The 60,948-nt window shown below is 44.3% G+C and overlaps 2 protein-coding genes across 2 annotated transcripts; both read left to right on the top strand.

Annotated features, from left to right (window-relative positions):
* Positions 1-4,684: 4,684 nt before the first annotated feature.
* Positions 4,685-14,304, top strand: PIGZ (phosphatidylinositol glycan anchor biosynthesis class Z). The gene is made up of 3 exons (XM_066605425.1): positions 4,685-4,779; positions 8,911-9,030; positions 12,731-14,304. The coding sequence occupies exons 2-3, from the start codon at positions 8,913-8,915 to the stop codon at positions 14,302-14,304; spliced, it is 1,692 nt and encodes a 563-aa protein (XP_066461522.1). The 5' UTR covers positions 4,685-4,779; positions 8,911-8,912.
* A 16,747-nt stretch (positions 14,305-31,051) lies between these two features.
* Positions 31,052-45,428, top strand: NCBP2 (nuclear cap binding protein subunit 2). The gene is made up of 4 exons (XM_066601653.1): positions 31,052-31,226; positions 34,506-34,687; positions 36,051-36,189; positions 45,145-45,428. The coding sequence occupies exons 1-4, from the start codon at positions 31,161-31,163 to the stop codon at positions 45,214-45,216; spliced, it is 459 nt and encodes a 152-aa protein (XP_066457750.1). The 5' UTR covers positions 31,052-31,160; the 3' UTR covers positions 45,217-45,428.
* Positions 45,429-60,948: the final 15,520 nt, after the last annotated feature.

The raw sequence follows: 60,948 nt of genomic DNA, 5'->3' as shown, positions 1-60,948 counted from the left end.
GCGCACAATGGAGGAGGGGAGAACAATGCTCACCATTTAACTGCTAGCTATTTCCTATGAAGGTAGATATATGGATATATATATGTTTGCATAGGCTGATGTAAGAAACACATCTATTATCACTACAACAGAGGGTTCACAAACATTTTTAAGTATTTTGAAATGTGAGGCATTTCTATTTATAGAGTGCCCACCTCGCTCAGCTGTAACCATATTTCTGGTTTCAAAACAACAAAAATAAAGAAGTGTAAAACATCCACATCTTATTAGTTTGCGGGTAATTACACTCTGAGCATCTAACAGTAACAGAAATGCAATCCTAGTTACCCACTTATAGTACTCTCAGACCTAGATGGACCCCTGATGCGGAGCAAGGCTATAACAAATTGTCCTCTCACAGCCCAGAAGGACCCTAGGGCAATAGATTAATCCTGCTAAACTGACCCGTACCTATAATTCTTCAGTAGGGGCAAAGAATAAGGAACTTTTTCATGGAGATCTGACAAAAAGTTATAAAGTCTGGTTGAGAAATCCCCTAATATAGGGGGACAAGTCCACCAGACTAAATGAGGAGATACAAGGTGGTTCAATGTGTTTCAGTTGGACCTTCAAGTGTAACTCAAATTCTTGTCTGTTTGTCGTCTTGTTAGTCCATAGCCCAAAGTTTTCAGTGTATATACTAATAAAGAATTATATGTTTAAGGTACTTTTTCTGTGAAAAGGCTTGATACTTTTCAAGTTCCCTCTGTCCCAGTGAATTCCTCTCTCTCTATATATAAAGGCGAAAGCCCTCACTGACTGACTCGCCACCAATTCTCTAACTTCCTCGTGTCGTACAAATGTGAAATGTGGCATGAGCATTCTATAGGTCCTGAATAGGAAAAGTAAAGGGGTCACTACTTGATTATTCAATGCTAAGTGCAAAAGTAAGTGTACCACTAAGTAAAGTAACTTCCCGGTGTTGTACAAGCGTGATATTTGGCACAAGCATTCTTTAGGTCCTAAATAGGAAAAGTAAAGGGATCACAACTTCATTATTCAATGCTAATTGCAAAAGTAAGTGCACCCCTATGTAATGTAATTTCCCGGTTTCGTACAATCGTGAAATTTGACATGAGCATTCTTTAGGTCCTAAATAGGAAAAGTAAAGGGGTCACTACTCGATCATTCAATGCTAAGTGCAAAAGTAAGTGCACCACTAAGTAAAGTAACTTCCCGGTGTTGTACAAGCGTGACATTTGGCACAACAACCTAACTGACCTCTGTGTGTATATACTGAGGAGAATCTACCTCACCTCTATGTGTATATACTGAGGAAAATCTACCTCACCTCTATGTGTATATACTGAGAACAATCTAATTGACCTCTATGTGTATATACTGAGGTGAATCTAACTCTCCTCTATGTGTATATACTGAGAACAATCTAACTGACCTCTGTGTGTATATACTGAAAGGCTTCAAGAGAACAGTGCTAGTGTGCAGTAGATCAGCATACTTTGAAATATATATATATATATATATATATATATATACATATATACACACATTAGATAGATAGATATGTTCTTCAGAAACAACACTACTTCTTTTGCACTAAATAAATGTATACACACAATTTCAGTAAGGTAGGTTTCAATCAGGCTATGAACCCCAGTTCCTTGTATTTAAACATTCTTATCCACTACACTATCATGCCACTCCAAAGTACATACACACAAATGCTGTAAATTGCTCATACAGTACAATACACACCTTTACTTTCTGGATCCTGGAACTGCTGGTGGTGCTGAGGTACCACATTCTTTTTTCTGATAAACCCAACTTGTAACACCTTTTGCACTGGATAACTTTATCCTAAACACTTTCTTCCTCTTTCCCTGCCCTTCTGATTTCTAAACTTTTGTAGGCTTTATAAGGGAACATAAGGTACTTATAAATCTGTCTAGCCAGTGCTTAACCCCTTAGTGACCAAGCCTGTTTGCGCCTTAAGGCCCATTTACACAGGAGAATGTCGAGCAAACGATGCCCGACACTCGTGCCTCTCTGTCCGCGCTCCTGTGCTGTCACACGGAGCTAGTATTGCTGACTCGCTCATGGAGTGCAGGAGAGTTCTCTCCTCTCGCTCTCCCTCGCCCCTCTCCATTCACTTAATACAGTGGCCGTTCAGTACTGAGCGGCCGCTATTTACACTGAACGATGAGCTCATTGTCCTCCGTAATGCTGCATAAATGATGGACGATGAGCTCATCGCTCATCCATCAGAAAACCCCCACAAATGACCCCATTTTGAAAACTAAACCCCTTAACGAATTAATGAAGGGGTCTACTGCATATTTTGACCCCACAGTTTTTTAATGAATGTAAGCAAAGCAGGAGGAAAAAATTACAATTTTCATTTTTTGGCAATTGTGTCAATTTAAAAACAGTTTTTCTTGTACAGCATACATAAGAATGAAGGTTTTCACCCAAAATGAATCCCCTGTTTGTTTCGTGTTTAGAAACATACCCATTGTGGTCCTAATCTACTTACAGTACACATGGCTAGGCCTATAATGGAGGGAACACCCATTGGATTTCTGGACACAACTGAATAAATTCCAGGCCCCATTGCTCATTTGTGCGGAAATAAAAATTGACGCGGGTACCCGGGTAGCTGCATATGGGCTGTGGGTATATCCCTGACCATGGAGCACAATGGGCACTATGTTGCGGATAACTGCGGTAAAATAGAACCTGCTGCGTTATTTTTTATATGTGTGGATTACGTAATTCCAACCCGCTAATGTGAGCAGAATTGTGTAATCCGATGCATTTCATTGATTCGCGTATTACCGCGGATCAAACGCATGCAGAATACATAATTCCTGTCCGGTTGTGTGAGACTGGCCTAAGGTAGATCACTATCTTTTTATCATGTGACCGGGGACCATTCAGCGAGGCCACTGGTCACTGCTCCAGGCTCTCAGTGACCTTTGGTAGCTGGGAGTAAGGAGATTTTAAATTTGACAGGCCCTTCCCGGCTCCTGCGAATGTGTTTGGCATTTTGCCGACGGGTGCATGTGCACAATCCGGGTAAGGTCCATGGAAGAAGATTGCGTCAGGGCTCAAATACAGAGGCTTTTGGTAAGAAGTTTCATCTCCTCTCACCGATTGCATTGGTGAGGGTAGATGAAAGTTCAACTTTTTTTAAATTTTTACATGATCGCCATTATCCATTGAATAACTGCAATCTTGCGACCAGGAACCGCTCACCGCAGCTCCCTGTGACATCTGCAGGCTTTGGTAGCCAAGGGCAGGGAGATTTTAAATTTCTTGACTTTGGCGTTTGCGTATGTGTTTGCCATTTTGCTGACGGGCACATTCACAGAAGCCAGGGTAAGCTCCGCGGATAAAGATCCCATTGTGGGACAAATCCAGGGACTTTTTATTTTTACTTTATTTAACGTTACGGGATCACTATTATCCAATAGTTAACAGTGATCATGTGACCAGGAATGGTATACAGCTGTCCCTGGTCAGATCTCCCTGCACTCGCCTATCTTTGATAGCTGGGTGCAGGCAGATTTTAAATCTCCCGCAGGACATCACGGAGGATGGGGGGGTGAGTATTTCCAGCTGCCCCCATAGATCCGATCCATGAGGGCAGCTGAAACTTTTTTTAACTTTTACTTTTCTGTGATCGCCGGTATCCAATGAATATCCAATATCACGGGCCCTGGGACCGTGGTGACCTTCAGGAGCCAGGAGATTTCAAATCTCCCGGGCGATCCAGGACTTCTGCGCGTAATGTTATACGTCTGGCGCTCATGCGCAGAAGTGCGGCATCAGGTCCTGCAGGACCAGATCATTGGGGACATCAAGGAAGACGGACGGGGGTGAGTACGTGCAGCTGCCCTCATGGATCCGATCCATGAGTACAGCTGAATCCTTAACTTTTTTTTAACTTTATTGCGATCGGCGATATCCATTGGATAGCGCTGATCGCATTGCAGGGGGAGGGGGGCTCCGTGTGGCCCTGCATGACAGTTCCATGTTGTCGGCTGCTTCCGGTAACCGACAGCATGTAGCTGTCACGTCCACAGTCCACGTGGCTTTAATCCTCAGGGGATGCATGTTTTTATGTCCCTGAGAATTAAGCCCCACTTAGCTAAGTCATAAAAAGGCAATGGGCCATCACTAAGGGGTTAAACCATAAAGTTTACAACATGATCTGGAGCATTATCTTGGTCTACGGCAAGACTCATAATTTCCCCCCTCCTGCTTGTTCATCTTGCAGTTTCAAGCAGGTCTCAATTCATTAGGCCTTAATCTACTTTTGAAGAAATGTCTGACCAAACACCAGACTCCTATGTCCTATCTACGTTCTGACTCTGGTGCTTAGGAGATTGTTAGGACTGGCCTTGAAACCTATATGGACTTTTGTCTTCCAGAATCTTCTGTTCCTGATTGCAGTAGCCTTAGCCAAGCAGGTGATGAATTACAGGCCGCATTTCTATGGAAAGATTTGCCGTCCGGAATAGGAAGGAAACAACTAGGAAGCAGTTTTGGAGGACGAAGAAGTAATATTGCACTATGTGGAGAAAGTGATAGAGGCCTCAGCGTACACAGAATTATGCTGAGGCTGTGGTACTATTTCAGCAACGTATGTTCTGTATGGTTTTGGAGAGCTAAGACTGGGGAAGAGACAGCAGATTGGAGCAGAGAAATATAAGCAAAAGAGAAGAGCTGCACAGAAGTAACTGTCTGAGCCCGAAGACATCCTTGAGAAGCCTTACAGTAAGAATTAATTTATAGTTAAATTATATGCTAAGAACTTCTCGAGAAATGCATTTTTATATCGCTAGTCACCTGTGCATGGTTCTTTATGATATTGTAATTATGTCTTTAAAGTTAGCCTATTGAATCCTAAATTCTGGACTATGCTGATACAAGGCGTGTGTCACAGTACTGGTGCTTGTTGTAGCCGTTACTGGGGGGTAGTGTTATCAAGGAATAGCCGAGGCCTAGTGCACAAGATGGTGGTGCAGCACAGAGGGTTTGAGCAGTAACGTAGTCAAGAGATAGTTAAGGTCTGGTAATACAGGAGGATGATCTAATTGTAGAGAGGCAGGGAGGCAGCTTGATTAGAGGCACAATAAACATGAAAGGAGGGATGGAACAAGGACAGGTTTATATAGTGTCTCCAATCAGAGCCAATTCAAGAGCTAGGTAGTGAGAGCAAGAAACTGGACCATGGTTTAGGCAGGAGAGCTGTCCAACAGGCTGGACGGCTCAGTAGGAAGCGCTGTTGTTTCGGGCACAAGAGGTCTCAGGATCGAGACCTAAGTAACAATGTGTTTTCTACTGAGCATACTCAGGTCTTGTTATTACCTTTAAGATTGGACGGTTTAAGTACATCAATATGATTCTCACATTAGAAACAAAGAACTGATATCATGGCAGATTAGATGGACCATGTGGTCTTTTTCTGCTGTCAATCTTCTATGTTTCTAATAGGCCACTGTGAGTTTTGTGTGCGGTCTTTGGTCCACAGTGGACCAAGGAAGAGTGTCATACCAACCTTATCTTTTCACTCCATAACACTCTCTAAGGGCTCCTGCACACTTGCATTTTTCTTGCGAGTTTTTTTCACGCGATATCGCTGCATTTTTTTCACAGGATTGTCAATGGGACTTTCTAATGTTAAAAACGCATCGCACAAAAATTGCAAAGCACAAACTTGCGATGTGTTTTTAACATTAGAAAGTCCCATTGACAATCGTGTTAAAAAACGCGCAAGAAAAACGCAAGTGTGCAGGAGCCCTAAGCAAGACTTTATACACTACTATTCGAAGATGGCATTAAGGTGTGATGTAATCAGGGCAAGAGGCACTCTAATTAGAATACAGTAAACACATTAAACTGGCACGCCTTTCCTCGGTTACAGTCAGATGCAGCTTATCTGTGGCAGAAATGTATTCATCTGAATGGGGCTTGCAGAAATCTGTGTACTTCTTACCAAAACAACCCAAGTGAGAAGAATAGAATTCATTTTCAGTGGCAGAAATTACTGCGACAAATAAATTGAGGATTAACTGATTTCATTGAGGATTACCCACCTTTTTTCTACACGAAAGGTAATGTAAAAACCTTCTGATAATTTCAAGCATCTGAAGAAAGTGCTGTGAATGAGGATTTTGGCCCCCAAACATTTTGTGAGGGTATTTGCCAACTAGAAGTCATGCCTATGATTGCTATATTTGTGGTTTCAATCCATTACCCTAAATTAAGGATAATGTCAAGATAATGTCAGAACATATGATGGTAACGATAATGTTTTCATTTTCAGGCATCTCAGAGTGGTAGCCTATACAATGTAATTGTTGCTGACACAGCAAAACAGTCCGATTTTTGGTTTTGGGTGCATTTACTTACATATCTGCATGAACAAATCATTATAGGAGGTAAAGCATAATATGATGATGTCTGCTATTGAATGTTTATGACAAAGTATGTATCCTTCAGTGATGACCCTCATTTGTAAAACAAAGAGAGGCCTTCCGGGCAATTCTTCAGCTCTCCTTGTCAGTGCTTTTCTTCACGCACAATGCCATCGGGAAAGCCTTAAAGATTGAATTATTATTCAAGCTGTTCCATTCAAAATCAAAGCATTTATGTAAAGGCCCTTTTACACGGAATGATCATCGTTCAAAAAAATCATTGAATTGAGTGAATATGAGCGATATTGTTCAGTGTAAACACAGCCAGTGATTGAATGACGAGTGATAAATCGTTCACTTTTGCTTTATTGCTCATTTTATGCAGGTATAGCAATCATCGACGGCTGGTTCATTAATAGTTTGGTTTAAATACTGATCATTCAGTTGTTCTCAGTCCCTTATACAGTGAATGTGAATGAGTAAAAGATTTCTCGTTTGAACAAGCCAAGGATATATCTGCTGTATAAACAGGCTGCCAGAGCGAACCCTGAGTGAACAATGTCAAACGATAAATTAGCCTACTGTCAATGTTGTAAGGATTTTGTTGTGCGTGGTGCTACTATCAAAAAATGTTTGAACGCCATGAGGGGAAATGATATCATGCAATTTATTATTGAGGGCTTCTTTGCATTGGCGTATTTTTCATGAGTATTTTGTGAGCCAAAACCAGGAACGAGACCAAAATATGGAAGAAATGCAAATCTTTCCATTAGGCCAGTCTCACACGACCGCATTTGTATTGCAGATTCCGTGATCGGCATCCTCACGGACGATCCGCAGTAAAAAGCGGGCATTGAAAGGCATGCATTTTTGAATTTTCATTCACACTCAAGGACACAAATTGCAAAAGAATAATCGCAGCATGCTCTATTTTACCGCGAAATCCACGCAGACGCCCTCCATTGATGTCAATGGAGGCATCCCATCCGTAGCCCATAAACAATTAACATTGCGTATGGGCTGCAGGTACCTGCATCATCGCTAAGCGAAGGCAAGGAAAATAAAAAACAAACAAAAAGAAAACTGTGCTGCACATGACCGAGGGGTAAGCCTCCGCTGTCATCCGCAATACAGTAAAGTGCCTATACAGGGTCACCAGCCGTATACTTTCTCTCTGTATGTTTTACTCCTGGTTTTGGCTCACAAAATAGTGATGAAAAATACACCGGTGAGAAGGAGCCCTTAAAGTGACTGTCCGGCTGTGATCTCAAAAATGATATGCACGTCAGTTCCTCCAGGCGATGCATACCGGCTATTATTTTCTTCACATTTAGGCTCTTCTTACATGGAGTAATTTAACATTTGCATGAGCAAATGAGTGAATGATGACAGAGATTGCTCATGTAGGCCGCTTATACAGCCAGATAAATCATTTGTTCACTTGCAAGTCATTCAGTCGTTCACATTCACTGTACAAGTGAACATGAACGGCTGAACGATCACAACAATGTGTAAATGAGCAAACAATGATTTTTTGAATGATAATTGTTCCCTTTAAAAGGGCCCTTATTTGCTTTTTTTATTTTAGCTCCATTAAGAACTATGATTTTTGTGACTATAGTTTATGAATAGTAGCTACAAGGAGTCTGAAGTAGTCTGAGAAGCACCTCCTGCCTCATCATTGGTTTAGGCTGCTGCTTTCTCCCTGTTCCTCCAGCTCTGCCTCCTCTGATTGGCTGCTGTGTATAAACATAAGTCCATTATAGGCTCCTCAAGAAGTCAGTTAATGGAAAGTCGATTTATATAACAGCAAAGAATGATTTCAAAGCACAGATTACTAAACCTCTAGTGAGAAAAGGGTAACTATGAGGTAATTGCCATGCATACATTATGCTGAGAGGAATGATCATTAGTAAGGGTGGAACCTAGAATGTCACCGTACATTCTCCTGGTATCGGCACTCACATCCTGAGTGCCGTGATACCAGGAATTCTGGAACATGACCCTACAACCTTTGACTGGCTGCAACAGTCATCTGACCTCCGGTGATGCCAGCTGTCACAACAAACGCCGGGACCACGGCGGCGCTGTAATGCTGGATCCTGACGGCGGCAAGTACTGCTCAGTTTATATTACTACAGCCAGCCCTGTTGAAGGGTTTTTGTCTGATAACTGGACAATCCCTTAAAGGACATTTATCTTCTGGATCGTCTGATCACCAGGGATCCAACGGCGGTTCCCATGCGTGACCAATGTTCCATTCATTTCTATGGGATTGGAGGAGCTTGCTGAGCACATCGATCTTCAACTATCCCATAGAATTGAATGGAGTGGCAGTCAAGCATGCACACTGCCGCTCCATTCACATGGGGCACTGAATTGTCACTATGGAAAATCATCATGTGTTTTTGCAAAATACAACGTATTTTATCTTTAGCATTGACTATTACTTCTTAAGATAGTTTTTTAAAATTGTATTTGGCTACAGCAATGAAGGAGAAGACGCTGTGGGGAGCCCTGAGTATTCTACGAGTCATGTGGTGCCTCGCTCCACAGAAGGGGTACCTGCATCCTGATGAATTCTTTCAGTCTCCTGAGGTGATAGCAGGTGTGTATTGCTTGCTAGGTGTAATTGTTTAAAGGCTATGCCCACTTGCGTAGTCAATTTTTTGTATTGCTTCAATGCAGCCAAAATCAAACATGAAGCATCTTTGCAAATAGTCCTGATTGAAAATATAATTTTGTGCCTACAGCTCCTACGCAGGTCTCTGAATCTCTATGGTAACAGGGTAGAAGCAAACTCTATGTAGTCAGATCCTGCAATCATAGTCTATTCGACTCATTCCCAGTAATTCTACATATGAAGCGTATAGTCAAAAAGACTGATCCAGTGCTGTATCTCAATACTGGTGTCTTATATTGAAATAACAATTGCGTACTTGAATAGGAAGGAATGGACGCGCTACACAATGGTATGGTGCATGGGCTCCTAAAGGCCCTGCAATATGAATTTCAATTTTGTGTTGTGGCCCCTGTAAGTGATGGAGAGTAAAATTCAATAGCAGAGTTGAAGAGTAGCATGTGAGAAGCTGATCCCACTTATGCATTTCTCTAAGTCCTGTGAATCCACTGCTATGACTGTAGTAAGGAAAATGTATTCGAAGTGGCCCTCTTCTTCTACGATAGGGGAAGATCATCCAGAAAGTCACCCACTGTCGTCTGCAGGAGATTCAGGGACCGATCTGTGTTGAGAGTTCCTGCAATGAACACAAGGTGATTGTAACAAATTTCAATCCATACATTCAAACTGAAATTTGCTTTACCTTCTGATTGGTGGCTTACCGTTCACTGTCCCGCAATGATAGAGTCAGCCCTAGACCGCACTGTCTAACAGCTCCATGCATATATATTTACTTTAATCATAGCATGAATTAGATGCAGAAAGTGGATTTCTGCTTCTCACATTCTATTCTTCAACTTTGCAATTGGCTTTTACTCTCTATCTCTTACAGGGGTTCATGACACAGAATTGAAATCCATGTTCCTGTGCCACCAGGGGTCCATGCACCATACCATCATGTAGCGCATCCATGCCTTCCTTTTCAAGTACGCTGTTGTTATTTCAATACAGGATACAAATATTAAGATATAGTGTGTCTTTCTGACTACACCCTGTGTACTGCACATTCTATGCAGTGAAATTAAGATTCCACTGCTACATCACAAAAACGCATGACAACCTCTAGGATGCTATGTATGTGAGGAACATTGACTTTTGGCAGATATAGCAGTACAGTCTATCCCTGCCCTTTTCCTACCTTCACATTGTGGCCACAAATAAATTTTCTCCTTTGCTAATTTGCAATTATTATCTATTAATGGCAACCTGTCAGCACATCAAAGCACCTACTATCAATACGAACAGAAGACAGGAGCAGTGCTGTTTCACATACTAATTTTCTTATGCCTCTTGAATAAACCATACCTGCAGAAATCAATGTGTAGAGTCTCCCATGCTACTTGTAAATTGCAACTGAACAGTCCGATGGGCATGCAAGACAGTCTCTATGTTAGGTCCGCTGTTCAGACTTGCTCTTCTCTCCCTGTTTCTGGCAGATGCGGACATCATCCTGCTTTCCCTTTAACCTGAGCTTCTGCATACTTTCTTCCAGCATGTCAATTACCCAGGTATTCTAGCTCAGCTGCATCATTGCCCTATTTTGCCGAGCTGGGAATCCTTCTCCCTTTGCCTCAGTGTTAGGGCTTATTCCCATGAGTGTATATCGGTCGGCGTTTTCACGGCCGACCGATATACGCTTCCATCTAAACAATCCCCCCTTCCTTCCCACTCACCGGCTCTCTGCCTCTCTCCTCCACTCCTGCGTTTGCAATGGGTGGGGGCGAAGGTAACCTCTACTCTGTCCCACCCACTCCCATTGCTGGCTATGGACAAGGGGAGTTTAGCGTGGCTACTAAACTCCCTCCCTTTTCTCTCCTCCCCTCCGGCTGATGGCAATGGGAGGGGGCGGGATGGGGGCGGAGGTAAGCGCTGCCCCATCCCGCCTCCTCCGATTGCTGGCTTCGGAAAAGGGGCAGGATGGGGTCGGAGCTAAGCTCCCGCCCCCTCCCCACCCATTGTCCACAGCCAGAAATGGGAGGAGGCAGGATGGGGCGGCACTTAGCTCTGCCCCGTCCCACCCCCTCCCATTGCAATCAGCTGCAGGGCAGGAGAGAGGAGGTGAGCTGGCGAGGGGGAGGGAAGGGGCAATAGCATGGCGGCCTTAGCGTGTATGCACCAGGGCCCATGCCGTCTGAACACACGCAAATGTTTTTACACCTCACATCATAGCGTACATTGGCCGGCCATGAAAACAGCTGCCGCTATACGCTCGTGTGAAAGAGCCCTTAAAGTGTTGTCTCACTTCTAGCTGTTCTGCTGTTGGAAGCAGACACCTCCATACATTGTGCAAAGGCTTGGGCTTGTACTGCAGGCTGAGTCCTATTGAAGTGACTATAACAAACAGGAGGTTTACAGTCATGCAAGTTGCAGCTATGTACAATGTTGCTACTCCAACCAGTGTGTCTGTATGCACAAATCGTTGTTTAGCACAGGTGGCCTATAACAAACGACCTGTTTGGAGTGCCATTGCTAAGAGAAACAGCAAGACAAGACTTCACTGCGGGAAAAAAAAGGAAAAATTGGATCACTAAGCAGTAGAAAAACATTGCCTGGTCAGATGGACACTAATTTCTTTTGCACCGTGCTGATGGGAGGATCAGAATTTGGTGCAAGCAGCATGAATCGATAAATCCTTCCTTCCTCAACAGTTCAAGCAGGAGGAGGTGGAGTAATGATGTGCTGAATGGTTACTTAAAGTGATAAAAAAACGTTTGGTACCATGTTAGCCAGTAGACCAAATTGTGATTGTTCTCAGGAAGAGAAACCAAGTAATCTTGTAGATAGGATACCTTTTAATGGCCAACAAAAATACATGATGTTACAGCAAGCTTTCAGGTCTTCTATAGACCCTTCCATTAAGACTGAGGAAGGGTCCATAGAGGACCCGAAAACTTGGTATATCATGTATTTTTGTTAGCCATTAAAAGGTATTATATCTACAAGAATGTTTTCTTTGCACACCCTGGCTTCTCTGGCACCTGTGGATGGCCGCTACAACAAATTGATGTGGATCTGAAGGCTAAGCGTGCTTTCATGTGGGACGAAATATTCTTCAACAACATCCGCATTTAGAACTGAGTGCTTCATGCAAAATTTGCTCACTTGATTTTCTGCTGCACTACAGGGTCACATTTCTAAATTTTATGAAGAGAAGCTCCAATAGTAAAAGTACAGGTGTCTCTAATAGTGGCTAGTGTGGTTTAGCCTTTTGGGGGGGATGGGGGCACCTTAAATGATATGTACTGTGGTGCCCTAGTGTTCTTGGCTTAATGGTAATGGTGTCCTAATGGGACTTGTAGGGCTCTTACTTATACAACGTTTGTTTTTTTTTCATGAGCTGGTAGAAGTCCCTGATGAGGAAAAAAATTAATATTGCTTACTAACTCGTCAATTACTTCTAGGTCTAACGTTCATTTTAATCATCTCATAAGCAATAAACGACCAACTTTGGGTAATGCAAAGAAATTACTTGTATCTTATTAAAAACCTACCACTGTAAATTTGTATTCAATACACATAACAATCTGATCACAAGCTGGATCTTTACAGAAATTGTAGCATGTTACCGTAGTTGTACCTTGAGAGTCCAATTTTATATTCTTAATAAATATGATTTTTTTTCTGTCAGGTGACATATTAGATCTGGAAATCAATCGTCCTTGGGAATTTCTATCTGCCTCCCCCTGTAGGACAGTGCTCATACCTCTTCTTACATCTGGCACAGCCTTCTGGATTATTAACATATTACATAGATTTCAGTCTGAGATCGCTCTGAATTCTAGCTACGTTCTCTTGGTGCTTCCTCGTCTCATCATAACAATCCTCTCCTTCCTATTGGACTACACAGTCTATCGGGTAGCTACAGCTTGGGGCTCTAACCCATGGAAAGCATTGGTCCTCCTGGCAATGTCTCCAGTGACTCTGGTTTTCTACACCAGAACTATCAGCAATGCTGTAGAGGGTTTGCTGTTTGCTCTTCTCCTGCTACTTACAAAACCTGATGAAGGTAACCTTGTATCCAATTCTTATAAAGGAAAGAGGCATCACTTTATTGGTCTAGTCTTGACATTTGGCTTTTTTAACAGACCCACTTTTCTCTGTTTTGCTTTTGTGCCACTAATATACTGGGCTGCTCAAAGTGGCAGTCAAAAGTCATATTTCTCACATGCATCCATTATTCTTACTGTAATGAAGATATTACCTAGCGCAATCCTCTTCTCGGTCATATTTGTAGTGGCTGACACTATATACTATACAGGCCATTGGCCGCTTTCTATGAACAACATGGAAGGCTTCATTAAGTTGTTAACAAATAATATGATTTTAACACCTATTAATTTCCTGCATTACAACATGAACCCTGAAAATCTTGCAAAACATGGGGTTCACCCTCGAATAACTCACATGGCAGTTAATGGTTTTATGCTATTTGGACTGTTTCATCTGTCTGCTGTGTGTTCTGCTATTAACATGATAAGAAACGTGATGTGGAGTAAATATAACTCTGATAAAAGTCCCGATGATAAGCCTCTTCCCCATCAAACCAGATTATTGTTAATGTTTTACTTTGCACCGCTCATATTTTTGTCATTTTTTAACCACCAGGAACCTCGTTTCCTCATCCCCTTGATAATACCATTGGTTTTATTAGTTTCCAATTATAACAGAACAGTGAAAACAAAATGTGTTATTTTCTTGTTTAATATCACTGGAGCCCTTTTCTTTGGCTCTCTCCATCAAGCTGGATTAATTCCAAGCTTGTTTCACATCCAGCAAATTGTGCAGTCTAAATCTGCCTCTGGCAACATGTCATGCCATCACACTGTCCTCTTCACACACACATACATGCCTCCCCTGTACTTGCTAAACCTAAAGAAAGGACAAACATCAGTGGATATTATTGATCTCGCTGGCTGTACTCAAGAGGTCATGTGCCAAAAACTTACAGACTTGCAGGTAGAACTTTCACGCAGAAATGCACAAGCGCTGGGGAAGACAATGCACCATTTAATAGCTGTATTCCCTGGTACTATTACACCAGGTATTGAAAGTTGTAGTTTAGCGTATACAGCTCAAACCATGTTCACACCACATCTATCTATGGAGGATCCACCCAAAATGTCTCATTTGCTCACAGGCAATTTACAGAGTCATTTATCATTGCATTTAATTAAGGTTCATGTGGGTACAACAAGAGGATAGCATCAAGCAGTGCTGTACACTCGCCACCATGGTTAAAAAAATTTACTTTTCTAGAAACTAGTGTTGTGGGAAACAAAATGGTTTCTTCTGACTTCACTGTATTGCTTCAAATTGATTATTGAGACGTTTGTGCACAAAGAGAAACAGACTGACACAATGCTTGTATCAACCCAGTACACTTGTGATTTATTAATAGCATCACAGTCGGTACATATATACTCCAAATGACGTAGCAATAGAAATACATGCCCCTAAAATCATAAGAACTCATGATTGGCTTAGTTTCCAATGATTAACAAGTTAACGTCTTAAAGGAGATGTCTCGAGGAAGCAGTGAATTTTTTTTTTGCCCAGTCCCCCTAATTAAGCATACATTACTAAGCCCCCCTGTAAATGACTTTTCTAGCTGGTTTGTACTTACCGTTCCAGCAACTTATAAAAGTTTTCCCAAGATGGCCGCCGGCTTTTTTCCCGTCGCTTGCTGTAGCCCGACGTGCGCGCTCCTGAGACGCTGCCAGCTGTGTCTCCATGACAACACGACGCCCCGCAGCCGCCGACTGGACCCCTGGAGTGAACACGGCCGACCAGTCACCCACCGCCAGGCAGCAGGTAACCGGCGCAGCCCCCGGCCCCCCCACGCTAGACCCGGCTCCCCCGCGCTACCGCCCCGGCTCCCCAGCGCTAGACCCTGACAGACGAAGGCCCCCTCGGCCCAGCGCTAGGCCCCGGAGCCCAGCGCTAGGTTCCGGAGCCCAGCGCTAGGCCCCGGAGCCCAGCGCTAGGCCCCGGAGCCCAGCGCTAGGCCCCGGAGCCCAGCGCTAGGCCCCGGAGCCCAGCGCTAGGTTCCGGAGCCCAGCGCTAGGTTCCGGAGCCCAGCGCTAGGTTCCGGAGCCCAGCGCTGGGCTCCGGAACCTAGCGCTGGGCTCCGGGGCCTACCGCTGTGGCCCGGGACCTTCACCTGTTAGTGAAGATCACCCCCCGACCCATCACTTACCTGGGCAGCTTCTCGGGACAGCTGGGCTGCTGGGCTGGGCTTCTCCGCTGGGCAGCTCCAGTTTCTGCACCTTCCTCTAACAGAGGATGGTACAGAATGGCCGCTCCAGCGCGCTCCCGAGCAGTGACAGCTCGTCTGCGCATGCGCAGAAGAGCTGTAGCGGGGAGCACACTGAAGCGGCTCGTGCTGAAAGGAGAAGACCGGACTGCGCAAGCACGTCTAAAAAAGCAAGCTGCCAGCGAATTTAGACGGAACCATGGAGACGAGGACGCTAGCAACGGAACAGGTAAGTGGAATAACTTCTGTATGGCTCATATTTAATGCACGATGTATATTACAAAGTGCATTAATATGGCCATACAGAAGTGTATAACCCCACTTGCTTTCGCGAGACCTCCCCTTTAAGGTATGTATTACTACTAAAACACATGATTTCTAACTAAGCAAGAAGAAATGAAACTAATACTGTGTTCATTATACTAGTAGCTTTTCCTTATCAGCTGTGGGGGCCCCAGAGTGTTCGTGAGAAAAATCTGTGGGAGGGTGGTGTGAGAGCCGAGAACCATGCGTAGGAGATTATTGTGCTCTAATACATACCAGTGTACAATACTGAGCAAGTTAAAGATATATACAATAGAATACATATATTATTATTACTATAACACTAGCTAATCCAATTCCAGAGGTATTTCAAATGGAAAATGTCAAATCTTATTGACTACTACATCTGTATTTTTCCTTTTGCAATGATCGATATTTGCATTGAAAGCACTGCAGTATTTTGGTAATACAGAACAAGACAGATGGCATTTTGTGACACTTAAATTGTAAAAAATCTGAACTGTTAAAGTAAAATATATTTTTAGTGATATGTTCACTGCTGGCGTGAGGTGTTACACAAACAAAATCTTGATTACAGCTCTATTATATATTATATATTACAGTTGCAAATCAAAATTATTCAACCCCATTGCAAATTAAATCACAGAAAGGGGCCATAAACCTACTGATATACTGATACAAGAGGGCAGGTAAAGACACCACATCCCTCAACATGCAGGCAGCCAAACAGAAGAGTAAGTAACATATGTGGAAGACACTGATGAACAACCACTCACAAACCCTCCTTATATTGAGGGGTGGCTGCGTAGTACTTATTCCTGCACAAAAGAGTAAATACAGGATGTCAGGCTACATGGTATGTGTAATGCACCATGCAGGCTTACAACCTATTAATGATGCCATATTTGAATCCAGAGGCTGCGGTTAGCCTGTGCTGTCCTGTAAATAGGCTGTTGCAGTCGATGACAGAGCTAAGTGCTTTTAAACATTTTTCACACATTTTTTTCTACCTATCCGAAAAAAGGGTATGGCCTAAATTGTGCCAACAATTGCACAAATTTTCTATGAATTGCACCAAAACGTTTGTGCGATTTTTGGCATAAACTAATAGGTAACTTGTACTAGACAAGCTTTTAAAATTGTCAAATTTATCATTCAGCAAACCTGTGATAAACATGGAACATTTTAAGACTGTCTAGTCTACGTTTGCACTGTCAAACTTTTACACAGTATTAGTAAATAAGCCTCTTTGTATCTTGGACAGACCTTTTAACTTTTTGGACCACTCTATTGAGTTAACCATATTTCTAACATGCAATGAAACATCACAGTCAAGAAAGTCCTGGCCAGTCCAGGCATTTAATGTTTTATCTCAAGCACACCTGATGCAACTAATGAAGTCCTTGATTAGTTGCATCAGGTGTGCTTGTGACAACACCAGATTTGCAAAGATGTGCTCTTATGAGGGATTGTGTTCAGGGAGTTGAATAATTCTGAGACTCCAGTTGACATTAAGGCCTCATGTCCACTAGGAAATTCGGGCCTGCAGAATCCCGCAGTGGGTCCCTCCTTTCCTGCGGGCATGAGGCCTAAAAATTGATTTTTCTTACCTGTCCGGATGCAGCGGATCTTTCCTACGTCGTGGCCAGATCTTCTTTCTTCGGGCCGGCGAATGTGCTCGGCACGCCGGAAGCGTACCGCACGCATGCACCGTGCTCTCTTTTTTGTTTTTGAACTGCTGCTCTCACGCGCTGGAGAGCAGGAATTCAGCTTCGGGTGTGCCACGGATACGGACGGCTTCCATAGGCTTTTATGGAAGCCTGTGGGAGACCCGCAGAAAATGGAGCATGCTGCGGGTAATTTACTGCATGTGCAATTCGCGCGGCAGGGAAAAAGGACATCCGCAGGTATTTACTTACCTGCGGTTGTTCAATGCATCCCTATGGCCGTGGAAAACGTGTGTGGGACACCAGCGCAGATTTTGTAATTATAATTGTCCAGTGGACATGAGGCTTTAAAGTGGCATTTTGTGTTGAATTCGGAGAAAGCACTTGTTATGTGACTTGTGTAATAGCTCATATTCAAATGTTTTGTTTTTTTTAATAGATGAAAATTTATAAATTTGGCAAAACCTAATTTGCAGCTAGGGTTAAATAATTTTGATTGCAACTGTATATATTAGAGACAAATATACACACACCTATATACTTTTGTACAGGATTACACTATTATTAAGGATAACAACTTGCCATATGTAACTGCCTAGCTGCTGACAATGGAAGAGTGAGCACCATGGGATCATGAAAGGATTTGCTGATTTTCCCCTAGTGGTAGTTGTCAGGGAAAAAACAAGAATCAGGCATACCCAAACCTTTGTTCCTGCAGGAATTAGTCACTGCCAGTGGATTCTGACAGCAACTTATACCCCTCTCCTCACTAAAAAACATGCATGCTCAGCTGAGCCAACTTTGCATGTTTATGATGAAATCAGAAGGAACAGCTGTTTATTGTAAGGCCACCTGAAAATGTACCCACACTTTTAGAAAAAGTAAAAGAATAATCTGCTGGATGTGTAATAAGACTATATCTGACTATTATAAGACTTAGTTTTCGTGGAGTTGGTGGGAGAAGACTGGCTACTATGATGTCTTCCATATGTACACACAGAGGAAAGGAGATCCTGCTCATATGTCTATCTCTTACACACACATCCAGAATCAGCATGAAGGACATTATACAATAAGGAGCAGTGTAGCTATGAATTTAGCATTGAGGTGAGATAAATCACCTACTAGAAGCCCTAGGCACCCCTCTGTGTGAGTCTCCCTCTCTCAAGCAGCTCCCTACTCCTTACCTTCTCTTCTCCCTCAGTGTTTCTCAACTCCAGTCCTCATGGACCCCAACAGGTCATGTTTTCAGGATTTCCTCAGTATTACACAGGTGATGTAATTATTGTCGGTGCCTCAGACATTGCCACAGGTGTTCTTACCATAGGATATCCTGAAAACATGACCCGTTGGGGGGTCCTGAGGACTGGAGTTGAGAAACACTACTCTAGAGACTTCTATGATGGCATAAGGCTTCAAGTAGTAGCAAGCAAAGACCCTCCCTCACTTAATGTACCCTGTTTTGGTGTCTGTGATTAGAGATGGACATCACATGACAACAGTCAGTAGACAGAAAATTAGAAGAAAAGGAAACTCCTAATAGCCAGCATTTCAGAGTGATTTTTATCCATAAAAAACTTAAAGGGAACCTGTCAGCACCAATCAGCGCCTTAAACTAAGATATGGTATTGTTCGATAACACCCACTCTTGTTACTGAGATATTCGCTGGTAAAGTCTGCGTTATCTAAAATCTGGCTCTTCAGTCCACTGTGCGTGTATTCTCCTATAGACCTCTACATAGACGTCTATGGGAGAGTATGCAAACAGTGGATTGAAATAAGTCAGATTTTAGGAAACGCACATGCAGACTTCAACACTAGACACGGTGGGAAGAGTAGAGTATGCGAGTATCAAAAAAAAAACACATGCCCTCACCGAACAGCACCATAGCTTAGTTTTTGGTGCTGTTTGGTGGTGACAGGTTCCCATAAAAGGAGTTGTCCAACTTCATTTTTTTATATGGCTATGGTCCCTCTACCAAAAACTATATTTCAGTAATATACTCATCGTGGCACTGGAGCACCATTTCAGCGCCACAGCATCTGACATGTAAAGTCACTGGGTCTTCTGGCCCATTAACTTTCTGTAAACATGTCACCTGAGCCTCTAATATAAAAGCCCTGGCCTATTTACAGGACATCCCTGATGACGTTCAGTGTTGGGCCCTCCTATTGGGTGAAGCCGAAGTGGCGGCTGAGAGGGGAGTATTGTTATTTTTAATACACAATTCATCCCCTCATTGCCAGAAATGTATTTTCTTATTGGAAAACCCCTTTAATTTTAGGCAAATAGAGCAATTTGTGGTTGTCGTCACATTGGCCATCACATACGAACAAGACTGTTGAAAGAGCAGTGCCTATTTAAATTTTCTCTCTCGGTTGAAGAGAGTTGACGGGATTTTGAAGGCAAAAATTTGGCTGGTTGTTTGGTCAGCAACCCATGTGAAGAACAGTACAATAAGAAGGACCTTTACATTCAAATATCATAGATACCCCCACTGGTAAGATGTTAGTGCCCAAAGCCCAAAGCAATGTACACTTTGCAGCAGCCCAGCATGGCAGTAAGTGAATGGAAGCTGTGCTTGAAATATCATGTAGAACAATGCAGTGTATGGAGCTGTGTGCTTCCAAATCCATACAATGACACTGCGGTGAACAGCTGACCTGTGGGGGTCCCAATAAACGGCAGACTCCCCACCAATCAGCTAATCTTTGGAGCTGGACAACACCTTTATAATACGGGTAAAATAAAATATTACATGGTACCCATTGAAATCAGTGGGCCTTTCATATAATGCACATATAATATGGGTTCCTCCGTTGGGAGAGACACACATACTCTTTTTAGCGGATGTCTGCTTTGGCTAATTGATGGAGTTCCTGATTGAGAGGTCCCCTTCTATTTACTCAAAATGCCTTACTAGGTTCCTGAACCAGACATCCTTCCTCAACTGCTGAAGATGAAACAGTAAGCTCCATTGTGTGAATATTCACCGATTAGGGGATTATTGTTATTTGTATCAAATAATGAATACTGTAAAACTACAATAAAAATAAATATTCTTCCTGAATACTGGCTTGTATAAAAAGTGTTCTTATGTTAAAAACTATTTACGGTGGATTGCATGAAATTTGTTTGGTGCAATAAGAAATAATATTGCATGTATGAATGTTTTCCACTGAACTTTGTTACTGACTTCCAAACAATCCAATCACTATATGGGAGTACATTATAAGATGCTCTTATCATTGTATTAAGTCCCAACTGAGCTATTGAGGAGGCCCTCCTGCCTGGATTTTCTAAATAGCCCATGTGCAAGCTGGTCCTTATAGACTGCAGGACAGTTTATCCTTCCTCCACTATTCCCACACAGATGTCTGGACACCACCGGATTTGAATTGTGGATTCCGTGAGGGTATGATTGGCCCTAATACATGGGCAAGCAAATCCCTTGATTTGCGTAATTCCGACCACATTAGCGATCTGGAATTGTGTAATCCGTGAGCGGAAAATAAAACACGGGACAGAGTGCATTGTTCTCTATGGTTATGTATATACCCGCAGCCCATACACAATTACATTGAATATGGGCTGCGGGTATGTGTGTCATCGCTAAGCGACATCATGGGAAATCTAAACAAAAAAAGAACAAAATCAGGTGTACTGCGCATGACTTCCTGCTTGAGTACACGGTCATGGGCAGTACAATTTCGTGGCTGTATGCAGGTTTACAGCCAGGCTCACAGCTGTAATCTGCTTATGGCTGTGTGAGCCCGGCCTAAGGAACATGGAGTCATTCTGGGCAGTAATTCTATAAGTTTACACATAATATACAATAAGAGGCCACAATGTATCCCAGTAGTATAAAACTGGGCTAGTAAATAAAAACCATAGATGCAATGAGATAAGTTAAAGGGGTTGCCCAGTTGTAAACTATTCATGACCTATCCTGTTGATTAAAAAAAGAGAAATGAAGAAAAGATGGCTCCGGCGCCCCAGTGGAGAAAACCAAAAAGCAGATCCCAAGATCAATAATGATCTTTTAGTAAGAAGTTCTTGTACGATGCGTTTTGTCGCGACGGTTCATTCATATACTAAGCTGATTTCTGCAGAAATCAGCTTAGTATATGAATGAACAGCTGATCAATGGGGATCCCCAACAACAGATCCCTGCTGATCAACTACTGATGGCCTTTTGTAAGGATAGACTGTCAGTAGTTTACCTGCTGACTGCTAGCTGTGGTTGAAACCAGCTTCAATCATAGCCATTTAACTATTTAGATGACTATAGCATACAAACTGTTAGCGGGAGGGAGGAAGCTCCCTCATTCCACCCCTACACATATAAACATACACACACGATTGTGTATGGCCAATGGGTTGCCATGGCAGAGTCTAATTAAGTGTTTATAAGTTGAAAGTACACTATACTGCAATGCAGAAGTATGTACAGAACTTTCTACGATCGCCACTGCAATACAGATCCCTGCCCTCAAAAAATAAATAAAAAGTTTTACAATACATTTTATGTACCCAAAATAGTTCTCATAAAACCACACAAAAAACATGCCCTCAAATGGCTATGTTAACAGAAAAAAATGAAAAAAAAAAGTATTTGAAAAGTGGAGATGAAATTCCCCAAAAAGCGTTGCATCCTTATGGCCAAGGTATGGCCACCCTCCCCCCTTCCCCCCCCCAAAAAAATTCTACCATCTTTGGGTGCGTTTCGTTTCTACAGTATAACACACTGGAACAAAAATAATTTGATAACTTTATCCTATGGGTCAGTACAGCAATACCAAATTTATATAGTTTTTTTTTCTATACTATTTATTTCCAAAGGATAATTTTTTTTAAAATGGTACCATTTTTGAATACATATGACCTTTTGATCACTTTTTATTGCATTTTTTTCTGGGAGACAGGGTGACCAAAAAACTGCATTTCTCGCGTTTTTTTTTTTTGGACGACGTTCACCGTGCGGGTAAATAATGCATTGTTTTGATAGATAGGATTTTTACGGAGACAGTGATACCAAATGTGTATTTTTGTTTTATTAATTAGATTCTATCATAAATATGGCAAAAGGGTTTTTTTAAAACTTTTATTACTTTTTTTTTAATATTTGGTGAAACTTTATTGTTCTGATTTTTAATTTTTCTTTTAGTCCCCACAGGGTGCAACAGCTAGCGATGCTTTGATCGCTCCTGCAGTATAGCATTACATCATACTGCAATCTGACAGGCAGTCTCGGGCATGGCTTGATAGGCATTCTGCTAAGACAGCCCTGGGGCGGGGCCATACGGGATGCCTGAACATTGTTCGGGGAATTTAAATGCTGCGGCATTTAAAGGGTTAATAGCGCTGATCAGCCGCGCGGCTGATTGCAGCAGTATTAGTGTATCTTGACGCCACCAGGAAGTTCTGGTGGAGACAAGATAGACAGGAGGGTGACACCCCCCCCTACCTGATAGGCTGCTGAGCTTGTTAACCAGCAGGTCCTGGCAGCCCACAAAAGTCTCACTGTAAAATTCAAAATGCGCAGCCCCATGTGCAAAGGAAGGGGAGAGCGCTGTGTGAAGCAGGGATTGTACAGCCCCGTGCGGCGGTGTTACCAGCGGGCATCGGTGTGTGGAGCCAGGATTACATAGCCCCATTCGGCGGCGTTGCCGGCGGGCGGCCCCCCACCCCGTCACTGTAATATTGCGGCGCTGCACACCAGCCCGATCTCCTTTTCTGCAGAGCTTGCCATTCGGAGCGGGGGCCCGCGGACCCGTGTCAGTCTCTCTTACCCGTCTGGGTTCCACTGATGAAGGGTAACGTGGAGGCTGTGGGAAAGCCTTTAGGAGCGCTGGGTCACAGTGAGGGGGACGGGGAGGCTGTGGGGAAGGCTGTAGCGTGTGTCGTAGATTTTAGACTAGCCGCCTGCTTTAGGGTGAGGGTTACTTGTCTGGTTAGGCTTATATTATAATCTTCAAATTACACTATGTTACAGCCTTCAGGCTAAACCTGCAGGGAAACATAAAATTAATGTACATGCTCCTAGCACCTTCTATCTTTGACCCAATCGGGAGCTGGGGGTGTGACAAGGGCATTCCTCCTGTCAAACCCCTAGCTTCCTGGTGGCGTCAAGATACACTAATACCGATTGCAGCTATTGCCAGTGGGTGTCAGCTGTAATACATAGCTGGCGCTCACGGTGTATGAAGAGAGGTCGCCCTGCGATCTCTCTTCATACATTCCCCGACCATGCAGGATGTAACTGTACGTTCTATACTGGGAAGGGGTTAAAGGGGTATTCCAGGCACAGACTAAAATTTTTTAAATCTAATGTACATCATCACAATAAGTAATTTTGTAATAGGTTCACTATACCTGGTCTAGCTACTTTCTGTCACATGACCCTCCGCCTGAAAAATATCTCCAATTCCTCTGACATCTTGTCGTATTTGCTACTTCCTTCCCTGTCCATAGCCTCCAACATCCTGTGAGCAGTGCATGATGGGAGGACAGGAGAGGAAGCTGTACAGTTCATAGTGCTGGAAGGTCCGGTCTGTCTGCTGCAGCAGGTTTTCTCTGGCAGTCAGAGGGGCGGAGCTACAGTGCTGGTAGGAGTCTAGCTCCATGCAGGCTGGAAGTTGTAGCAAACAGTCTGTTGCTGCATTTACTGCAGAAGCGATGCGTGTAAACAGAGCAGCAGACCAGACGCTGCACGCAACAAAGAAGAGGGTCCAGAGCGGCAGATAAAGGCTGACGCTACTTAGCTGGACCTCCTAAATTTCAGCATTTTCAGAATTTCCATTTTGTGCCCAGAAAACCCATTTAAGGTTTGAATCTGCAATAACATAATATTTCGTCGCTACTATTGTACCTTGTCACCACTGGAAGTTAGGGGTGGTGACAAGGTATCAACTGTCAAACAATGTAGCAACGCCTCCAGTTTGTGATTGACTGGGGGCGTGTGCAATCCCCCAAGTGCCGTTCTGACACAGCCGGAGGACAGCGGCAAGACAGGGAGCGGTGGCGCAGGCAGAGCCAGAGGACACTGGCCACTGCCGTTCTGAGATGACAGGAAGACAGTGGTGACCCTGGGAGCGGCGGCAGAGGAACAGGCGCCGGAGGAGAATGGGAAGTCTGGGAGCGGCGGCCTATTGAATCTCCAAAGTGCCGTTCTGACATGGGAGCAGCGGCGGATGAGGCAGAGGGACAGCGGACCCCATCAGTGAGTGACCAGGCAATTGGCGGCCGGGACGGAGCTGACAAGGCGGCAGGGTGCCTGCAAAAAAGTTGGTGCATGGACCACTGAGGGAGTGCAGGGACAGCTGCAGCATGTGTAGTGATTTTGTGTCCATGCTGGAGGGTTAGGGTTAGTTTTCCTATTAGGCTTACATTTATAGCCGTAAACCCTTCAGCATTTACAGCTAATAATGTAATGCTAACAGGAAAGCTAATCCTAACCCTCCAGCATGGGCACAAAATCACTGCACACACTGCTGCTAGGACCCTACTGAATTCACCCAATCGGGAGCTTGGGGTGTTCCTCCATCCAAGCCCTGTCAAACCCCGAGCTTCCGGGTGGTGACAAGGTACTATAATACCGGTGGATTTTCTTGCAGTGATATCGCTGTAGCTCGTATGAAAGAGGCCTTGAGTCACTGGGCCTCATCTATTAACTTTGTGCAATAGTTTTCTGACATACAAAAGTCGCAGTTATGGCACACACACCAAAATTGCAACTTTTCAGGTTTTACCGCCATGCCCCAGCAGTTTTTCAAAAACTATCTGGGGCCCAGCATTAAGAGGTGCGATTGTTCACAGGGGTGTTACAATATAGTAAATGTGATTGTTCCCATCACATTTACTATATTGTAACACCCCACAAACTTATGTCCATTATGGCAGAAACTTACGGCAGCTCAGAGCCGTATAAGAACGCCAACACATAGTTTCTCAGACCGATGTATGAGGTGCAGGTCAGTAAATATGCCCCATTGTTCCTGGATGAATATTTTCTAAATTGAGCTCTACAGATGACACAGAATTCAGTACTGATCAGATGCAACCAGAATACACAACTACATCCTTGACTCAAACATAACATCTTCTCGCAAAAAATAATTGCATGAAACAGAATTGCCAAAAGTAACAGTGTGTGAGGCTGAAAGAAGGCATTTGTCCATCTAGTTCGGCCTATTACCCCCGCCCCCCATGTTGATGCAGAAGGCGGCAAAAACACCAAGGAGGCCAATTTTCCTATTTCAGGGGAAATAAATTCCTTCCTGACTCCAATCTGTAAATCCGAATAATGTTCGGATCAATAACCCTTCAGAGGTAATTATAAGGCCAGGCTTACATGAGTGTATCTCGCAGTGTGCAGGCTGCGTGACATTCACACACGTCACGCAATGACATTGCATGCTGGCTGAGCGCCCCTTATCACCATGTACTATCTTGTTGCTTATGCTCACGGAACATGTGCCAATATAGGACATACCCGTTCAAGATAAAAAAAAAAAAATATCACTGTATTTTGCGCAAGTGGTGTGAGTGGCAGCAATATGCTGTACCTACACGCTCGCATGAGCCAGACCTTATATGTAGTATTGTAACCCTCAAGAAAAGTGTCTAGGTCCTTTTTGTACTCTAATGAAATCAGCATCACCACATCCTCAGGCAGAGAGTTCCATAGCAAGTCTTACTGCTCTTACAGGAAAGAACCCCCTTCTGTGTCGGTGTAGAAACCTTCTTTCCTCTAGACATAGAGGATGCCCCCTTGTTACAGTCACAGTCCTGGGTATAAATAGATGGTGGGAGAGATCTCTGTATTGTCCCCCGATATATTTATATATAATTATTAGGTCGCCCATTAACAGTCTTTCTGGGTATTGTAGTCCTCCTATTCAATTTAACTTAGATGCCCATTTTTGAGCCCACTCAAGCTCTGATATAGCCCTGTGCAGGCGGACGCAACTTCATTGCACTACCTGCACAGTAGATCTATCCTCTCATAGGCTTCAGGCCTGAAATCTACCTACCAAAAGTGATGCAAGTAAGGACAACCAGTGAACCAGCCGCAGAGCCACAAGTGCACAAGACTCGTTGATGTGTATGGGAAGCAAAGGCTAGCACATCTGGTCAGATCCCACAGAGGAGCTGCTGCAGCACAAAATGCTGAAAGAGTTAATGCTGGCTATAAAAGAACGGTGTCAGACCACACAGTACAATACAGCTTGGGGGCCATGTAGCTGCAGGTACTGGTACATTATGTCTCCATGGGTTGAGACATGGGTGTAGACGCGGTTGAGATGCAGGGGACGGGCAGGTGATGCCCACAGGTGCTGATTGGCTGATGCGTGCTGTCACTTTCCCTGCTGGGCTGGCACCTCTCCGGAACCTGACCGCTGTCAGTGTCCTATCTTCGCTTCCATCTCCCCTCCTGACCCGACTGTCAGTGTCCCCGCCGGGCTCCTATCTCCACTCCCGGCCCCACGGTCACAGTCCCCGCTCGCCTCCCCTCTTCTGTGCTCCCAGTTCCGCTGTCACTCTCCTTCCCGCTGGCTCCAATGGATGAAGGGCCAGCTAACACCTCCATCCCCCGCAGGGTCTTAGACGCTGGCTTCTGCTGCTGCAATAGCCGCTATATTCAGCCAAGGTGTAGTCAGCCGCTGTCCTCTGACACTGGATGCATCATGCCACCTCCATCACATCGCCGGGTGTTAGCTGCCTCTGTCTTGTAGATGGATCTATGGGGAAGTCACCCGATCTCTTCAGCCGCACCAGCCGGTCGATAACTAAGGCCTCCTTCCCACGAGCGTGACGGGGTCCGCCGCGTAATATTACGCAGTGAAGCCCGTCACGGCGCCCCCCAGAGCCCCTATACTTACCTGCGGGAGATAGCGTGAAATCGCTTCCCCGCCCACCACCGCCGCGTCACCGCCCACCACCGCCGCGTCACCGGCCGTGTCACGTGCACGGCCGGCCGTGTCACGTGACGCGGCCGGCCGCGTCATTTGGCGTCATATGACGCGCGGCGGTGGGCGGGAAAGCGTTTTTTCACGCTATCTCCCGCTGGTTACAGCGGGAGATAGCGTGAACGGACGGCTTCCATTGACTGCAATGGAAGCCGTCAGTGCGTACAGCCCGTCCTCACCCGCAGAAAATAGAGCATGCTGCGGGTGAGGACGGGAGAAATCGCGGTGCGTAATTCCGCGCTGGAATTACGCATCGTGAGCATTGTGCTATTAGGTTCAATAGAACCTAATAGCTGTGGGCAACGCAGCGGATTTTCGCTGCGAATTACGCGGCGGAAATCCGTTCGTGGGAAGGAGGCCTAACAGTGGGGATGGTACAGCAGAGACCAGGAGCCAATCGGCAGCTAGGAGCGTGACCAGGGTGTTACCTTCAGCTAAGGCCGGTCAATTACTAGCTTCCGGTGTTGACATATTGCACCAGTACCGTAGCTGCAGACTGGTCAGAGGGCCCATGCAGATTGCACTGTCAAAGGTGCCTACAAGAGACATGTGAGCATCAGAACTGGAGCATGAAACAATGGAAGAAGTGGCCAGGTCTGAGGAGTTAGGTGTTCTTTTACATCACGGCCAGGTGTATCACTTACCAGGGACACCTGCATGCACTATGGCAGGGGTGTCAAGCTCATTTTCACCGAGGGCCACATCGGGCTTATGGTGACCTTCAAAGGGCCGATTGTAAGACGGTATAGTAAGGGCCTGTTCACACAAGCGTATTTGCGTACATAATATGCAGTGAATAGAAGCCATTGATTTCAATGAGTTCATTCACATGATGCATATTTTCACACAGCATGACCTATTTTGTTACATACTACGCACCTCGATAGGCCATTGAAGTGAATGGGCCGCGCAAATACATGGTGAATGTGCAGGAAACCTATCTATTCACTGCATATTTGCGCACCATCTCAGTAGGCCCATCTGCGTTCTTTTTTGCATGCCCAAATATGCAGGCATAAGCCATTTTCGACTGCGCAAATACGCAGCGTATTTGTGCAACCGAAATACGATTACGCCCGTGTGAACGAGCCCTAATAGTGACCCCCATAGTGTTTGCAGTAATAGTGACCCCTATACTGGTCGCAGTAGTCATGGTGACTCTCATGGTGGCCCCAGCAAGCCAGCAGAGGAAGTCCGATGTCTTTTGGCAAAATCCTGCTAGGAAACTTTGGGTCCCGGCTTTCATGTGGATGCTTGGCCCACTTTGACATATACCAACCACCTCAACATTGTTGTAGACCAAGTACTTCCTTTCATTGTAACAGTTGCCAACCCGATTTGTTTTTTGACATGTTCAACAATCATGGACAGCCAACGTTTTTTACAGATGCGCTGACAAGCCATACTGAACCACAAAGATTTTAAAGGAATATTCCCATCTCAGCCAAACATGGCCAACATAAAAATACCAACTGGTACACTGCAGTAAATAGGAGTTACGGAAACAGGGTAGTACAGCCAATGTGGTGCAGAGTGTTAAGGCAGCAGATATGCAGTCCTAAGCTCTCACTCATAACCTGAGGGTTGTGGGTTCAATCCCTGAATGGTTCAGGTTACTGGCTCAAGATTGACTCAGCTTGCTGCGGGTAATAAATAATTTACCTGAAACCTCTGCAGAATAAGTTGGTGCTAGTCAAACATCATGATTTTTTTATTTTTATCCCTTTTCACACTTAATATTAAAAATTTGAATTTTTTTAATGTTTAATGTATTTTTGCAATAATTTAAAAAAACTTTAAATCAGCTTTTTTTTTTGTTAGTCCCCATAGGAGACTTAAATTCGAGATCATCTGATGGTTTATACAATGTACTGCAACGCTTCAGTATTCCTGTGTATATTGTATTTCCTCAGGCATTCTATTAAGCCCTGTCACAGGCCTAGCTTAATAGGCAGAAGTACATGGCCACCCTCTGTCGGGCAATTTAAATCAGAATTGATAGCAGCATCTGAAGAGTTAACAGTTGCAACAGGAGTTTTCCCCAATTGCGGCTGCTGTGGTTGGGTGTCAGTAGTCAAAGACAGACGGCATGCACTGTGTATGCAGTGGGTTTGGCTCTAATGCTTGCTCTATATACCACTTGGTGCCAGAGGGCATACATGTACGCCGCCTTGTGGAAGGAAGCTGCTGCTAAAATCTTGGTGCCGCCTTCAGAGATCTTGTAGCGTCCTTGGCAGTTGATGGCATGAGTGGGACCTATATAACACATCTGCCTTTACATGGAGCCTGTCATGTCCAAAAGGCACTATAAACTAAGGTACGCTCCCGGCTTGCCGTTCCCTTGCCACCACTCCTGGAAGTCGTGCTTGGTCTCTGAGCAGTACTCTTTTCTTCACTGGGTGTGTGCACATATATACTGTTCTCTATGGGAGTAAACTCGCACTGACCGAACACTCATGGTCATAGACCGACTTCCAGCGAGGAAATGGGGAACCATTTAAATATAAATACACCCCAGACTCAATTTAGTTTATACTGCTTATCAGATGTGATAGCTTCCCATTAATGCTATAGCTGATTGCTGGAATATATATTAACCATTGACTATTCAAGGTGTAGTCCAATACCTTTTTATATATTAGTTAATGATGACCGGCAGGGACCCGCAGCTAGGATCCCGGGGCTACTGGCACTGAAGGAAGTGCTAACCATAGCATAGTGGCTTGGGTTGGTATTGCAGGTGTAGCTTCTATTGAATTCAATGAGACTTGCGCTGCAGTACCAACCTGGGCCACTATGGTGTGGACAGTGCTTTCTGCTTCCTCCTCTGACCATAGCAACAGCGGTACAGGCAATCAGCTGTGATCCGAGTGGCTGATCCCTGCCGGTCATCAATAACAAAAAGATTTTGAAAATGCTGGAATACCCTTTTAAAACCAGATGGCTAATATTGTTTGTGTGTGTGTAACCGTTCTGCCTATCAATGCTGTTGTGCGGTGATCTCAGTCGTCTCAAAGATGACCTGTATACATATTATATGGAGGTACTGACATTATAGCAAGATTACATGTAGCAATCGTGTAGAAGTGACCAGAAAACTGCACTTTTTCCCCCATTATATGTATAATTCCACATTTTCCTGAAGGAAATCTCTCATTGCTGCAGTCAGTCCAAGGCATCAGAAGGCTGCACCGTCCTCCGCCGCTAGAGGGCAGCGGAGAGAACAGTATGGCGGAGTCCTCAGTCACATGACTGGTGTACAGTACGTGTCCCGCCGCAGTGCTGCCGCTCTCTATCACTTGTCACTCTGCTTCTTCGCTTTCTCCATGCCGGCTTTCAGCTCTTTGACAAACGTCTGCCGGACCCTCCCCATCTTCCGTCTCACCTCCGCCAGATCCCCGGCGGACACCTCCTGCTTCAGCTGCTTCACGGTTTCATTGCGGAGCATGCGCTGTGCTACGTCCTTGCCCGTGAGCTGCGCCTTGGTGATGGCAAATGCAGTGATCTGCGCGGCCCGGCGGATGGGTCTGGACTCGGAGAGCTTCTCTATGAGCTGCGGGTTGTTGAGCAGGGAGTAGAGCAGCCTCCTGAGCACCATGTCCGCGGACCTGTAGCGGGATACAGCATGTTACTGCTTGGCCAGCGAGGGCACAGATGTGTGTGTTACGCTACTCACCTCCGTCCTTGTCAGCTGCGAGTCACAAGCTGCTGTTTGCCCTCATCAAAGATGGCGGTGGCACTTCCGATTTGAACCCGGAAGTGCTTCTTTACGGCAACTTTTCTGTGTTGATAAATGTCGTTAAAGTGGTAGCATTGGACGGCTGCCGTGCTTTAGTTTCCCTTTGAACGGCAGGTCCTGGCCGTAGTTGTGCGGTGCAGACATGCTGAACGCGCTGAGGAGCGACTCGTACGTGGAGCTAAGCCAGTACCGGGACCAGCACTTCAAGGTGAGGGCAACTAATGGGGGCCTGTAGTTACAGCGCTGCTGTGGCCGAGCCTGGGGATACAGTCTATTGTTCCCTGTTATCAGACACTTAGGTTTAGGGTTCTTTAGTGGTTGTTTTTTCCCCCACAAAATCATTGATTGGCACAAGACAGGTTATTGATCATGAGAATGGCACTTTTGGAGCGAGTGGATCGTCAGGGCACATGTGACCACCACATCTGGTAGTGCCTTCCACTCCTATGGGACTGGCTGTGGTTAGGCATGTTCACCTGGGGAGCCCTGTTCTTAGGATCCCTGGGGGTCCCACTGGTAGGACCCCCGTAATCATAAAATATTAAATTGATTGCATCAAGATGTCTCGTTATCCCCTCTCCAAGTGCTGATTGGTGGGCGTCTCACAGCTGATCTCCAGAATGGGGGTCCCGAGTCCCCAGCCCTACTCATTGCAGGGCTACTGCCCCCTGCGTACTGAGGAGGAGACTGAATGAAGCACAAGCATGCCAACATGCCATTTAGTCTTAGTGGGACTGCTTAGGCACCCAGGCGCACCACTCGGATGTTTCCGTCGGTCCCATTGATTGACATGAATGGAGTGCCGCGTATGTCACTGCAAAAGGAGAAGTGAATCCCACAGTGACAGGCAGAGGGGACATGGGACCTCGTCTTTGAGATCTGCGGTGAGACCCCACAATCTAAATTATCCCTTAATTTGTGAGGAAGGGGATAACTTTGGTACAAGCCCTTTAAATACCTTGAAGGATTTTTTTCGGGGTATAAGAAGGTAAGTGCTCCACACCCTTCAGGCGTCCAATTCTTCTGTCTTGCGTGGTAAATAATCCAGCTGTCCTCAAGTGTGTTTGTAGAGATGATCCAACCACCTGAAACCCTCTATTGTTGGCCCGGTGTTCTGGTATGCCATAGACGCTGCATGGTCCTGCCCGAGGTCCTCAGAGACTTGGCTGTAGGCATCTGGGTAAGGGAAGGTGGAGGCAGATCTGCTGTTAGAAAACGTAGAACACCTAGTGTTGCGAGATTTGTCACCAAAAATACCGGTTAAGGCAAAAGGGGAATGGTTAAAGGTATGGCTTAGCACAGGGTATGTTTTTACCTCCTCTATTCCAGTAGTAATTCTTTCCCTTCTCAGTGCCCACAGTAGTACTAGACCCACACTCTGTGTTCTTCCCTCAACTCCGAACATCTGGCTGTACAGCAACTGTATCATAGTATGTAAGGCTGAAAAAAGACATATGTCCATCCATTTAAGCCTATTACACCCCCCCCCCCCCCCCCAATGTTGATGCAGTGGAAGGTAAAAAACCCCAAATGAGGTAGAAGCCAATTTTCCCCTTGGGAAAACATTCCTTCCTGACTCCAACCTGGCAATCGGAATAATCATTAGGGATTGTAACATAATATTGTATCAGTCAAGAAAGACATCCAGGCCCCTCTTTTACTCTTATTGAGTTTGCCATCACCATGTCCTCAGCAGAGAGTTCCATACTCTCACTGCTCTTACAGTAAAGAACCTCCCTCTATGTTGGTGTAGAAACTTTCTTTCCTCTAGACGTAGAGGACAAACCCTTGTTACAGTCACAGTCCTGGGTATAAATAGACTAGTAATTATTGGGAAATTATAGTACCAGTGTCTCTGGTGGCACAATGTGCCACAAAGATCTGCTACATGCAAGTCACACACAGCTCTGCTACATACATTTTTCATCCCATACAACAGGGATCACAAGCAGCACAGCACTCGGGATGAAGGACCTGTGATGACATCGTCATGCTCTGCCCCTGATCACATGATGGTGACGTCCTTTATTCCTGTGCGGATTACAGGCGGACTATATCCCCTGCAAACCCCCATGGCCCTTAGTTGCTATGAAATACTAATGACCTCACAGAAGAGGAAATATAAAAACATAAAAGCATAAAAACAATCACAGAAAATGGCCATATACTTAGGCCTCATGTCCACTTAGAAATTATAATTCACAATCCGCAGCGTTTTTCCTGCACGTGGATCCGCGCCCCATAGGGATGCATTAGACACCCGCAGGTAGTTAAATACCTGCGGATGTCATTTTTCCCTGCAGACGCCTATGGAAGCCGTCCAGATCCGCGGGAGACCTAAAATCAGAATATACTCACCTGCAGCGGTCCGTGCGTGTCTTCCCTTCTTCCCGGCCGGATCTTCTTTCTTCGGCCCGGGGGATGGGCCCGGCGCATGTGCACGGCACGCAGCCGGCGAGCCGGCAGATGAGTATATTCTTATTTCAGCGCTCATGTCCGCGGGGCAGGAGGGACCCGCTGCGGATTCTCCATGGAGAATCTGTAGTGGGCCTGATTTTCCTGTGGACATGAGGCCTTACTGACTAAGGAGGGCAGATGGCTGCATCCCCTCAGCATGCAGGTAGCAGTCTACCAAATGAGGGAGCAAATTACACCTGTGCTGGACATTGATGAGACAGCCACTCCCACAGCCTCTTAATATAGAGGGGGGGAGCTGCTTGGTGTATACTCCTACACAGAGTGGCAGACCTTCTGATACATGTAGTGCATGGCATCATTGATAGGTTGCTGGTCTGCATAGTCAGTAAGTATATGGCCATTTTCTGGAATACTAATGACCACCTAGCCAGACAACAGCCGTGTGCTTACAGGACCTGTGATGACATCACTGTGATGACTCCTAATTAAGAGTCCATAAGTGTGTAAATGAAGGCTCCTGCTGTATGCAGATAACAGCTGGAGGTCTATCTGCATTCAGCTGAGCTGTCAGCAGTATCTTGCTGAGAACTCTGAGCGGGGTAGCAGTTGAGAGAATACTACCAGCGCTATCCTGCTGAGAACTCAGCGTGCGGCGCTGATGAGGCTCATCGCTGACTTCAGGCTGGCTTGAAGTCAGAAATGAACGAATAGTGCATAATGGGCAGGAGATTAGACACAGCGATTATCGCTCAAAAGATAGCTTTTGAGCAATAATTGCAGTCTAAATGGGCCTTAAGTTACTTTGAAGTTCCTGTTGGTATGCTGCTGCAGAACTTCAGAGTTAAATAGCGTGATGACATGGCCGATAACACATAATCACGGTCACTGGCCAGTAGAGTGAATTACCGCCAGGCGGCAGTCCTAAGAGCACCATGCAGCTCTTCATCAGGCGGCAGCGGGCGAGGTCTTGTTTGTAGTCAGTAAACTGTCAGAGCTTATGTCCTCTGTGATCAGATCTGTCCGCTTCCCCACACTGGAAGATTTCACTTCTGACGTGTTTTTCCCCCAGGGTAACCGTGACGACCAGGAGAAACTCTTGAAACAGAGCTGCACGTTATACGTGGGAAATCTGTCATTTTACACCACAGAAGAGCAGATCTATGAGCTCTTCAGTAAAGGCGGAGACGTGAAGAAGATCATTATGGGCATTGATAAGGTGAAGAAGACGGCGTGCGGCTTCTGCTTTGTAGAGTATCCTTTGAAGGGTAACCAACTACAGAGATACCTCCGGCTCTTGTTGTAATTTAATGGCGTCTTGTAGGGATAAGCGGCGTGTCCGGCTTTTCTTTCCCCCTCCTCAAGGATCCCGTTGTTTTTGAAATGGGAAGCCGTAGCCTGCCACACATTTCCATCATCGTCCACTATGGGGGAATGTATTAAATGCCAGCTGTTCATATGAAGGGCTGCACATGTTCTGTATGACGTGGCTGCGCTGTGAAGGCAGCACTCTTGCTTGCTTTCGCACACATTCACGCACATTTTACTGTACTTTTTTACACCTCGGGCCCGTTCACATCGCCACAGGTGGGGCGTTTTTCTATCGGCTGAGTAGTCTAATTAGTCTCCAGAGTTATCAGTTAACACTGCAAAATAGCGCAGTTCTATGCACAATTTCATGTGGACAGGGTGTGCATTTGCGCACCCCATATAGAGCATGTCTCGTATATTTAGCTCTAAATGTGAGGGAACACAGTGAAATCAATGGGTTCTATTATCTGCTATTTAGGCAAATGATCCTTGCACATGCGGAATCGCCAGACTGCAGGAGCCCCAATGGTGCATTCACATGTAGCGTATTTTGGTGTGGGTCTGCACCAAAATCAACAACATATTTTGCTCTGTAAATTTTGGTCCAGATCCACACTGAAATCCATGTCAAAATCTGCAGCAAGTTATGTCCTTTGAAGGGGGGTCGGTGGATCTGTAGCACAATCAGTAATAATGGGGCGGATTTAGATCCTTTTTTGCGCAGAATTTGCTGCAGATTTTCAATTGTGGAAAATCGACACCAATTCAGTTACGTGTGAACATGTAAAGTGGATCTGTCAGCTGATTACACAGATCCTTGTAATGGCTTATCAACACGGGCACATGTATGTTACACCTGAGAGACTCTGATGAAACACGCCTCCGACTGCTCATGACACCTTTCCACATGCTATTCAATCTGCATGGGCAATGCTCGTTGTGTGTCCTATTCTCATCTGTGAAAACGGACAAGACTGGAACAGGTATTAGTACTCCAGGATGCGACTACATAAATGAGTTCTTATCCACCTGTGTTGTGACGTTTCAGCCACTATGGGGGCTTTCTTCACGCAAGGATGCTTATTAAGTGTGCAACTCCCATTGAGCTGAATTGAAGTGGGCGGAGCTTAACTGAGGCTCGTAAGTAATCGTGATTTTTTTTTTTTTTTTTTTTCTGGCCGCGCACTGCAGGATTAACTTATAAGTTCTTAAAAACTATGCAACATTACCCCATAAGTGATAGACTGCTGAAACTAGCATGCTTGTTGCTACTTTGAAGATTTTCCATCTTTAACTCTGGGCTCAGATACTACACCAGAGGAGACTCCGAACATGCAATGAGGTTTATTAATGGCACTCGGTTAGATGATCGAATCATCAGAACAGACTGGGATGCTGGATTTAAAGAAGGCAGACAGTATGGACGTGGGAAATCTGGTGGCCAGGTAAGTACTATTTATTCTGAGGGTGGTTTGACACCTAAATGAAGATTAAACGGTGAATGTTGGCCAGCTTTCTGATGGAAAAAAGTTGTATATTTTCAGTGTCCTGTCACTAAGGATGTTATGTGACTGCACTCCTGCAACAGTGGGGGTGTCGCAATAGTGAACCAGGGCTGGGGAGGCCGTAATAGTGGCCTCTGTGTCTGCCATGTAACCCAGCCCATTGGACTTTGCTGCAGGCATGTCATAGGCATACTACATAAGTAATGCAATGTACTGTGCTAGTGATTGTACAATCGCATCTCCAAATCCTCGAGTATAAAAAATGGTGTGTAGTGTAAAAATCCTACTTTTTTTTTTTTTTTTTCTTTTCCTTTTTAAATGGAAAAAATATCCAAAAATGCCTCATAGGAACTGTTGCATTCGCAATGACTTGAACAATGAAAATCTTATTTACTCTGCTCAATAATTACAGGTGTGTGCGTGCGCGCGAAAGCCCTCACTGACTCACTCACTGACTCGCCACTAATTCTCCAACTTCCCGATGTCGTAGGAACATGAAATTTGGCACAAGCATAGATTATGTCATAAATAGGAAAAGTAAAGGTCCCAACTCGATTATTCAATTCTAGCGCAAAAGACTTAGCTTTCAAATTTTACGTACGTAATCTAATTCTCTCACTTCCCGATGTCATTTTATGTAAAGGAAACGTTGCATGGTTACCTCCACATGTTTCCTGGGTAACGCAAAGAACCATGCAAAATGGTGAACATCTTTTTTTTCCCTCGGTATCTCTAAAGTAACCATGACTTCATAAGATTTTCCGTGTGAACACCAGATAAACACCAGTACCAAATTAACTCGGGCGAAGCCAGGTATATCAGCTAGTCCTATAATAAAACATATCTTTTATTAATTAAAAAAAACAACAAAAAACCTCTATGTCCCAAGCACTAACCTGTAGATCAGGGGTCTCCAACTCCAGTCCTCAGGGACCACCAACAGATCATGTTTTCAGGAGATCCTATGCTAAGAACCGCTGTTGCAATGTCTGAGGCACTGACAATAATTACATCACCTGTGCAACACTGAGGAAATCCAGAAAACATGACCTGTTGGCGGTCCCTGAGGACTGGAGTTGGGGTACACTGCTGTAGATGGTACAGCAGTGTGACTGCCCTAAAAAGGACGACCCTGTGCAACAACCTAATCCTACCTCTCCCTAATTAAAAGGAGGAGGAAGACGGGAAGGTCTACATTAGTAATGGTCAGGAAAAAAGAGATCTGATCTAGTGGATATGTAACAAAATAATATATATTTTCATTGTCTGGTACTCAGAACTAGAATATTAAATATAGATAGATATATAATGTTACTTAATACCTGATTAATACCAATGACGCCATTCTATCCAGATAACGAACTTGCATTCTCTGCGTTTCACCCCTAGATTCAAGGGGACCATGAACAACTCTTGTATTACAGTAAAACCTCTAATCATCAGTAATTGTATATAGAACCAGATATAAATATATACCATATATTGTCACTCACATAGGCACATATGGGCCAAACCACGAAGCTTCCATTTTAGTCTGCAGTAGATCAGTGTATCAATCAATTTTCACTTCTCACATAGAGTGATCATTAACCCCATAACGCTACAGGATGTACATTTATGTCCAGCAGGTTCGGAGTTTGTATGGAGGGGGGGTCGATCTCGCTCCATACAATACGACACCCGCCCACAACAGATGAGATCGCTGGGTGCCATGGCAGCTGGGGGTCTTCTGAAAGGCCCCAGGGCTGCTACTGCAGATCGTCTGTCAAGCCTGTGGCGTGGCTTGATTGCCTGTCAAATCGTGGTATAATGTAATGCTGTGGCATTACAGCATACTGCAGGAGCGATCAAAGCATCACAAGTTCTTGTCCCCTAGGGGGGCTAAGAAACATGTAGTTTAAAGTTTTACCAATTATAAAAAAAAAAAAAAAGGTAATAAGATTAAAAGAAACCTTTTGCCATATTTATAATAATAGAATCTAAATCCTAAAACCCCCAAACATATTTTGAATAGCTGCGTCCGTAAAAGTCCGATCTATCAAAGTAACTCATTATTTACCCCGCACTGGGAATATGATCAGGGGGTAAAAAAAAAACAGAATTGCGCTTTTTTTGGTCACTCTGTCTCCAAGAAAAAATGTTAATTAAAAAGCTATCAAAAAGTTGTATGTACCGTATTTTCTGGCGTATAAGACTACCTTTTAACACCGAAAAATCTGTTGTGCACTTGGGGGTCGTCTTATATGCCGGGTATACAGTGTCTGGAAAAAAAAAAAAAAAGAAATGAATACTCTCCTCCCGCGGCGCTGCTGCAGGCTGTCGCTCCCCCGTGCACGCCGGCAGAACATTGCTTTCTGCAAGCGGGGCTTGAATGCCCCGCCTCCAGAAAGCTAATGCTCTGATTGGCTAACTTAGTCTGGCGTTAGCCAATCACAGCCATTCATGACGTCATTGGCTAACATCCTTTAAAATGTTAATAATTAATGTTAAATTTGTACATCACCTAAATCGTTGTAAAAAAACGAAGGTTTTTTTTCAAATGTGTCCAGAATAAAGTAAACAAATATCTCATCAAAAACTTGTACAGTATGTTTGCACATATTTGAGACATTGCAGTTGAAAATCTGAAAAAATGACAATTTTATTTTCCCAATTTTGTTGCTTTTAATAACTATACACAAATCTATTGGTCTATTTTCACCACCTAAATGAAGTACAACATGTGGCGTAAAAACCGTGTCAGAATCACTTGGATATGCAAAACCTTTACGGAGTTATGCTATGTTAAAGTGACACATATCAGATTTCCAAATTTGGCCTGGTCATTAAGGTGCAAACAGGCTTGGTCACTAAGGGGTTAAGAATCTAGAAAGCAAATAAAAATGTAACAGAATTGTATTGGTTGTTAGTTGCTTAGTCGTTCCCGACCCTACAGGCGAGCTCCCTAACTAACTGGAACCCCTCAAAGTGCGATACCATTCCAGGAAGCTGTTCGTAAGTGCTCTTGTTCATATGTCCAAACAACTTCTTGTATGGTGGGGGATCGTGGGTGGATCCTGCTCCATACAATGTCGGGTGCAGGATGATTTCTACAGCTGACACCCGATGGCAGCAGTTCTGACAAGCCATTGCCACTTGCCAGATCTGTTAATGCTTTCAATGCCACTGTCAAAATTGAAAGCGTTAACAGTTCCGACAAGTGTCACGGCTTGTCGGAACTGCTGCCGTCAGGTGTCTGCAGTAAGAATCAGCCTACACCCGATGTTTGGGGATCCTGTACGGCCTCCAGCGATAAGACCACGGGACGCTGTGCGGTTGCCTTGGCAGTGGGGGCCTTCTGAAGGGCCCCAGGGCTGTGTGCACAGTGCCTATGATACAGCTTGATGGTCTTCCTGGCCGGTTGCAGCACAGTATGATGTAATGCCATAGGGAACAGGTTCGTATCTTGCGAAGTTTGTAACTTGAACGTTTGCAAGTAGGGGACTATATGTATAGTGTTTCACTGGAGCCACAAATTATTAAATAACTGTGCCCAAATGTCAGATATACAGTACAGCACTACACTGCACCATGAATAGCATGTCTTCCATATTGTAATGGAGCACCTATCCGGGACACACACCGTAAAAATCTAGTCAGGCATCATAGATGTAAAAAGTCGTGTGGGTAGAAGAAACTCGCATCCCTTCAAATATCACGTGGGACCTCTCATTGATGGATAGTCAGACCTATTCTTGGATGCCTGTTGATGTTGAGTATGCGCCACAAAAAGCGTTCAACATATCCTCCTTTAAATCTGGCGCTACGTCATTTCCATGCACCCAGATGCTATGGCGCAATCGCTCACGCCGCGCACACAGGAGAGAATGACACATGTGTTCACCTAGATGCGACACAAAGTTCAGCACACCAAGGAGAAAAGACACACATGTGCACGGAACAGAGTTTGCTTCAACCGGGGATGAGCACGACCAGCGCATCTGTGAGGCGCACGCGCTCACTGCACCACACAGTAGTTATGGCAGTGAAACGCCACGATATTCAAACAATGTGTGGGCAGCCTTATGATCAAATCATGCGTGCCCATCCAATCCCCATAAGGTCTGATTTTGCCACCTTGCCCAAAATATATGCTTGCTAGAGATGAGCGAACTTACTCGGCCACACCCCTTTTTCGCCCGAGCACCGCGATTTTCGAGTACTTCCGTACTCGGGTGAAAAGATTCGGGGGGCGCCGTGGGTGAGTGGGGGGTTGCAGCGGGGAGTGGGCAGCGTTCCCCGCTGCTCCCCCCGCTTCCCCCCCCCCCCCCCCCAAATCTTTTCACCCGAGTACGGAAGTACTCAAAAATCGCGGTGCTCGATCGAGTAATTACTCGAAACGAGTAGGTTCGCTCATCTCTAATGCTTGCCTTATTATCAGAACAATAAACAAAGGTTCCAGAGATGTGCTATCTTCAATAGTTCCAGTCTAATTAAACCAAACTGGGTGCAAGCTATGGTTACATTTTATCCTACATAAAGAGATTATGTACATGATGGGTTAGATAAGTGTGAAATAAAGAATTGTACTAACATAAGAAAAAATGCGTAGGATGAGCATTGGTACTAATCTACTATTAAGTAACACTGCATTATTTTTATTCAATATTTTTGCCGTTCTGAGTACCACCTCTAAACTATGGAAATATTTAGCTTTTTTATTTTTTTTGGGTGACCAAGCTTTTATTTATTTATTTTTTTTCAATTTTCATTTTTTCCTCACCCCTTCTAAAAAATCATAACCCCTTTATTTATCCATCGACGTCGCTGTATGTGGGCTTGTCTTTCTGTGGGACAAGTTGTATTTTTCAATGGTACCATATAATATACTGAAAAAATGTACACATTTATTTATTTATTTTTTTTAAGTAGAGAGAAATAGGGGAGGGGGGAAGAATCCACCATCTTTCAGTGCGTCTTGTTTCTACAGCGCACAAACTGCACTACTTGTAATTTTTTCTTTCAAAGATATTTAATACTTTAAAATGGGTTTCTGCCGCCATCTTCTGCGTGCGATAGCTTTTTCTATTTTTCCGTCGTCAGTTGTGAGAGGGCTCTTTTTTTTTTTTGCAGGACATCCTGTAGTTGGCGTTCGGTACCATTTTGGAATATATGTGACTTTTTGATTGCTTCTTATTGCATTTTTTTTTTCTTGGAGACACTGTGACCCAAAAAAAAAAAAAAATGCATGTGGTGTGTGTTTTTTGTTTTTTTTTTTATGCAGACGTTCATCATGCGGGGTAAATGTGTTACCTTGATAAAACTGACTTTTACGGACGCAGCAATATCAAATATGTATTTTTGTTTTATGATGTAGGTTCTCTTATTAAAAAAAAAAGTAAACCTTTTGCCATGATTATAATAAGTAGCATGGGCGGAGCGTCAGGGGGTGCTGGGGTCGCCATGGCGACCCGGCCCTTGAGCTTAAGGGGGCCCTGAGATCGCCCTCCCACCATTAACAAACATACATTCATGCAGCGCTGTCAGCCGTCCAGTCCATCCGACAGGATGAGCCAGAGAGGAAGCCGGGGAGGGGTGAGGAGAAGGAGGGGCCCCGGGGGGGATGCACGGCACAGCACTGTGTAACAGGATGATGCCGTCATCCCCCTGCTGACACTATGCACGTGGGCTCCGTATGTGCCCTGCTGCTGCTGCTGAGAAGTGACAGGGGTCACGAACTGCAGTTCATTCTGGTATGTGTACTTTTAGGTGGATCATTGGCTTAGTGGGGAGGGCTTTTGGACTGAGGGGCTGCAAGGGTTAAAGTTCTGCTGCTCTGCTACCTGATGCTGCTATTGGACAGAGTGGGCTAGTGGGGAAGGGAAGGGGACAACTGTGTACAATTATTTTTTCAGATCATTTTATTTATATATATATATATATATATATATATATATATATATATATATATATATATATATATATATATATATATATATATATATAATATGGCATATAAAGTCATACAATTTTATATAACTTTGTCCTGGACCCCTTTTAAATTGAAACGGACCCACTAATCAGCTGAAGATTTCTTTTCCACCTTCAGAAACCCACCACTATCAATGTTTATTGTCAGGGGAAGCTGCAGCCAGTCAATTTAATCCCTTAGGCCGCCTGCAGATGGCGGGGTCGGATCTGGCTGCAAGAATTCTCGCAGCGGGACCCGACCCGAGCGCCTGCAGAGAGCAGCGCGTCACTCACCCGCTCCCGCAGCCCCGGCTCTTTCATGTGGCGGCTGCCGGGCAGCCAGCGCATGTGCAGAGTGGAGCCAGCGGCCGGTAAGTGCGGCACAGAAATAGAGCATGCCGCGATTTGTTTGCCGCGTGACATTTCGAGCGGCCAAATCGCGGCCGTCTGTAGAGGATTGCGTTTGTTAACGCAATTCTATGGCAGCTTCCAGGGGCGGAAATTCCACGGGAAATCCCGCTGCGGAATTTCCGCCCGTCTGCTTTAGTACCAAAGCCTTTTTGCATCTTATTGACTAACTTTTATAGTTCTTTTCATTGTCCATGATGTTTACATTTTTCCATCAACATGGCCGTATGAGAGCTTGCTTTTGCAGGACAAGTTGTATTTTTTAACCCTTTAAGGACATGGCCTATTTTGGGTGTGAGGACGCAACGATTTTTAGCAGATTTTTATCTCCATTTTTCAAAAGCCATAACTTTTTTAATTTTCCGTTGACGCGGCCGTATAAGGGCTTGTTTTTTGCATGGCAAACAGTAGTTTTTATTGGTACCATTTTTGGGTACATAGACTATATTGTAAAACTTTTATTATTATTTTTTTTTATGATAGAGAGAAAACGCATCAATTCTGCCATAGATTTTTGGTTTTTTTTTTTACAGCGTTAATCATGCAGCATAAATGACACAATACATTTTTTCTGTGGGTCGGTACGGTTACAACGATACCAAAATTCTAATATTTGTTTCTAGGTTTTTCTACTTTTCTGCAATAAAAACCCTTTTTTTGGAAATCTTTTTTTTTTTTCTATATCGCTGTATTCAAAGTCCTGTAACTTTTTTATTTTTCTATGTACGGAGCTCTATGAGGGCTTATTTTTTGTGAGATGACCTGTAGCTTTTATTGGTACCATTTTTGGGGTATTTATGGCTTTTTTGATCACTTTTATTGCATTTTTTGGAAGGCAAAATGCTAAAAATTTGCATTTTGCCTCTGTTTTTTAGCTTTTTTTTTTTTACACTTTTTGCCATACAAAATAAAAAGCATGTTCAACTTTTTGTAAATGCTGTTACAGACGCGTCAATACCAAATATGTGGGGTTTTAATTTTTTTTAACCTTTTTTATGCTAATATGAGAAAAAGCACCAAAAAGGTTTTTTCCCTTTTTTTTTGCACATGTTTATTAGCTTTTTTTTTTTTTTTACATCATCTGTGTCCCTCTGAGGGACTTAAAGCACTGCACTGATGATCGATGTGATAAGGCATGGCAGGACTTCTGTCCTGCCATGCCTTATCGCTTATATAGTGATCCCAGGCACTGGCAACGCAAGACGCCATGGCAACAGGCCGGGCTCTCTACGATCTATATAGATCATGGCAGGGAAGGGGTTAACAGCAGGGGGAGGCCGGCTATGAAGCACTTCAGCCAACCACAATCTGAGCTACCAGCAGGCGGGGATTTTAAATCCCCGGCTGCTGATAGATCAGAACTACAGAGTCGGGGACAGCGCCAGAAGGCGCGGCTGAGCCCCAGCAGCTGAAGGGAGGTGAGCATTGATTTTTTTTACATTTTTGCCGCAGATGTAGCAGCAGGGAATTCTTTTAGCTAGCGGGGGTGAAGGAAACATCTGCCGCATGTGGCAGATGTGTTCTTCATGCGGTCACGGCAGCTGCGGAGGGGTAAGTTGTTTGTTTTTTTGTTTTTTTTTTGTTTTGTTTTTTTTTTTGTTTTGCACTAAAATGCTTCTTTTTCAGTGAAGGGCTTATATGTAAAGCCCTTCCCTGAAAAAGAATGCAGGGGGCCGGCAGAGCATTGTTGTCAATGGAGCCGCCGGCAGCAGCCACGGCTCCATTGACAACAAGCACCCAGCTGTGTTAACGCGTGTTTTTGCTTGTACCTAGGTGCGAATATATGTACGCACCTAAGTACACACAAAAACACGCTTGTGTGAACCCACCCTTAATGAAAATAAAATAGGTTTATATTTGTAACCTTTTTCCCTATTATTACTGTGGGGGGAGGGGGGCCCAAACTGAACTCTTGCACCCGGGCCCACAAGCCTGTAGGTACGCCCCTGATAAGTAGTAAAACTTTATTCAACTTTTTTAAAGCCCCCACAGGGGACAACAACTTGCAATGCTTGGAGAGCTTTTCAAAATGGTACCAATGAAAACTACTTGTTGTCCTGCAGCAAATCACTTCTATGGCTGTTACAGAAAGAAATAAAAATGTTATGGACCTTTATAATTTTGGCAACAAAATTATTTGTTTGTCTTTAGTTTGCAAAAGTAGTAAAACATAAAAAAACAAAGTATTTGGTCCCAAAAACAAAAGTAGAATTTGTTTGTTTTTTTTTTTCTTTTTTAATGGAGGGAAAAAACAAGAACGTTAGTGAGTTATACAATAGATTATATGTACTCCAAAGTGGTGCTATTAAAAAAAAAAAAAAAAATACAACTAGTCTAGAAAGGGAAAAAAAAGGCTCTTGCAGTGCAATGATGAGACCACTTAGAACACTTCTTGCTCATCATTAAGGTACAAAATGGGCTGGTCTCTATGGGGTTAATCCATACACTGTTATGTATACTAATTACACTGGCGTATACATGTCATTGCAAACCGAATATTTATCCTTTTTTTAATTTTTGTGCTTTCCTCCTTACTAGGTTAGAGATGAATATCGCCAAGATTATGATGCGGGAAGAGGCGGTTATGGTAAAGTCGCACAGACGTTCTGAAGGAGTGAAGAGCTTTCGAACGCATGGAACAGATGTTTGCTGTTTTGGATCTATAAGTGGCTATTTCTGTGAGAATGTTTTAAATTGTCCTTTGTTATGTAAAGGAAGATACAAATCTGCCGTCAGTTTATACATTTTAGTTTTTCTTCTTGTGGGTTGTACATTACTGCTCACGCTTTTGAATAAACTTTAAAGAAAAAAAAAACCGCTTACCTCTGGTTGGAATTATTCTTTATTACACAACTGAAAAATGTAAGTTACTTTCTGGATGTTCACCTAGAAAAGATCTCAAACATTTGAGGGTTGGTGACTTTTGTGATCCTTCTCAGTACAGAAGTCTCTATGGTGGTACTACTGTGCTTTGTTACCATTGGGCTGTTGGCTGTAAAGACAAAGATAATGTATCTTTGCAATGTGGCCTAAATGATTGGCTTCAAGGCAGCAGCCTCCACTGAACCTTGCAATGCCCTGTGACAAACACCTTTTAGGTAGGCAGTAAGCGGAGTACAATATCACCAGTACCTTAGTTCACCGAATGGCATTTCAGTCCGCAGCCTTTAACCCCTTAACAACCAGCCCATAGTGTTTTTACGTCCTCCCGAAGTGGGCTCTATTCTCTGAGGACGTAAAAACATGCTTCCTGCAGAGAATAGTGCCCCTCGGGCTGTGGACGTGACAGCTCCATGCTGTCGGTGTCCCCGGCATTGCGATCGGCGCTATGCAATGGATAGCGCCGATCGCAAAAAAAGTAAATAAAAGTACACAAAAGTTAAAGATTCAGCTGCTCCGATGGATCAGATCCATCGGAGCAGCTGAAATTACTCACCCAGGTCCGGCACGCTGCTCCCCGCTCTCCTGCCGCTCCGGGGCCCGAAGCCGGTCTTCTGCGCATGCGCGCCAGGCGGCATTACGTCAGCCGCATGCGCAGAAGGCCCGGCGGCGCGGGAGATTTAAAATCTCCTGGCTCCCGGCTCCTGTAGGTAGCCGGGAGGCAGGAGATGTCAGCCGGGACTGCGGTGAGCGGTCCCCGGTACCGCGATCGCCGTTATCCAATGGTTAGCGGCGATCGCGAAAAAGTTAAAAAAAAGTTTTAAAAAAGTCAGTTTCACCTCCCCTCATGGATCGGATCCATGAGGGGAGGTGAAAATACTCACCCCCAGTCCTCAGCGGTGTCCCGATGTCCCGAGACCCGAATCCCCGTCTGCGCATGCGCGCCCGATGATTGACATCGGGCGCGTGAACAGACGGGCTCGAGCCCCGGGAAATTTAAAATCCCTCTGCTTCTGGCTGCCATGTGTAGCTAGGAGCAGAGAGATTATACCGGGGACATGATCACTGTCATCCAATGGATGACAGTGATCATGTAAAGTGAGAAAAAAGTGTAAAAAAGTTTAAAAAAAAAAAAGGAAAAAAAAGTTTTTAAAAGTTTAAAAAGCGTACGTTTCATCTCCCCTCATGGATCATATCCGTGAGGGAGGATGAAAGTACGTACCTAAGGCCCCCAGATTTATCCGCGGACCTTACCACAGCTTCTGCACACGCGCCCGTCGCCAAAATGGCGGGCGCATGCGCAAAAGCTGTGGATTGCCAGGATAATTTAAATTCTCCCTGCTCCTGGCTACAAAACGTAGCCAAGAGCATGGAGATTTAATGGGGGTCCGCAGTGAGCGGTTCCTGGTCACGTGTTCGCCATTATCCAATAATGGCGATCACGTAAAAATAAAAAAAAAAATTTGAAGTTTCATCTCCCCTCACTGATGCTATCGGTGAGAGGAGATGAATCTTTTTACCGGAGGCCTGCGTATTTGAATCCCGATGCGATCTTCCTCCGTGGACCTTCCAGGATTCTGCACATGCGATTGCCGGCAAAAAGCCGGACACATGCGCAGGAGTCAGGGAGCCCAGGAAACTTAAAATCTCCTTGCTCCCAGCGACCAACGGTCACAGAGAGCCTGGAGCAGTGACGGGTGGCCTCGTTGAGCGGTCCCCGGTCACGTGATAAAAAGGTAGCGATCTACCTTTGGCCGGTCTCACATGACCGGATAGGAATTACGGATTCCGCATGCGTCTGATCCGTGGTAATACGCAGATCAATCGCATTGGATTACACAATTCCGCTCACATTAGCGGGTCAGAATTGCGTAATCCACTCGCAGAAAAGAGAACGCAGCAGGTTCTATTTTACTGCGGATATCGGCAACATAGAGCCCATTGTGCTCCATGGTCGCGGATATACCCGCAGTCCATACGCAACTACATTGTATACGGGCTGCGGGTACCCATGTCATCGCTAAGCGATGGTGCGGGAAATACAAACAAAGGTGTACTGTGCATGACCGCCTGTGTGAGTACGCAGTTATGCGCAGTACATTACGCAGCCGTACGCAGGGTCACAGCCGGGCTCACAGATGGGATCCGCTGTGGGCCTCCGCAAGCGGATTCCGCCTGCACCCGCGTGAGCCCGGCGTTATTCAGACCGCTACCTGTGATACGTATTTTACAAGAAGCCCCGGGAACGCTCGCTTTCCTGCAGTTCCAGGAGCACCTTGTTCAGCGCCTTCTGTGTGAGACCGCCGCACCTCATCAAGCTTACGGAGACTCACGGAACGCCACTTTTTACACCCCATACCCGCCACTGAGGTCATGAAATACCCCCAAAAAGCATGAGAGGAGGGGGGGGGGGATACCCGGTTTTATTGCCCCATGGGCCCATTCCAACCAGCCTCCGTAATTACCCCTGTCTTCGGAAATACTACACAGTTCACATTTTTACTTTTATCTAAGATTTGCGAACGCCAAAAAGGGCGCGGAGGGGGAGGGGGGGAATTTTTAGGGAGTCAATCTTTATTCTGTACAAATAAGCAATGGGGCCTGGAATTTATTCAGTTGTGCCCTGAAATCCAACAGGTGTTCCGTCCTTTATAGGCCTTGCCATGCGTCCTGTAAGTAGATTAGGGCCACAATGGGTATGTTTCTGAACACGGGACAAACGGGGGTATCCATTTTGGGGTGAACGTCTTCATTCCTATGTGCACTGTACAAAAAAACTGTTTTTAAATTGAAAAAATTGCCAAAAAAATTGAAAATCGTAACTTTTTCCTTCTGCTTTGCTTAGATTCATTCAAATACTGTGTGGTCAAAATACGCAGTACACCCCTAGATGAATTCGTTAAGGGGTCTAGTTTTCAAAACGGGGTCATTTGAGGGGGTTCTTTATAGTTTTGGCCGCTCAATGGCTCTATAAGTGGGCAATGGGGCCTGAAATTTCTTCAGTGGTACCCTGAAATCCAACGGGTATTCCTTTCATTGTAGGCCTAGCCATGGGTCCTGTAAGTCTATTAGGGCCACAATGGGTATGTTTCTGAACACGGGACAAACAGGGGTATCCATTTTGGGGTGAAAGCCTTCATTTATATGTGTGCTGTACAAAAAAAACTGTTTTTAAATTGACACAATAGCCCAAAAAATGAAAATCCTATTTTTTTCCTTTTGCTTTGCTTAAATTTATTCAAAAACTGTGGGGTCAAAATATGCAGTACATCCCTAGATAAATTCGTTAAGGGGTCTAGTTTTCAAAATGGGGTCATTTGTGGGGGTTCTATATGGTTTTGGGCGCTCAAGAACTCTACAAGTGGGCAATGGGGCCTAAAAGGACTTCAAGCAAAATCTATGTTCTGAAAGCCACCGATTACTCCTTTTATTTTGGGCCCCGTTGTGCATGCGGACATAAGATTAGGGCCACAATGGGTATATTTCTGAAAACAGCACAAACAGGGGTATCCATTTTGGGGTGTAAGTCTTCCTTCATATGTGTGCTGTACAAAAAAAGCTGTTTTTAAAATGACAGAATTGCCAAAAAAACAAAAATCCAAATTTTTTCCTTTTGCTTTGCTTGAATTTATTCAAAAACTGTGGGGTCAAAATGCGCAGTACACCCCTAGATAAATTCGTTAAGGAGTCTAGTTTTCAAAATGGGGTCATTTGTGGGGGTTCTCTATGGTTTTGGGCGCTCAAGAACTCTACAAGTGGGCAATGGGGCCTAAAAGGACTTCAAGCAAAATTTGTGTTCCGAAAGCCACCGGTCGCTCCTTTCATTTTGGGCTCCGTTGTGTATCCAGACATAAGATTAGGGCCACAATGGGTATGTCTCTGAACACGGGACAAACAGGGGTATCCATTTTTGGGTGCAAGTCTTCCTTCATATGTGTGCTGTACAAAAAAAGCTGTTTTTAAAATGACAGAATTGCCGAAAAAACGAAAATCACAATTTTTTCCTTTTGCTTGGTTTGAATTCATTCAAAAACTGTGGGGTCAAAATATGCAGTACACCCCTAGATAAATTCCTTAAGGGGTCTAGTTTTCAAAATGGGGTCATTTGTGGGGGTTTTCTATGGTTTTGGGCGCTCAAGAACTCTACATGTGTGCTATGGGGCCTAAAAGGACTTCAAGCAAAATTTCTGTTTTGAAAGACACTGACTACTCCTTTCATTTTGGGCCCCGTTGTGGACTCAGATATAACAATAGGGCCACAATGGGTATATTTCTGAACACGGGAGAAATAGGGGTATCCATTTTGGTGTGTAAATCCTGATTTTCATGTAAACTATAGGAAAAAAATATGTCTTTAAAATGACAGATTTGCAAAAATATGAAATTTTACTTTTTCTCCTCTAAATTGAATTAATTCCTGAAAAAAAACTGTGGGGTCAAAATACTCATGACACCCCTCAGTGAATACATTAAGGGGTGTAGTTTTTAAAATGAGGTCATTTGGGGGGGTATCTATTATTCTGACACTCATGAGCCTTTCCAATCTCGGCTTGGTATAGGAAAACAAAGTGTTCCTCAAAATGCTAAAAAGTAATGTTAAATTTGTACGTCTCCTAAATAGTTAAAAAAAAAACGAAAGTTTTTCCAATGTGCGCCCAAAATAAAGTAAACGGGTGGAAATATAAATCTTAGCAAAAATTTCTATATTGTTTGCACATATTTAAGATATTGCAGTTGGAAATGTGAAAAAAATGACGATTTTTTTCAAAATTTTCCCAATTTTGGCGCTTTTAATAAATAAACACAATTTCTATCGGTCTATTTTTTCCGCCTAAATGAAGCACAACATGTGGCGAAAAAACAATGTCAGAATCGCTTGGATATGCAAAACCTTTCTGGTGTTTTTCCATGTTAAAGTGACACATGTCAGATTTGCAAAATTTGGCCTGGTCATTAAGGCGCAAACAGGCTTGGTCACTAAGGGGTTAATGACATGGCCTATTTTGGGCGCAACGATTTTTGGCGGATTTTCTTCTCCATTTATCAAAAGTCATAATTTTTTTATTTTTCTGTCAAATAAGGACTTGTTTTTTGTGTGGCGAACTGTAGTTTTTATCGGTGCCACTTTTGGGTACATTGGCTATATTGTAAAACTTTTTTTTATGATAGGGAGAGAAAACGCATCAATTCTGCCATAGGGTTTTTTTTTTAACAGTGTTAATCATGCAGCATAAAGAAGACAATCCATTTTTTTTCTGCGGGTCGGTATGGTTATAACGATACCAAAATTCTTACATTTTTGTTTTTAGGTTTCTCCACTTTTCTGCAATAAAAATCCTTTTTTTTTTTTTTGGAATTTTTTTTTTTTCTAAATCGCTGCATTCAAAGTCCTGTAACTTTTTTTATTTTTTGATGTATGCAGCTCTATGAGGGCTTATTTCTTGTGAGACGAGCTATAGTTTTTATTGATACCATTTTGGGGTACTTATGGCTTTTTTGATCCCTTTTTTTATTGCGTTTTTAGTGAGGCAAAATGCTAAAAATTAGCATTTTGACTGGTTTTTTTTTTAGCGTTTTTTTCTAATGCTTTTTCCATGCACAGTCAAAAGCATGTGCAGCTTATTGTACACGTCGTTACAGACGTGACAATACCAAATATGTGGGGCGTTAATTTTTTATTTTTTTTTACCTTTTTTTTATGCTAATCCTGAGAAAAAGCATGAAGGTTTTTTTTTTTTTGTTTTTTTTTTTACATCATTTGTGTCCCTCTGGGGGACTTTGACCACAGTACTGCCCTGCCATGCCTTATCGCTTATACAGCGATAATAGGCATTGGCAATACAAGATGCCAGTGTCTGGCATCCTGTTGCCATGGCGACAGGCCGGGCACTCGCGATAACACTCTAAACTCTTTCCCTGCCGCGATCTACTTAGATCACGGCGGGGAAGGGGTTAACAGCGGGGGGGCGCATCTCCGATTTCCCCCCCCCCCCATCCCCGCTGTTGCAGCGGGACGCCGACTGTGACTCACAGCCGACTCCTGCTGCAGGATAGCGCAGGATCATATGGGATCTCGTGCTATCCCCAGGACATAAGTTTACGCCCTGATGTGGCAAGTACCCCGCTCCCAGGACGTAAACTTATGCCCTGGAGCGGGAAGGGGTTAACTTGCCATAGAGTGGAGCCTTATGTTGGACTAAATACTAGCGATTATCACAGCCCACTGGGGCCTCTGTTTCTGCTACCATGCTGACTGACATGTCATTTACTATTTCGCTCCAATGCATCAGCTTTTCTGTAAGAAAATGTGAATGATTGAAATATGTGCAAAATACATGTGATATCTACAGGATGCAGGGGGTTGTAGAAAATATTAGGAAATTGTTTGCATGAAATGAAAAGAGAAGTGGTATTTAATGCAACTAGATGGATTTCTAGTGTTAATTACAGAAAACTGGGATAGGACAGATCAAACTCCTAACTGGCATCTATGGACACAGGCCCCATTCACACAGCAGTATTTGTAAGCCAACACCAGGAGTAGACACAAAGTATGAAAGGTGTAAACTTTTTACCATACTTTCCTTTATGCCCATAACTGCACCTGTGAGACAGCCCATGCCCCCATCAGACAGGGAAAAAAAGAGCTCCTCGAGATGTCTTTAAAAGGTGGGAACACCCAATGCCTCAGTTCCTGTGCATGGGCTAAGGTGGATTTTTCCTCTGAAAGATCGCTTAGGACTGTAGCCCCCCCCCCCCAACTTTATGGGTATGAGTCACCTGTCCCCATAAGTCTCCACGAGGAGCCACAGGAAAAGTCTGGGTTCACTCCTCTTGCCAATGGTGGAGTGCTTGCATTGTCCAGAGCTCTGGGTTAGCTTCATCCCTCGAGGAGCTGGCTCTGGGTCACTCTACTGCATTGTTGGGAGAGCCCCGGTCTAGTGTTCTGTTGGTTGTCCTCCCTGGAGTGCTCCCCTTTGGGATTCTACTCCCTCTGTTCGGTGCGAGACAGCAGACCGAGTTTTCGTGTTTCCACTTGTTTGTGCCGTGCTCTGGTGATGGCTCACAGAGGTAGTGGAATGTTGCAGCTTGGCGATGATGGAAGGCCCTGGGACGCACATGAGACTTCCAGGTGATGTTTCCAGTGCGTGTGCTGGATGTCTTAAGGCCTGATGCTGGTGCTAGTTTGTGGTTGGCTTGGGTGAGCGCTTCCAGGGACTCTAATCAGATGGTGCATTGGTTGTTGCTGCCTATTGGGCCCTGGTGCCTGTCTTGGGTTTCCCATTTGGAGGAAGTGGAGTGTGGGATGTGCATCCAGTGGATCATAGCTAATTGGAGTCTGGATGATGGGGGAGGGGGTGGGTGAGTGTTTAAATGGCCACTTAAGAGGAGGGCCCAGCCAGTCCAGTCAGAGTCCTCTGGAAGAAGAATCTCTGTTTTTGAGCCATACTCTGCAATGCATAACAGTGAATGCCTGCAACGCACTGAACACCCTAAGCCAGCAAGGAAGGTGGTTACTTAAACCAACAATGCAAAAACTCTCACGCTTATCCTAAAGCTCTTTGCCATTTGTGTAGATAAATTTGTGGCAGAAGAAGCCCTTTCCTTGATACAAAGTATTAAGGATCTGGTTAGATCAGAGATGAAGAGTTCTATGGTTGAGGTTAAAAAAATCTTTTCCCCCAATCGTCAAACCTAAAGAGTTCTCAGGCACGTACTTCAAAGTCAGCTCAGAGATGAGGAGGTGGTTCTTTCAGACGTCTCTCACACTCCTTATGAGGATTCGGTTGCAGGAAAATCTTTCACATAGAAGATACTGACTTTCTTTTTAAAAGCCAGATCTATTCAGGATCAGATGTTTGACAGCCTGAGGCCAAGAAAGATTAAAGTGTTTTTCCTACTAAGGAAAATATTAAGGCTTTGAACAATGCAAAAAGCGAGATTAACAAAATTCTTTGTTCCAAGGTTTATTAAACGAAAATATTCCTTTTAAGACCACCTACCTGGGATAGACCTCCAAAGTGGATGCTCTGGTGGTTAAAATTGATAAAAGAAAGAGGGGCTTTACCTTTTGAGAATCATGAGATCTTAACCCCTTAGTGACCAGCCCATAGTGTTTTTACGCCCTGCCTAAGTGGGCTTTAATCCCAGAGGATGTAAAAACATTCATCCTGTGGGGATTAAAGCCCTGGAGGCTATGGACTTGACAGCTCTAGGCTGTTGATGCCCGGAGGTAGCTGATAAAAACTGGAGCTGGTCATCCCGGCGCCGATTTGCATTAAAGTGCAAAAAACGTTTTTAAAAAGGGGGGGAGAATATAAACAAGAAAAGGTGTACTGTGCATGACTGCCGGTGTGAGTACGCAGTACACGGCCGAACGCAGCGCTATGGCCGGGCTCACAGTTGGGATCCGCTGTGGGCCTACGCAAGCTGATTCCACATACGGCCATGTGAGCCCGGCGTTATTCAGACCGCTACCTGTAATACGTAATTTACAAGAAGCCCCGGGAACGCTCGACTTCCTGCTGTTCCAGATGCAGCTTGTTGAGCGTCTTCTGTTTGAGATCACTGCACCTCAGCAAGCTTATGAAGCCTCACAGAGTGCCACTTTTCAAACCCCATCCCTGCCACTAAGGGGGGGGGGGGGGGATTATTTTTAGGGAGTCAATTTTCTTTCTGCGCAAGTGGGAAATGGGGCCTGGAATTTATTCAGTTGTGCCTTGAAATCCAAATGGTGTTCCCTCCATTATAGGCCTAGCCATGTGTCCAGTAAGCAGATTAGGGCCACAATGGGTATGTTTATGAACACGGGACAAACTGGGGGGATCCATTTTAGGGTGAAAGTCTTCATTTGTTTGTGTGCTGTACAAAAAAACCTGTTTTTAAAATGACACAATTGCCAAAAAAATTAAAATCGTAATTATTTCCTTCTTCTTTGCTTAGATTTATTCAAAAACAGTGGGATCAAAATACAAAGTACACCCCTACAAGAATTCGTTAAGGGGTCTAGTTTTCAAAATGGGATCATTTGTGGGGGTTCTTCATTGGTTTAGCTGCTCAAGGGCTTTACAAGTGTGCAATAGCGCATAAATCATCTTCAAGCAAAATGACTGTTCTGAAAGCCACCGACTGCTCCTTTCGGTTTGGGCCCCGTTGTGCATCCAAACAGAAGTTTGGGGCAACAAACTAGAATGTTTCTGAACACAGGACAAACAGGGATACATTTTAGGGTGCTAGTCTTCATTCCATTTTCGTGCAATGTCATGCAACTTTGACAATAGGATATCCTACTGTCAAAGCCATAATCTAAGCCCTAGCTACAGGAGAAAAGTAAAAAAAACAGTGTACATCACCTTAGAAGCGCTGTCAGCCCAGCCACATCTTCTCCCCGGGTCCCTGGCACTATTTCCCTTCATCTCTTTTGGCTGGGGATTGAAAAATCCCCGCCTCCTTGAAGCGCTGCCTTTGATTGGCTGATGCTTAGCCAATCATAGCCATTCATCGAGCGCTGGCTATGATTGACTAAGCGTCAGTCAATCACAGCCAGCGCTTCTACGAGGCGGGGACTTTTTTTTTTTTCAAAATGTTTATTAGAGTTTACTTATTAAACACCAAGTATTTGAATTGGCGGGGATTTTTTCAATCCCCAGCGAGGAAGAGATGAAGAAGACAGTGTCGGTGACCAGGAAGAAGCTGCAGCAGAGCCCCAGGCAGCGCTTCTAGGTATACTTTTTGTTTTTTAAATTTCTGCAGCTAGGACTTGCTTTCAAATCCTCGCATACTTTGTAACGCTACAAAATTGCAGTATTACCACGTTAAGACGCAGCGATAACACACAGACCAGCAATGCCGTGTCACGCAGCGATACCACACAGACCAGCAATGCTGTGTCACCCGTGTGAAGGATGCCTTAAAGTTCAGTTTTCAGTCCTTAGTGCCTTGTTTGACACCAGGCTTTGAATATCCTGGGGGGGCTGTGACGGACTCCGCTGGGGTATTCTGCTTGCGGAGCCCATCACGGCTGTGGGCATGAGCCCTTATGCAGCCATAAAAATCACTGTTTGCTTGTTTACACATTGTTGCGTGCAAACAGCGATCGTTTAGTTGTTCACATTCATTGCTACAAGTGAATGTAACCGATGTGCGAGTGAACGATTTATCTGTCTGTATAAACAGGCTGCACGAGTGAGCCCTGTCATCATTCGCTCGTGTGAACGATAAATCGCTCCATGTAAAAGCATCCTCGGGCTGTGTCCACACGGGGGCTAATTTGCAGTGCAATATCCGCCGCAGTCATTCTGCTGTGGGTTTTATTGTGTATTTCTGTTTGGAAATCACCCCCTCACTGAAAGAGGTATATTCCATAGCAGAAATGGCGATAACATTGACATGCTGTGAAAATGAATTCCGGATTGTTTTTGCAGCTTGTGGATACTTTTTTTAAAATCTCATCTACTTTGCTACTACTGTAAATTTTGCGATAAATCCGCCCGTCTGAACCACCCTAGAGTTCATCCACTGGATCTTAATCTGGTTTTAAAGCAATTGTCTAAATATCTTTTTGAGCCTTTAGGTTAAATTTCAGCTATTTCTTCTTCTCCCCCCTATACTAATATTTTTAATTATACGGTAATTATTCATCCAGCCCAGCTTTTCTTCCAAAGGTGGTAACAGACTTTCATCATTCCAAGATCATTTTGCCAGCAGCCAAGGAATGAAAAAGAAGCAGAATTTCATAACCTGGATGTCCGACGTGCCCTTCGGAAATACCTAGAGCTCACAAGGGATTAGGGAAAATGTTCCCAACTCTTTGTACAGTTTTAGGGTAGCAATAAGGGATAAAAACTACTAGTAAGACATTGGCAAAATGTATTACGCGTGCAATTTTGTTAGCCTATTCATTTGCAGGGCTTCCTCCTCCTCCTGGGTTCAGGGCCCATTCTACCAGAACAGTATTTGTTTAATGGACAGAAAGGGCTAATTCTTCCATCAAATATGTAAAGCAGAAGCCTGGAACGCTCCTTGCACATTCTTCAGGCATTATAGAGTAGACCTTTCACCCAATGAACAATTATGTTTTGGAAGAAAGGTACTTCCAGCAGCAGTGCCCCCCTTCTCGCCCTTAAAATAGAATTTCTCATGGGTGCTATCATGAGCAGAAGGGAAACGACAGAATTACTTACTGATACTCAGTTTTCCACGAACCCAAGACAGCCATGCTGGGTTTAAGTGCAGGTTAAAGGGAAAAAAAAGATTAGATATTAATATAAAAGGTTAGGCATTGTCCAAAATGCAGGCACAAAAATTTACCTATAATACCCTTTGTCAGAGTTTGGCCCAATCAAGATAATAGCTCTGTACAATCAGAACCACTTTGAAGAGATCATCTGCATGAAAGCTTTTCTACCTAAGGCTAGTTTCATATGGGTGAGCACAATATTGCGCTAGCCAATGTGCGAGATACCCACAGATGCAAGGCATTTGTGTCAAAAACACCTCCCGTTACATCAGAGCAGTTGCAATTTCAATGGGAAGCCTAGGATCGCACACCATGCAATGTGTTTTCTGGCCCTATTCAAGACAATGGGTGATGCGTTACGAGAGAACGCCCAAAGATACGACATCTCGCTATCTTTTTCCACACCCTGCTGCGATGTGGGGAAAAAGAACAAGAAAAAAGATCTTTCATGTGTATGACCCCATTCAAAACGATGGAGTTCATATTCATGTAAGATTTCTGTGTCTCACAATGCACAAAACTCACGTAATTTTCTTAGCTGTGTGAAAGCAGCTTGAGGGCTTTTACACACTAGTGTTTTTTTAATGCCGCGATATCGCTGCATTTTTTTTACTACAAATGTCAATGGGACTTTCTAATGTTAAAATCACATTGCAGTCTGCGCTTCTGTGATGCGATTTTAACATTAGAAAGTCCCATTGATATTTGCAGTAAAAAAAATGCAGCGATATCGCAGCGTTAAACAACATTAGTGGGTAAAAGCCCTTAGGGTGTGCGAGGTGTTTCTCTGCAATTCAGTCTTGTTTTTGTAGTAGAGGGAAAAATTATATATATGAGTCCCCCCCCCAATTCCCAATTGATTTCAATAGGTTTTTAAAAATAATGGAAAGCTGTCAGCTTGCTCCTAGTTCCTTTTTTTTTTTTTTCAACGGGACAAATAGCACAGTCGGCAGCGCTATTTGTCCCGCTAAAAACCGAAACCATAACGGAAACCAATAGCTTTCCATTTTTGAAAAAAAAAACCGTCGCTCGCCCCCACCCCCCAACATTAATTCCATTTTTCTGTTCGAAACAAAATGGAACAGAGACTGAATTGCAATGGAAAGCAGGTGTGACTACGCTCTAAGCAATGCTGCTTGGGTTATAGTCTGTGACCTCTGACTAGATCAAAAAATCTTATGTCGAAGAGCAGAACTGTATTTTCCTAGAATGGGAATAACCGTGTAAAAACCTGGAAATGTGATGGTCTCTTCTGTCTGTTAAATAAAATCCCAAACAGGTTTAAGGCCAGAACTCCATGACCAACAGCTGCAGTGTAGCCCTGTGACCTAATAGAAGTTAATGCGGTTGCATTATCGCTCACAAGCTACTGTGACCCACAGATCGCAAAACATCTTGTATTTCAATTTCCTGCAATCTGCAGTTTGTGGCAATTTGCATGCTGCAATGTGACTGCATTGACATTATTAGATTTGAGGTTGCAGGGCTACACTATGATATTTGAATGGCTGACCTGTGTCACAGCCAAAATCATCAGGTAGCCCTAGCCTTTAAAATGCGATAACTATTCAATAGTACACAGGCCAGCAACTGTTTGGCAGAAGGGAACTAATCCCCCATAGCGTCCTGGTCTTCTGCTTCAGTATTTCTAAGCCATAATAAGGCCTCATGTCCACGGGGACAGATCCGCAGCAGGTCACCTGCACGTGTGATCTGCGGATTGAGGTGCGGATTGCGTGTGCGGGAAAACACCCGCAGCATGGTCAATTTTAGTGCGGGTCTCCCGCAGGGACGGCTCCCGCGGGCTTCTATTGAAGCCTATGGAAGCCGTCCGGATCCGCGGCACACCTGCAGCTGAATTCCTGCTCTCCGGCGCGGGAGAGCAGGAGTTAAAGAAAAAAAAAAAAAAAAGAGCGCGCGGCCCTGGCGTGCCGAGCACATCCGCCGGATCGAAGAAAAAAAAGATCCGGCCACGACGGAGGGCAGATCCGCAGCGCCTGGACACAGGTAAGTAATGCATTTTAGTCCTAATGTCCGCGGGAAAGGAGGGACCCGCTGCGGGATTCTGCATGAAGAATCCGGGACGGGCCTGATTTTCCCCGTGAACATGAGGCCTTAGGCGCAGAATTTAGAGACAAGCTATAATGAAAAAATCTGTAACCCTTCTGAGATTTAGAGACACTCACAATTTTGGCTTCTATAGCGGTAAAATGCTGCCTTGGGGTAAGGCCGCCCCAGATGGAAATTTTCCCGAGCAAATGCAGTATGTTTTGAATGCAGATTTTGCTGTGGATTTCACCAGTGCTACAGCTACCATGAATGTGTCCGTGGAGGTCCAACCACCGGGACGCCCACCATTTACAAGAACAAAGGTCAGCGCTGCCCCCTTTGAAACGTTCTCAGACAGCATCAGTGTCATCTGTGCACCCTTTCAAAAATGCAAATGTCTAGAACAGAACTGCCATCCCAGCCACCACCCATTATTGAGTGCGACATGTCTTCTAAGGCCACCTTCACACAAAGCATAAATGCTGCAGATTTGCCACAGGAGTTAGACTTGTCACATGGAGCAGATTTAAAAAATCTCCGTCACATGGGGTGGAAAATTTCTGCACAGAATCCAGTGTTTTATTTAGGTTTTGGATTTTAACCCTTTAAATGCAAAGTGTTAAAATCCATGGCAGATTCACTACTAATACACCGCAAAGTCTGTAACATTTAGGTGAAGATCTTGCCACTGCAGCTTTGCGGTGTATTAGCTGTGGGGTTTCTGCCGCAGAATGCCCGCAGTGAGTATGCCAAGTGTAAAGGTGGCTTAAAGCTTCAAGAGACTGTCTATTCTTTCTAGTGATCAGTGATTAGACGAGATGATATACTGTAGAATAAGACCGCCTGTCCACGGCTGCAAAGGAATATCGCTAGTGATATTCCACCGCTGGGGAGAAGGGTGGAGCACTGCAAGCCACGATTTTAATCACACAAGCGGAGAATCGCTATGATTCTGCGCTCGTGGACGTCGGGCTGCGCTTTCCATAGTTATCCTATGGAAAGCGTGTCATGAGAGCTCCGCAGGCGATTTATCACCACAGATCTTGCTATGACATTGTGCTCATGGACAGGCAGCCTAAGAGTTGGACCATTATATACCCACAGCATTGTGTAAATTCTATGCCATACCTCTAATCACAGAAATCATCATACCCACATGACAGCAAGTCATGCCACCCCTTCCACCACCACCCAAATTCTACTTAACCAAAGTTTTGTTTAGTAGATCTGAAGTTCCCTCTTTAAAATGGAACCTATCACCTCCCTAGGTTATGGTGCCATTAGGGGAGGTGACAGAGGGCTTGGTGATGTATTTTTTATACTTACCAGCTCCCCGATTCTTACGCTGGCACCCGCAGAAGATCACGCGCCGCACAAAACTCTGACTCTATTCAGATTGCCGTGCACTTCCATAGACCTGTACAGGACAGAGTACATATGGCGACCTGAAAACCAGATCTCCATGCAGCACGCAATCTTCACCGGACGACAGCACTAGAACCAAGGAGTGGGGAGAGAAAAATAAATAAATACATGACCCGGCTCCCCGTCACTTCCCTCTAATATCGCCATAACTTAGTTCATTATGGTAAAGGGAGGTGACCGGTTCCCTTTGAGAGTATAGTCACACATTTCCGCAGCACTTCCACATAAAACACAGTGGTGTGGATTTGGACTCAAAAATCAGGTGTGCATCTGCAGCCGATTTCAGCCTGCCGTTCCTCTCACCCCGCAATTAGCAGCCCTCACCTTGCAACCGCTAATAAGTGCCACAGACACCAGTCAGTGGATGCGCCTGCGGTACTTAGTAGCGGTTACCGGGTGAGGTATTTGAGGGCTGCTCTGCGTGCCGCAGAGAGAGGTTGCTGACTAAGCTGAGAGGAGTCAAAAACCACAATAATGATGCGGATTTTGATGCAGAAATGCTGTGGATTTAGCTGCATTTCTGAACATGCCCTGATGTATATTCCAATGTCTGCCTTTCATTCCTAATAGGAATACCCCTGCATCAGTGATCTCGCCACCCCACTGGGGATGACAGAAACAACCAAAATGGCAGTCTTACAACTTTTTTGTAACTCCCATTGAAGTGAATGGAAGTTATGGAAACGGCATAGCAGAGCGAGCCCCTCCTGTAAATGGAAGTTACAGAAATAGTGTAGCTTTCTGTCCTA

The sequence above is a fragment of the Eleutherodactylus coqui genome, chromosome 1 (assembly GCF_035609145.1).
Source record: "Eleutherodactylus coqui strain aEleCoq1 chromosome 1, aEleCoq1.hap1, whole genome shotgun sequence".
In the NCBI taxonomy this organism is placed as follows: Eukaryota; Metazoa; Chordata; class Amphibia; order Anura; family Eleutherodactylidae; genus Eleutherodactylus; species Eleutherodactylus coqui.
Note: the sequence above shows the minus strand (reverse complement) of the source record. Positions and strands in the feature narration are given on the sequence as shown.

What these genes read in the sequence shown, in the direction of transcription:
- PIGZ (XM_066605425.1), top strand. Translation starts at nt 8,913, where the DNA reads ATGAAGGAGAAGACGCTGTGGGGAGCCCTGAGTATTCTACGAGTCATG. An exon ending in GTCTCCTGAGGTGATAGCAG is followed by an intron (nt 9,031 to 12,730) that starts GTGTGTATTGCT and finishes TTTTTCTGTCAG; the next exon opens with GTGACATATTAGATCTGGAA.
- NCBP2 (XM_066601653.1), top strand. Translation starts at nt 31,161, where the DNA reads ATGCTGAACGCGCTGAGGAGCGACTCGTACGTGGAGCTAAGCCAGTAC. An exon ending in ACCGGGACCAGCACTTCAAG is followed by an intron (nt 31,227 to 34,505) that starts GTGAGGGCAACT and finishes TTTTTCCCCCAG; the next exon opens with GGTAACCGTGACGACCAGGA. An exon ending in GTGGGAAATCTGGTGGCCAG is followed by an intron (nt 36,190 to 45,144) that starts GTAAGTACTATT and finishes CCTCCTTACTAG; the next exon opens with GTTAGAGATGAATATCGCCA.